The following is a 72,089-nucleotide window of genomic DNA, read 5'->3' as shown; positions in this document are numbered from 1 at the left end:
TCCACATCGTGTCGGATCGTGGGGTTCAGTTCACCTCTCGCTTCTGGAGAGCCACATGTAAGCTGCTGGACATTACCCTGGATTTCTCCTCCGCTTACCACCCTCAGTCCAATGGTCAAGTGGAGCGGATCAATCAGATCTTGTCCAGCTACCTCCGGCACTTCGTTGATGCTCACCACTCGGACTGGGTGGATCTCCTACCATGGGCCGAGTTCTCTTATAACAACCATGAGAGCGAGTCCTCTTCCAAATCCCCGTTCTTTATAGTCGGTGGCCAACATCCCCGGATTCCACTTCCTGTCTCCGTTTCTGTGGACAACCCTGCTGCGGAGTCTCTTGTCAGCGAATTTTCTACTATTTGGGAGAGCACCAGGTCCGCTCTTCTTCTCTCCTCTGAGCGGATGAAGAGATATGCTGATAAGAGACGTCTGGATCCGCCCCAATTCCGTCCGGGAGACAAGGTTTGGCTCTCATCCAAACATGTGCGGCTCAAAGTACCCTCCTACAAGTTGGGTCCTCGATTCATCGGTCCCTTCGAAGTCCTCAGGCAAATTAACCCTGTGGCCTACAAATTAAAACTCCCGGCCACCCTACGGATCCCCAACTCCTTCCACGTATCTCTCCTCAAACCCGTTGTCTTTAACTTTTTTTCCAAAAATCCAGGTGCCCCTCCTGCTCCGGTTTCCGCTGATGACATCTTTGAGGTAGAGAGTATTCTGGCCTCCAAGAGGGTAAGAGGAAAAACCTTTTTTCTGGTAGATTGGAAGGGGTTTGGTCCTGAGGAGAGAACTTGGGAACCCAGGGAGAACATCAACGCCCCGCTTCTCCTTGAGAAATTTCTTTCTGACCAAAAAAAGAGGGGGCCTAAAGGGGGGGGTACTGTAGCATCGGCGTCTCTGCCCCGTTCTAGGCAGAGACGCCGTCCCTCTCACCTCCCCGCTCCTGGCGCGGCGTCCTCCAGCGCTTCTCTCCCCGCTGCTTCCGGCACGCGCTCCTTCCCCGGCAGTGTGCTTAGGGCGCGCGCGCTCCCCCTCTCTTAAAGGGACCGCGCGCGCCGTCCTAAGGAGTCCCCGGCCAATTGCCGGAGGACCTCCCATATAAAAGGCACCTCCTCCAAAATGGAGGTGCCCGAGCAATGTTGTAGCACTGTTCACTACTCTGCTTCAGCCCTCAGGTCCCGTTGCCAGTTACCTGCCAGATACCTGCCAGATTCCTGCCAGTCTGCTGTCTAATTCCTGCCTGATATCCTGCTACCTGCCTGCTAGCCTGAGGTCCGACGGTCTGCCTTCCAACTTCTGTCAGTCTGTCTAAGGACCAGCCTGCCCGCTCACCTGGGAGCGCACATCTTCTACCTGCCTGCTTGCCTGAGGTCCGACGGTCTGCCTTCCTACTCCTGTCAGTCTGTCTAAGGACCAGCTTGCCCGCTCACCTGGGAGCGCTCATCTGCTGCCTGTCTGCTAGCCTACCAGGAGGCTCTGCCGTCACGTGCTGTGACCACCCGCCTGTCCAGAGACTCCTGCCCGCTCACCTGGGAGCGCTCATCTGCTACCTGTCTGTTGGTCTTCCTGGAGGCTCCGCCGTCACATGCTGTGACCACCCGATTATCCAGAGACTCTCGCCTGCTCACCTGGGAGCTCACGTCTATCATCTGCCGCCACAGGTCGTACCAATCCTTTACCCAGAGACTGCCCCGGTCACTTGCCGTGACCTCCTGCCCGTTCATCCAGAGACTGCCCCGGTCACTTGCCGTGACCTCCTGCCCGTTCATCCAGAGACTGCCCCGGTCACTTGCCGTGACCTCCTGCCCGTTCATCCAGAGACTGCCCCGGTCACTTGCCGTGACCTCCTGTCCGTTCATTCAGAGACTGTCCCAGTCACCTGCTGTGACTGCCTGCCCGTCTACCCTGGTCGCCACCCGCTCCCTTACAAGGACCGTCCCCTTGTATAGTAGCTCAGAGGTTCCGCCTCCCAGACCCGTTACATTAAGTTTTTCCAAAAACCCCTTATCAATCACATTAAGTGTTGAACCACAATCGACAAATACCTGAAATTCAATCAAATCTTCCTGCAATGAGGTATTCCCTGAAAGAAATACTCCTGCAGAGCTTAAACAAGCAATATGGGCGTAAGTGACCTTTTTTTTTTTTCTTTACTTAAACGAAGCTCACAGTTCTTAATCAAATAGTCAGATTTACCACAAAAAAAACACAATCCCTTGGAAAACCTGCGGTATCTTTCCTGAGAGCGGAGTGACATCTCCCCAACCTCCATCGGTTCTCCGCCGTCCGAGCAGACCCTCTGGGGACTAGGAGCTGCCATTGCAGAATTTTTTTCATCATTAACCCAGGCACGCAGTCTCCTGTCCACACGTATAGCTAATTACATGGCTTCCTGCAAGGTTTCAGGTGCAGGAAATGCAATCAGCAGATCCTTAACCCTTTCACTTAGACCTGAAAGAAAAAAACATTTTAACGCCGAATCATTCCATTTCACTTCTGAGGACCACCTTCTGAAGTGTGTACAATAATTTTCAACATCACCTGACCCCTGATTCAAACGCTTCAGTTCTGTCTCAGCAGATGAGACTCGATCAGGATCATCATACAATAGCCCCATAGCAGAAAAAAAATCCTCCACTGACCTAAAACATGGATCATTATGTAGCGCCCCGAGGGTTCGGCCGCTATAGAGGTATTGCACCTCAACCAGAGGTGTGATATTCCACTCCCGGGTAAGGATGGAGTGTGGACCAGGGCTCAGTTAGCTGCATGCATCACACACACCCCATTTCCGGGGGACAGCTCAACGGTGCTCCCATTAGTACAGTAATGCAGGCACGACAGATCATGTCCCTGGCTGGAATGGGGAGGGGGGAGGAAAACCCAGTGATGTAGGAGCAGGAGGGGACGGTTTCTGGGCATAGGTAGGAGCCCATTGGTTGCAAGTCACCTGGGCTCATACACAGAGAGGGAAGTATATAAGGTGGGCACCATCTTAGTTCTGGGTCAGTTCAGTCAGAGAAGAAGGGAGAGAAGGAGTTCAGCCAGAGAGGGCTGACAAGGAGCTGTGGCTCAGTCTGGGCACAGCTCCACGAGGCAGGCCTAGAGTGAAGGCCAGAGCCAGAAGAAAGGAACAGAAAGGAACAGAAACAGAAAGGAACAGAACACCAAGAGCGGCCCAAAGACACGAAGGCAGAAGGAACCCTAAGGACCCAGGAGATTAAGGGAGATGGGTTGGCAGAACAGGGTACCGGATCCCAATTTGGCGGAGGCGACTAATCCTTAACCAAGAACCGGTGGTCGTGATCATTTACTGGTGTGACCCCTCACTACACCTTCTAGAAAGGCACACCACATAGGGTCAGGGAATTGGGCACTCAGCCCTCCCAGGAGAAGATCCGAGGCAGCTGGACAGGAGTAGTGTCACTGGTGGGGCACGGCTGACGAAAAGATAGAAGGGAGTCCTGTGCCACACTCCGGAATTAAATGGGGGTTGGTCGAGCCCCCTGCCTGGTGGACGCAGCACGGCTCAGGCGTTCCTACCTGTGCACAAGTGACCTGGATGAGAGCTGTGAGTAAAGAACCTGAACTGCAACACCTTGTCTCTGTGCTTTCTCACCGCATACAGCACTACTAGTACTGGGATGCCCGTGCACCATCACTCCCATCATCCACACTTACTGCCCTGAGGCTATACTCCTCCTGTGGGGAGTTATCCCATTCTCTGCTGCGCACACAACAACAGCCTCAGCGGTCTGCCTCATAGCGGCGGTACACCTTGACCGCGATCCACGGGTGGCGTAGTCGGACAATTAACCTAAAACTTATAAAAGACCGCTACTGGTTTGACCACCCTGAGCCACGGGACCGGGTCGCCGCCACGGAGACTACAATCCCCAGAGACCCGGCTCCGGGTAAACCACACACGTGTACACGCTGTTATGTTCTGCTACCAAAGCTAAGGAAAGAGAGGAGATCTGTCCCTACTATAGGACTCAGCTGAATCCCTACGATGTAACAGGGAACCTGATCCTGCGATCAGACCTGCTAAAGTCCTAATCTAGTCTGTACGGAGACCTATAGATGTGGGGAGGGAATCCCTACAAGTACTAAGGACTGGGAGGAATATGGGACACCTCCTAACAGAAATAGTAGCAGACAGACGAACAAACAAAATAGATAGAACATAGAGGTCCGTAGACCAAGCAAACTAACAGAGTTAGATACAGAGCACAGGCTAGCTAGAAAGTAGATATACAATGAAGTCCAGCAAAGCCAGAAGGGCGGAGCAGGATTAAATAGGCCAACAAGGTCATGTGACCAGCAAAGGAAAAAAAACCTAACAGCAAGGTTCTAACAGTACCCCCCCTTCTAAGAGGATCCTCCGGATCCCCTAGGACCAGGCTTATCAGGAAATCTCCTGTGAAACGCTCTGATAAGTCTGGACGCGGAAACATCATCTGACCTCACCCAAGAGTTATCCTCGGGTCCGAAACCTTTCCAGGCCACAAGATACTGCAAACTACCTCTATACCGTCTAGAGTCAAGGATGCGAGAAATTTCATATTCCCCGTCCTCCACCACCGGAGGAACAGAGGCAGAGGCGTCACCATCCGACACAACAGCTTTTTTTAACAGAGAGACATGAAAGACCGGATTAATTCTCCAGGAGGTAGGAACCTCCAACCTAACAGCAGATTGGTTGACAACCTGAAGCACCTTAAAGGGCCCTACAAACTTGGGACCCAATTTCTTAGAAGGAATCCTCAACCGCAGATTCCTAGAGGACAACCAAACCATGTCACCAACAGCGAACAAAACCTCCTGTCGTTTCCTATCAAAGTAGTCTTTAGATTTTCTGTTGGCCTCCTGAAGATTACCACGCACATCCATCCAAACTCTTTCCAAATCACCGGAAAAATTCTCCTCCTCAGGCACGGCAGATCCCAACTTGGAGAACGACCCAAACGACGGATGTCTCCCAGAACAACAAAAAAAAGGCGAACAACCAGCAGAAGAAGATGTATGATTGTTCAGAGCAAATTCGGCAAGTGGCAGAAACTCAGACCACCCCTCTTGATTGTCTGCCACAAAACAACGCAAGAACTGCTCAACATCCTGGTTTTTCCTTTCTGTCTGGCCATTAGATTCAGGATGATATCCGGACGAAAACGACAAATGAATTCCCAACCTGTCACAAAAGGCACGCCAAAAACGAGCCACGAACTGAGGACCCCTATCAGAAACAATGTCAGTAGGAACGCCATGAAGTCTGACAATTTCCTTGACAAAGGCCTTAGCGAGAGTTTTAGCGCAGGGCAGTTTGACGAAGGGAACCAAGTGACACATCTTGCTAAAACGGTCCACGACCACCCAGATGACAGTAAAACCCTCAGAGGGGGGAAGGTCAGTTATAAAGTCCATAGCCAAATGTGTCCAAGGAGCACTGGGGACCTCCAAAGGACAAAGCAACCCCGCAGCAGGAGTATGTGAGGACTTAGATCTAGCACATATAGTACATTGGCGCACCCACTTAATGACTTCCTTCTGCCATCCAGGCCACCAAAAACTGCGACCCACCAGTCTCTTGGTCTCAGAGATTCCGGGATGACCTGCCAACCGAGATTCGTGACACTCAACAAACAAATCTCTCCTAAAGGTCCCAGGCACAAACAACCTCCCATGAGGAGTGTTAGATGGGGCATTCTCCTGAGCTTTAAGAATCTCATCTTCCAAAACGGAGTCTAAAGCAGCTATCACAACACCTTCTTGTAAAATGTTCTCCTCTTTCTCACCACCGACTATGGGAGAAAAACTGCGAGACAAGGCATCCGCCTTAACATTCTTAGTACCAGGGATGTAAGTAACGGAGAAATTAAACCGCGAGAAAAACAGTGCCCACCTAGCCTGACGGGCATTCAGGCGCTTGGCAGCATCAAGATATATCAGATTTTTATGATCCGTAAGAACCTGAACGGGAAATTCCGCACCTTCCAAGAAGTGGCGCCAGTGTTCAAATGCGAGTTTAATAGCCAATAATTCCCGATTACCAATATCGTAATTCAGTTCAGTCTCCGAAAATTTTTTTGAAAAAAAGGCACAGGGATGTAATCCATCCCCGTTATCCTGAGACAATACTGCGCCAACCCCCACAGAGGAAGCATCAACCTCAACCAAAAACGGCCTAGTAACATCAGGCTGCATAAGGATGGGAGCAGAGGTGAACCTCTCCTTGAGATACACAAAAGCTTCAATGGCCTCAGAAGACCACTGAACCGCATCAGCACCTTTCCTGGTGAGATCAGTCAGAGGTTTGACAATACTAGAAAATTTTTTTATGAATTTTCTATAGTAATTGGCGAAACCCAAAAACCTCTGTATCGATTTCAAACCAATAGGCCTAGGCCATTCCTGCACAGCCTGAACCTTAACCGGATCCATCTCAAAACCTTTGCTGGAGATAATGTAGCCCAAAAAACTAATTCTCTGTACAGCGAACTCACATTTCTCCAGCTTAGCAAAAAGCGAATTGTCCATTAATAACTGTAATACCTCACGCACGCTCCGCCAATGAGACTCCAGATCTGGCGAATAAATCAAAATGTCATCCAAATACACAACCACATTTTTACCGATCAAAGGTCTAAGGATGTCATTTATCAGATTCTGAAAAAATGCAGGAGCATTAGTAAGACCAAAAGGCATAACCAGATTCTCAAAATGACCCACAGGAGTGTTAAAAGCAGTCTGCCATTCATCACCCTCCTTCATGCGCAACAGATTGTATGCCCCCTTAAGGTCAATTTTAGAGAACCACTTGGCCCCCAATAACTGGTTAAACAGATCAGGAATCAATGGCAGTGGGTAAGGATTGCGTACCGTAATTTTGTTAATCTCACGAAAATCCAGACAAGGACGTAAACCGCCGTCCTTTTTTTTTACAAAAAAAAATCCAACCGCCACAGGAGACTTAGAGGGCCTAATGTGACCGGCGGCCAAGCTTGTCTGTATGTATTCCTCCAAAGCCTTCCTCTCAGGAATAGTAAGGTTAAATAAACGACTCTTAGGAAGAGTCGCTCCAGGGACAAATTCAATAGAACAATCATAGTCTCTATGGGGAGGCAAAACCTGCTATTCCTTCTCAGAAAAAACTCTCCAAAAATCCTGAATAGGAACAGGCAATTCTCCCCTATCCAAAGCTGCAATACGCCCGTTACAACACTTGTCATAACATTTATGGCTCCAGGATTTAATTTCACTGGTAGACCAATCCAGTACAGGATTGTGAAATTTTAACCAGGGCAAACCCAATATTACTGGAGAAGGCAAGTTATTCAACACTACCAAATCCAATTTCTCATGGTGAACACCATTAATAGTGAGAGGAAATTCACTGACCTTGAGAGTAATATTCTTCAAAGGGGAGCCATCCACAGAAACCACAGCAATGGGGGATGATAAAGGTTCAGGTTTTAAATTGAGTTTTTCCACGAATCCCCCATCAATTACATTCAGTGTAGACCCGCAATCAACAAACACCCGAAATTCCATCAATTTTTCCTGAGCAATCGTGGAAGCAGCTAAAAATATACCCTTGGAATTTAAACAGGCAATACGGGCGTGACTGACCATTTTTTTTTCTTTCTTCATACGAAGCTCACAGCCTTTAATCAAATGACCAGATTTTCCGCAATAGAAACACAAGCCTTCCGAAAAACGACGGTCTTTTTCTTGAGAGCGAGGTGCCACCGATCCAATCTCCATCGGTTCACCACTGTTAATACACACATTATCATAACCAGAAACTGACATAGCAGAGGATTTGCTCTCATTAACCCTAGCACGCAGTCTTCTATCCACCCGTATAGCTAATTGCATAGCCTGTTGCAAATCCTCAGGTGTAGGATAAGCAATTAGCAGGTCTTTAACCCTTTCACTGAGCCCAGCAAGAAATAGACTTTTCAGAGCAGAATCGTTCCACCCTGTTTGAGTGGACCAACGACGAAAATGTGTACAATATTTTTCCACATTACCCGATCCTTGTTTTAAACGTCTCAACTCAGTCTCAGCTGATGCGACACGGTCAGGATCATCATATAATAGTCCCAAAGCAGAAAAAAAACTATCCACTGATCTGAAGCATGAATCACTAGGTTGCAAAGAAAAGGCCCACTCCTGAGGCTCTTTGCGCAAAAGTGACATTATGAACCCTACGCGCTGGGATTCATCCCCAGAGGACTTAGGTCTCAAACGAAAATACAATAAGCAAGCATTTTTAAATGAAAAAAATTCTCGGTGTTCACCAAAAAATAAATCCGGCAAACATACCTTAGGCTCCAAGAAATGTGCTCCAGGACAGTTACTCACGTGCTGACGGAGCTCGGCCACCTCCAGAGAGAGTCCCTGCAGGCGATGAGCCAAATCCTGAACCGACACCATGATGGAACAGAAAAATCTTTCCTTAGAGAATTTGCTGGCTGGACTTACTGTTATGTTCTGCTACCAAAGCTAAGGAAAGAGAGGAGATCTGTCCCTACTATAGGACTCAGCTGAATCCCTACGATGTAACAGGGAACCTGATCCTGCGATCAGACCTGCTAAAGTCCTAATCTAGTCTGTACGGAGACCTATAGATGTGGGGAGGGAATCCCTACAAGTACTAAGGACTGGGAGGAATATGGGACACCTCCTAACAGAAATAGTAGCAGACAGACGAACAAACAAAATAGATAGAACATAGAGGTCCGTAGACCAAGCAAACTAACAGAGTTAGATACAGAGCACAGGCTAGCTAGAAAGTAGATATACAATGAAGTCCAGCAAAGCCAGAAGGGCGGAGCAGGATTAAATAGGCCAACAAGGTCATGTGACCAGCAAAGGAAAAAAAACCTAACAGCAAGGTTCTAACACACGCGGCCCAGGGGGCGAGTCAACTTTGGCGTAGTCGGCAGGATCGTTACCAACCCGCCACAAACGGGTATTGCGCGCCTGAAAAGAGACTGTTTTGTAGTATTAAAGATGGCGCCCGCCCCAGAAGAACGAGCGCCATAATGTGCGCGCCAAAAGACAACAGGAAGCCACCTCCCATTGTGGGCCAGGTCCCAGAATGGCGCCAAAGAAGGAGCCCACCCCCATCAGCCATGAGTGCGGCTGTAGAGATGTCCATCAACGTGGGGGGGCTGCCCCTGAAGGTGATTGTCAGCAGGTGGCCCCAAGACCACCCCCAATGGGTCGGACAGGAAAGAAAACTGTGGGGCAGGGTGCGGTCTGGAGCAGTCTGGACATACCGCACCCGGGAATGGAAGGAGCACCACACCCCACCAGCACCCTGGCCCGTAGCCTGCTGCAGGCTGAACCGCCATGCAGCCTGACAGAGTTGCTGGCACAGCTCCCCAGAGACCCGGAGCGTGCGCAAGCCGCGCTAGAAGACCTGGACTGGAGGATGGTCCGGGCGCAGCGGGACGTGATCGCCGGGTGGAAGGAGGAGTTGGCCCGGCAAGCCATGACCCGACCGCAGGAGGCGCTACCACCGCCCAGCCGCATGCCTGCCTCCGAGGGCGGTGAAGGTGGACCGGGGTCCGGGGACGCCGCCGCGGAGGAGACCGCAACAACTGAGGCAGGTAACGGGGACGTCACCACCCCCAGCCCTGAAACCGAGAGCCTACCTGAGCCTCCCGTTGCAAGGCCTGAAGCCCCGGGGAACCGCACCTGTTGCCACGCCTCCGCCGCTACCAGCTAGGCCTCAGGCTGCAAGCGCTGCTGTCACGCCCCGCCCCTCGCCGTGCCCTTTAACCCCGGGTGCGATAAAGAGACAGGCGCCACAGGCCGGGTCGCAAGGCCTAGCGCACCCGGGCGTCACTCCCTCACCAGCGCCCCCTTCCTTGACTGCGCCGCTCCCGGGCACGACCAGCAGACGACCACCGGCCTGGTCGCAAGGCCGAGTGCCCCCGGGCGCTTCTCTCCACCCGGGGCCCCCTGCCATACTACCCCTGGGCGCCGATCTGTTCACTCAGCACACTGGCCGGATGGACTGCCCCAGGTATGGCCGGCCGACCTGATCAGCAGCCGTCCATGGAGAGACCAGCCTCCGCGTGAACCCCTGATACCAGCTCCGGAGCCCAGAGAAATAACACATCCCCCACTAGAGGACGCCCAGTTCGAGTGGGACCCTTCTGGAGAAAACCTAATGGGGTTCACCCAGGAAACCCGGGCGGACGCAGCCCGTCGACTGGAGTCCTGCCGCCAGCAGTTGGTGACATTTGAGAGGGAGCGGCGTACCAGGGAGGAGCGGCTCCAAGCACGGAGTGCGGAGCAAAAGAGGAGAGCCCGACAGGATCCCCAAGCCGCCCGCGGTCCCCTAGTCATCGGGACCATGGTGAAATTTCAGATGGAGCGCGGCTGGGGCTTCATCAGAGATCCTGAGACCACCGACGACGTCTTTGTGACCCGAAGGGACGTCGAGAGCCACCTGCCAGAGGGACATCGCGGACGAGATCTGTACCCTGGTGATGTGGTCACCTACGCCCGGCACAAGGGCGCAAAGGGATTGTACGCCCTCCACGTTCACCGGCTAACGGAGGAAGAGCTGCAGTACCACTCAGACACCGAGTACCAAGAGGGTCCGGATGGGCCTGAAGATTACCCGGAAGAAGGTGCGCAAGGAGGACACCGCTACTCAAAAGTGGCAGCGCACAAATGTAAATAGTTACCCGTCCGGGTATCAGAACTGTTGTAGAGCTGTTTCCACTGAAAGAGTGGTCCGCGTTGGGACTGTTATGAGACTGTTACCTGTTTGAAAGTTTCCCCCTATATCCCTTATCTGGCTGGGGACTGAGAACAGCCATCCCCTTCCCTACCTGGCCGAGGACTGCGAGCGGCCATCCTGTACATAGTTGCGCTTCCTAAAGCGCCCCTACTGGTTTTATAAAAAGACTGCAACGTCTACCTCACAAGAAGTTGTTGCACCCTTCAGAAGAAAAAGAATACCTGGTCGCAAGTTGCACAGCGGCCAGTACCCAAGAATATGTTTTACTTGAGAATGTTTTATACTGAAAAGTTTTATATGCTGCTGAAAGAGTTTTATGATATTTTATATGTGTGAAGAAAGTCTTGTAATACTTGTTAAAAGAGAAAAGTGTACCAGTAACGTTGAAAGAGAAAAGTGCCTCCCATAAAGGGAGGGGTTAAATGGTTATTGTCTTATATGCGAATGCATTCTAAAAATTTTGCATGTTTTTGAATTGTCTTAACTCTTTTCCAGCCCGAGGACGTGCTGTGGTTTACCAGGGGGGAATGTAGCACCCCGAGGGTTCGGCCGCTACAGGGGTATTGCACCTCAACCAGAGGTGTGATATTCCACTCCCGGGTAAGGATGGAGTGTGGACCAGGGCTCAGTTAGCTGCATGCATCACACACACCCCATTTCCGGGGGACAGCTCAACGGTGCTCCCATTAGTACAGTAATGCAGGCACGACAGATCATGTCCCTGGCTGGAGGGGGGAGGAAAACCCAGTGATGTAGGAGCAGGAGGGGACGGTTTCTGGGCATAGGTAGGAGCCCATTGGTTGCAAGTCACCTGGGCTCATACACAGAGAGGGAAGTATATAAGGTGGGCACCATCTTAGTTCTGGGTCAGTTCAGTCAGAGAAGAAGGGAGAGAAGGAGTTCAGCCAGAGAGGGCTGACAAGGAGCTGTGACTCAGTCTGGGCCCAGCTCCACGAGGCAGGCCTAGAGTGAAGGCCAGAGCCAGAAGAAAGGAACAGAAACAGAAAGGAACAGAAACAGAAAGGAACAGAACACCAAGAGAGGCCCAGAGACACGAAGGCAGAAGGAACCCTAAGGACCCAGGAGATTACGGGAGACGGGTTGGCAGAACAGGGTACCGGATCCCAAGTTGGTGGAGGCGACTAATCCTTAACCAAGAACCGGTGGTCGTGATCATTTACTGGTGCGACCCCTCACTACACCTACTAGAAAGGCACACCACATAGGGTCAGGGAATTGGGCACTCAGCCCTCCCAGGAGAAGATCCGAGGCAGCTGGACAGGAGTAGTGTCACTGGTGGGGCACGGCTGACGAAAGGATAGAAGGGAGTCCTGTGCCACACTCCGGAATTACCTGGGGGTTGGTCGAGCCCCCTGCCTGGTGGACGCAGCACGGCTCAGGCATTCCTACCTGTGCACAAGTGACCTGGATGAGAACTGTGAGTAAAGAACCTGAACTGCAACACCTTGTCTCTGTGCTTTCTCACCGCATACAGCACTACTAGTACTGGGACGCCCATGCACCATCACTCCCATCATCCACACTTACTGCCCTGAGGCTACACTCCTCCCATGGGGAGTTATCCCATTCTCTGCTGCGCACACAACACCAGCCTCAGCGGTCTGCCTCGCAGCGGCGGTACACCTTGACCGCGATCCACGGGTGGCATAGTCGGACAATTAACCTAAAACTTATAAAAGACCGCCACTGGTTTGACCACCCTGAGCCACGGGACCGGGTCGCCGCCACGGAGACTACAATCCCCAGAGACCCGGCTCCGGGTAAACCACACACGTGTACACGCGGCCCAGGGGGCGAGTCAATTAGGTTGGAGAGAAAAGGCCCACCCCTGTGGTTCCTTGCGCAAAAGTGACATGATAAACCCAATGCGCTGTGTTTCATTCCCAGAGGACTTTGGTCTCAAACGAAAATATAATAAAGAAGCATTTTTAAAGGAAAAAAAATCTTGCTGTTTACCATAAAAAATATCAGGGAGTCCTACCTTGGGTTCCACAAAATGCGCTCCAGGACAGCTACTCACGTGTTGCCGGATCTCGGACACCTCCAGAGACAATCCCTGCAGGCGTTGAGCCAAATCTTGAACAGAAACCATACTGATCCCCGTATTTCTTTCCTAAAGTTTTTTTTTTGTTTGGGCTGGACTTACTGTTATGATCTGCAACATAAACTAGGGAAAGAAGGGGAGAGCTGTCCCTACAGTAAGATTAAGCTGAGTCCCTACGTTGTAGCGGGTGACCTGTTCCTTGTGAACAGACCCGCCTTCGTCCTCGGCTAGTCTGAACGGAGACCTATAAAGAAAGGGAGGGGTCCCTAAAAGAACTAAGGACTGGGACAAAAATGGGACACCTCCTAACAGAAGTTGTTGCAGAGCAAAAGATAAATTGACAAAAGTACTAGAGGTCCAGAGGATCAAGCAAACTAGAGATAGATAGGCACCAAAATCACCTGGCTAGAGAGACAGTCAAAACAACACTGGAGTCCAGCAAGGCCAGAAGGGCGGAGCTGGAATATATAGGAAGATGGTCACGTGACCGCAAAACACAAGATAGAAACAAAAACAAACAGGAGGGTTCTAACATTAGGTCCTTTTTAGGATTTTGTGGATACTACCGAAGATTTGTACCCCAGTACTCTCGGATTGCGAAGCCGTTAACTGCTCTTACCCAGGGGTATCCCCCTTCCGGCAGGACAGCCCATTCCTCAAGGTCAGGAAAGAGGGTCTACTTCCGAGTTAATGAACTTTTTGGGAAAAGATGGACACCTTTATGCGACGAGGCATTCGAGAAACTGAAGTCATGTTTGACCCAAACTCCAGTGTTGGCCTATGCAGACCCCAGTAAACCATATGTGTTACATGTAGATGCTTCTCTCGATGGACTAGGAGGGATTATCTATCAGGACCATGATGGCTGTCTACGTCCCGTTTACTACATTAGTCAAGGATTGACTCCCAGTGAACGCAACTACCCAGCTCACAAATTGGAGTTTCTGGCTTTGAAATGGGCTGTAGTGGACACGCTGCATGACTACCTCTATGGGGTACACTTCGTGGTTCATACTGACAACAATCCATTAACCTACGTGAGAACCACCGCAAAACTGGATGCCACGGGGTACCGGTGGCTTGCCGCACTCTCTTTGTATGATTTCAGCTTAAAGTATCGACCGGGAATCAGTAACATTGATGCAGACACACTCTCTCGCCTGCCTAGGGAACCTTTAAATGAGGAAGAAGAAGGAGGATGGATAGAGATCCCTGCCCCTGAGGTGAAGACTCTGTGCCATACACATCAAACTAATGCCCTCCCTATGCAGTGCTGCGCTAAATTCTTAGGAGTATCCAATGAAGCGCTCCCATTGTTGTACTGCCGAGTGACAAATGTGAATTCAGACTCTCTCCCTCAACTGACTCTTAATCAAGTCAGAAAGGCGCAGCAGGAGGATCGATCAGTGGGGGTAGTCCGATGGTGGGTTAAGAGGGGCTGGAGGCCTGAAAAGAATGCATTAAGAACAGAGGAGTTTGTCCTGCTGACTCGGCAGCTAGAGTCTCTAGTAGTAAGAAATGGACTACTATACCGGGAGGCAAAGTGCCAGAAGGGAGGAGTCCGCAGACAGCTGGTGTTACCCACCCGGTTTTGGAGGATGCTCATGAAGTCCCTGCATGATGACCATGGACATCTTGGCATCGAGAAGACCACGAGTCTTGTGGCCGACTGATTTTACTGGCCTCGCATGGAAGCGGATATTGAAGAATACTGCAAATCATTCTCCCGGTGTGTGTTGAGAAAAACCTTGCCTTTGAGAACAGCCCCCCTTGTGAACATTACCAGTGATGGCCCACTTGAGCTAGTGTGCATTGATTTCCTCTCCATCGAGCCTGATGAAAGCAATGTCAGTAATGTGTTAGTGGTCACTGACCATTTCACCCGATATGCCCAAGCCTACCCCACTAAAGATCAAAGGGCAATTACTGTGGCAAAAACACTATGGGAGAAGTTCTTCGTACATTACAGGCTGCCTACCCGCATCCATACCGATCAAGGAAGAGATTTTGAAAGTAGACTAATCAAGGAGCTATGCGCTCTCTGTGGGATCAAGAAATCCAGAACCACACCATATCACCCCAAGGGGACCCTCAACCTGAGAGATTCAATCGTACCCTTCTGAACATGTTAGGCACTTTGGATCCCAGGAAGAAGGGACACTGGAGCAGGCATGTGAGCCAGTTGGTTCATGCCTACAATTGCACCACGAATAAGTCAACTGGATACTCTCCTTATTTCCTCATGTTTGGAAGAAAAGCCCGACTACCAGTGGATATTAGTTTTGGGACATCCATTGACCATTCTAATGGGAAGACCTACTTAAAATATGTGTCCCAGCTAAAAGAAGATTTGACAAAAGCTTACAGATTGGCAGAGCAGGCCTCTGGTCGGTCAGGGAAGCGTAATAAGACTCGCTACGACTGTAGGGTTCGAGAACAAGTTTTACTGCCTGGAGATAGATTCCTTATTCAACTTCTGGGCCTTCCTGGGAAGCACAAGCTTGCTGATCAGTGGTGTCCTGACCCTTATGTGGTGATGGAGAAGTTGCCCGGTGTTTCGGCCTACAGAGTGAAGCCCGAGAATGGGGGCGGAGCTGTCAAAACATCATTGACACCATCTGTTGCCTGTGGGAAAAAATATCCCTTTACCCCCATTGCCAGCTCAAGGAGGTCATACAACCCTTCCGTGCAATAGGAGAAGTCGTAGGTGTCACAAACCACCCCAGCCTGGGGTTGCCTCAGGAGGAAGTGACAGCGAGTCTGGGGATGAATGGGGACCCGACGGTCAATGGAGCTACCGGTGGACCGAGGACCCATGCCCCATGGGCGCGGACCCTGTAAACCAGACTCCTGAAGTAGAAACAAAGAAAAGTGACATTTGTCAGGAGGCGAGTGCACCCTGCCCACAATTGGGGGAAAGTTCATAAGAGGGACATTTATTGAATGAAGAGATCCACCTGGAGGAGCCCGTTCTTGATAGACAAGAGTCGGGGGCTGAGGAGGGGGCCCCCTCAGTACACACTCATCCCAAACGGGACACTAGGCCACCCATGATGCTGACCTATGATAGAATGGGACATACCACTGAGGTCCCCAGGCTGATACACCCTAATTCAAATTCTGTTTGGCCTTATTTCCCAGTATCTCCCATGTGTCCAGGTGGTGGTTTGTGTGCATGTAAATTTGGTGTTAGTTAGGATGCCTTAACCCCCTTTGATGTTTCAGGTGGTGAGTCCTCATGTCCTGATGGGACACTTTCAATGACTCACCAGGGGGAGAATGTAACACTTGCACATGGAACTGTCAGATCAGCTACTGGTATACTGGGACTTACAGACACTAAGAAGAGCTTTGCAGCTGCTGTTAAACAGGGACCTACAGACATTAATCGTTTTTCCCCTGAGCTGCAGTGGACTACAATTCCCAGGGACCCTTGTTTCAGTCAGATGACACAGCCTGGAAGGATCGAAGGAGAGAGAGTGGATTGGAGGAGGAGGGACTAGCTGGAGGGAGCTGGGCAGGAAGTGAAAGTAAAAGTTCAGAGGAAAGAGAGCGTGGCAGCTTGCTGTGAAAGACGGAGCGCTGTGGATTTGTATTCCTCTACGCTGCAGAGTGTTGCCGTCCCCTCTGATATACCCGCGCTACTGGAGAGAGCGCGGCCTTGTCACCCTGTGAAGCAATTGACATCAAGGACTCGGAGAGTTCTGCCAGCTCTCCCACCATATAAAGGGCTGAATCCTGCCGCCCCCAGCTGGTGTCCAGAGAAACTTACGACCGTTTGAGACGCACCGTGAGTGCCCTTCTGAGACTTGTGGTTCTTCCAGCGCTATTTACAGTGAGTACACTACAACCCAGACTATTGACATTAATATTCATCTAAGTGCACCAATGGTTATAATTTGCGCGCCAACATCCACGGCAACTGGGCCCCAACGTTTGGACTGAGTTAATACAAAAAAGGGAAAACCTGCTACATTATATTTGCAGGGTTGGGGTAGAATTAGATTGTGATGTGTATATGACTTTTACAGAGCACCGTTACTGGTATTGTATGTTATTTCTTTAAATCCACCTCATTTCTGCTGCATAGCAATAAACCTGTTAAACAGTTTTACTCCTGTTCCGGGTGCGTGTGTACTGAGCTGTGGCAGGGGCTTCCCGAATCAGTCCCTGGTAGAAGATAACAGTCCTTCTGCAGTCCCAGTGAGAGCTCCAATCAAGATTCGGGTGGAGGCACTGCGCCCTAGAGAGGTGAGACCCCCCATAAGACCCAGCGTACCGTGGTAGCTCTAAAGGGGTGTTACATACAAAATCCCTGACTTTGCGCAGGTGTACCTAGAAGAATTGATGCTGTTTTAAAGTGAAAAGTTGGTCACACCAAATATTGATTGGATCTAGATTTTTCGTTTGTTCATTCACTTGTATTTTGTTAATTGATTAAATAAATCATTAACATTTCTATTTTTGAAGCGTTCTTACTTTACAGCATTTTTTCTACACCTTTCTAAAAATTATTTTTACGTGATTGTGTCTTTTATTTGCTCATTAATAATCTGATATATCTTTTGGTATTTTGTGTATAGTTGTTTTTTTGCTGTTGGGGTAAATTGTAGGATATTGTCACGCTGTCTCAGTATACTGGAGGTAGGGGGCCTAAGCTGACCCTAAGCTGGGGCCCTGACTAATCCCTCAACCTGGAGGTACTGTTAAAGGTACAGAGGTCCAGGCCGCCAGCGTAACCCCTACCTCCTGAGGATCCCTGCACCTAAGTAATCTAGTCCTGAGAAGGACCCCGATCACAACAAAAGGGGACAAGAAATAATATGCCCACACACAGTACTTAGACGAACGAGACAGTACAAGGGAAAAACCAAAACCACCTTGCATACAACAACTACACAACTACAACAGAGGGAACACCAACGGGAAAGGAGATAAATGATAAAGCGAGGAAGGGAAAATACACTCCAAGTACACTTATCTCAGAAACTCCAAACACCACGATCCGCTCTGTAAGTCTGAATGAAATGCTTTCACCGACACTTCCCAAACAGACCAGCAGGCATTTGAAGGAGTCTCACTACAGAAGTATTGATTGCAGCTGGGCGAGGCTGGACCTCGTCTAGCACAGAGAGAGAGAGAATTAACTCCCTCACTGCCGAAAAACACAAAGCACCAACAAGTCAGCTGCGAGAAGTCAGGCTGTGTACTCGTGACGATCTTCGTGGCGACACACCCGTGACAGTACCCCCCCTTCTACGAGGGGCCTCCGGACCCTCAGGGCCAGGTTTATCCGGGTGAGTCGTGTGGAAGGCCCGAACTAATCGGTCTGCGTTAATATCCGACGCAGGAACCCACATCCTCTCCTCAGGACCATACCCTTTCCAATGAACCAGGTACTGAAGGGACCGGCGATTAAAGCGTGAATCGATGACCCTCGATACCTGGAACTCCAAGTTACCATTGACCACCACTGGAGGGGGAGGTAAAGGTGACGGTACCACCGGCGCCACATACCTCTTAAGCAATGATCTGTGGAACACGTTGTGAATTTTAAACGTAGGGGGGAGGTCAAGACGGAATGCCACCGGATTAATAATAGAACTGATTCTGTACGGCCCGATGAACCTGGGACCCAGTTTCCAGGAGGGAACCTTAAGTTTAATATTCCTGGTAGACAACCATACCCGATCGTTCACACTTAGGTCCGGACCAGACACTCTCCTCCTATCAGCCATACGTTTGTATCGGTTCCCCATAGTATTCAGATTCTTCAGCACCCCTCTCCATACTGAAGCGATTGATGAGGAAAATCGTTCCTCCTCAGGAACCCCCGAAGAGCCCCCCCTACTGAAAGTACAAAACTGGGGGTGAAAACCATATGCCCCAAAAAACGGGGACTTACCAGTGGACTCGCTCCGCCTATTATTAAGAGCAAACTCTGCCAGAGGTAAGAAAGAAGCCCAGTCCTCCTGGTTCTCTGACACAAAACACCGGAGATATGTCTCCAAGCTCTGGTTCATACGTTCCGTCTGACCATTGGTCTGAGGATGAAAAGCCGATGAGAATGACAAATGCATCCCCCGCCGTGCACAAAACGCCTTCCAGAACTTGGACACAAACTGAGACCCCCGATCAGACACCACCTCGGAGGGTACCCCGTGAAGCCTCACAATCTCCCCAATGAACACCTGCGCAAGAGTTTTAGCATTAGGGAGAGCCAGAAGAGCGATAAAATGTGCCATCTTGCTGAACCTGTCCACTACAACGAGTATGACCGTTTTACCCGAAGACGGAGGGAGGTCCGTAATAAAGTCCATAGACAGATGAGTCCAAGGACGCTCCGGGATCTTCAAAGGTAAGAGGGCCCCAGACGGACGGGTATGTGAGGTCTTAGAGCGCGCACAAACCCCACAGGACGCGACAAAAGTTACCACCTCCTTATGTAAGTTAGGCCACCAAAACCGACGCGAGAGGAGATCCACAGTTGCTTTACTCCCCGGGTGTCCTGCAAAAACTGAGTTATGGTGTGCCTCGATCACCTTTTGTCGCAACTGATCTGGAACAAACAGTCTCCCCGGAGGTCCAACAGGGGCGTCCCCCTGAGCCTCCAATACCTCCTCCTCCAGCTCAGAGCATACTGCCGAAACCACCACCCCCTCCTGAAGGATAGGAATCGGGTCGTCCGTATTCCCGGCCCCAGGGAAACTACGAGATAAGGCATCCGCCTTTACATTTTTTGACCCAGGACGATATGTAACGACAAAATTAAACCTGGTAAAAAACAATGACCACCTAGCTTGTCTGGGATTCAGACGTTTCGCGGACTCCAGATATAGCAGGTTCTTGTGATCGGTGATGACGGTGACCGGATGGACTGCCCCCTCCAAAAAATGGCGCCACTCCTCAAAAGCTAACTTAATGGCCAAGAGTTCCCTATTGCCGACATCGTAATTCCTCTCAGCGGACGACAATTTTTTAGAGAAAAAGGCGCACGGATGCCACTTACCAGGGGACGAACCCTGTGACAATACTGCTCCCACCCCTACCTCGGAAGCGTCTACCTCTACAATGAATGGCTGTGACGCATCAGGTTGAATGAGTATGGGTGCCGAGGCAAAACATTTTTTCAAGGAGGAGAATGCTTGACAAGCCTTGTCAGACCACCTAGAAAAATCCGTCCCCTTTTTAGTCATGTCTGTGAGAGGCTTAACCATGGACGAGAAATTACGAATGAACTTCCGGTAATAATTAGCAAACCCCAGGAAACGTTGTAGTGCCTTAAGATTCTCTGGCCGATCCCACTCAAGAACTGCCCGCACTTTCCCAGGGTCCATACGAAAACCGGACGCTGAAACCAGGAAGCCTAAAAACTGGAGTTCCTGTACGGCGAACACACACTTTTCCCATTTGGCATACAGTTTATTATCCCGCAAGATCTGTAACACCTGCCTAACGTGCTCCTGATGAGACACCAGATCCGGCGAGTAAATTAAGATATCATCCAGATATATGACAACAAACTGTCCCACCAGGCGGCGAAAAATGTCATTAACAAAGTGTTGGAACATCGCCGGGGCATTAGTCAGACCGAATGGCATGACAAGGTTCTCATAATGCCCCTCCGGAGTGTTAAACGCCGTCTTCCACTCATCCCCCTCCTTCATCCTAATCAAATTGTACGCCCCCCTGAGATCCAACTTAGAGAACCATTTGGCGCCCACGATCTGATTAAAGAGATCGGGAATAAGTGGGAGCGGATACGGATCTCGGACCGTAATCCGATTAAGTTCACGGAAATCCAGGCAAGGGCGTAGGCCTCCATCTTTCTTCTTAACAAAGAAGAACCCCGCAGCCACCGGTGAAGATGAAGGTCTAATATGCCCCTTAGCCAGACTTTCTGAAATATAATCCTTCATGGCCTGCCTCTCAGGACCAGAAAGGTTATACAACCTAGCTTTAGGTAACTTGGCCTCAGGGAGCAGTTTTACAGAACAGTCATACTCGCGATGAGGAGGTAGTTCCTGACACCCTTTCTCCGAGAATACATCCTCAAAGTCCGCCAGAAATGGAGGTAAGACCCAAGGAGTAACCGCACCGATGACCGTGTTCATGCAGTTTTTATTACAGAATTTACTCCATTGGCTTATCTCTCTGGTTTGCCAATTAATAACCGGGTTATGCTTAGCTAACCAGGGAAGGCCCAACACTATAGGAGTGGGAAGACCCTCCAACACGTAGCAAGACAACAGTTCTTTATGTATCGCCCCCACTTGAAGTTTTACGTCATGCACAGCTTGCAAAAAACTTCCCTGACCGAGAGGCCTGGCATCGATCGAGAATATGGGGATGGGTTTAGCCAACTCACTCAATCGCATACCTTGAACACGGGCAAACCGAGCATCAACCAGATTAGCCCCGGCCCCACTATCCAGAAGAACAGATATCCTCTCAGTTCTCGTACCCACCACCACCTCCGCCGGTACGAGAAACTGAGACGAACCTAGGGACGAAATACCTACTCCCAGATTGCCGTCCACCACACAACCTGGGATCAACAGTTTTCCGACGACTCTTCACTCTGCAAGGGACGGGATGGACACCCCCCAATAAAATGTCCCTTTCTCCCGCAGAAGAAACACCTTCCTGTCTTATGGCGCACCACCGGTCCCCTCCCCCGAAATGATGTCCCTCCTAATTGCATAGGCTCCTCTGGACTGACCAGGGGAACCACCATATGAGGGGACCTTGTAGGAGGTGGAGTCATCACAGGGGGTAGAGTTATCCCGCACCTCTCCCGAAGCCGTCTGTCAACGCGAATAGCAAGGGCCATAGCGGCTTCCAGTGACGCGGGAGAGTCATACTGTGCCAACACATCCTGTAATTTGTCGGATAAACCATGACAAAACTGGCTCCTAAGAGCCGGGTCATTCCACTGGGTGTCCGTGGCCCACCTACGGAACTCCGAACAGAATTCCTCCGCCGGACGATCTCCCTGCTGGATCCTACGTAACTTAGACTCAGCAAGGGAGATCCGATCTGGGTCATCATATACGAGTCCCAGAGCAGCGAAAAACCTATCCACTGACTGGAGAGCCGGGGAGCCTGGGGGAAGAGAGAACGCCCAAGATTGTGGGTCCCCTAGTAGGAGCGAGATGACAATTCCCACCCTTTGTTCTTCACTCCCCGATGACCGAGGCCGCAGCCGAAAGTACAACTTGCATGCCTCCCGGAAAACAAAAAACTTGTCCCGCCCCCCAGTGAACCTGTCAGGGAGAGCTACTTTAGGTTCTGGTCCGGCTTGCTCCTGAGGATGCAAAACCTTGGACCTAACGTCCGCCAGCTCCATGGACAAACTCTGCAACTGCCGAGCTAGACCGGCTACTGGATCCATGGTAGCTGGAGAAAAACTAAGTGGGTCGGTGAAAATGTCACGCTGTCTCAGTATACTGGAGGTAGGGGGCCTAAGCTGACCCTAAGCTGGGGCCCTGACTAATCCCTCAACCTGGAGGTACTGTTAAAGGTACAGAGGTCCAGGCCGCCAGCGTAACCCCTACCTCCTGAGGATCCCTGCACCTAAGTAATCTAGTCCTGAGAAGGACCCCGATCACAACAAAAGGGGACAAGAAATAATATGCCCACACACAGTACTTAGACGAACGAGACAGTACAAGGGAAAAACCAAAACCACCTTGCATACAACAACTACACAACTACAACAGAGGGAACACCAACGAGAAAGGAGATAAATGATAAAGCGAGGAAGGGAAAATACACTCCAAGTACACTTATCTCAGAAACTCCAAACACCACGATCCGCTCTGTAAGTCTGAATGAAATGCTTTCACCGACACTTCCCAAACAGACCAGCAGGCATTTGAAGGAGTCTCACTACAGAAGTATTGATTGCAGCTGGGCGAGGCTGGACCACGTCTAGCACAGAGAGAGAGAGAATTAACTCCCTCACTGCCGAAAAACACAAAGCACCAACAAGTCAGCTGCGAGAAGTCAGGCTGGGTACTCGTGACGATCTTCGTGGCGACACACCCGTGACAGATATTGATTTCAGAGTGGTTTCCTGATCCTTTGATTGTAGGAATGAGTAGTATATATGTGCTAATAAATTAGGACAAAACGTAGGAAATTTAGGAAAAAAATGAACATCTCAGCAGTAATAACATGCTGATTGTGATGTCATGAAGATGACTTGAATTTCCACCAATCAGAGATCAGCATGTTTCAGGTCACCCAGATAGAACAGTCCATGAAACATGAGTCACGGCCACTGTGAGGTCATAATGCTGATTAGAATTTCCACCAGTCAGAAAACAGAACCGCTCAGAAGAACCACCCAAGAGGTATGAGTCATCGCCACTGTGAGGTCAAAATGCTGACCAATCACAGAGCAGCCACACCCAGATTTTCCACCAATCAGAGATCAGCAGTGGGTATAAATAGCCGCTGCCGCCTACCCTTAGCCTTGCACTGGTTGGGTCTCTCTTTTTTTCTCTCTCTTGGTATCTCCCGGTATCTCTCCCTCCCCTCTCTCTTCTCTCTCTCTCTCTTTGACCGAACGGCCCTCTTAGGGGCTACCCCAAATGTGTAAAAGATAAAACCAATATTTGTGTTGTTTGTCCGTTTTATGAGCCTGTGATTAACCCCTTCCCACTCTTTGCCATATATATATATATTATATACATAGTATGTGCAGGTGGGCCTTAAAGGGAATTTCCAGGACAAACATATTGATGGCCTATCCCCTGGTTAGCTCATTAATATCAGATTTGTGGGGGTCCGGCACGTGGCACCTCCAATACTCAGTTGTTTGAAACTCTGGCAGAGGTCAGATGTAAACATTGTTGAGGAGCTGAACATCACAGCTCTGGTCACTGTGTAGTGGCTGCTACCTGGTGCTGCAGATCAGCTCCTATTACATATTAGCTGACTTGCAGGACCCACAGTACAGTGAATGGAGCAGTGATGTTCAGATCTTCAAACTATTTACATCAGAGCGTTGCAAACAGCTGATGGGTAGAGCCAGTGCCGCGTGTCGGAGCCCACCGATCTGATATTGATAACCCATCCCCAGGATGGCAGCTCAGTAGATACCATACCAGGATGGGGGACATTATGCCAGAATGGGTACATTATACCAGAATGGGGACATTATATCAGAATTAGGTCATTATGCCAGAATGTGAGACACTGTAACAGAATGGAATGGATTGTAACAGGATGGGGGACATTAAACCAGGGCGAGGGACATTAAACCAGTATGATGGTCATTAAACCAGGATGAGGGGCATTATATCAGGATGGGGACATTATACCAGAATGGGGACACTATACTAGTATGGGGACATTTTACCAAGATGAAGGACACTATATCAGAATGGGGACAATATATCAGAATGGGGACAATATACCAGGAAGGGGGACATTAAATCAGAATGGGGACATTATATCAGAATGGGGAAATTATACCAGAATTGGGGACATTATACCAGAATAAGGGACACTATACCAGAATGGGGTACACCATACCCGGATGGGTGACACTATATCAGAATGGGGACATTATATCACAATGATGATGTTATACCAGGATGGGGGACATTATATCACAATGATGATATTATACCAGTATGGGGGATATTATAGCAGCATGGGGGACATTATGCCAGAACTGGAGATACTATACCAGGATGTGGGGCATTATACCAGCTTTGGGGACATTATAGCAGAATTGGGAGCATTACCCCAGCATGGGGGATATTATACCAGGTTAGAGACATTATACCAAAATGGGGACATTATATCAGAATAGGGACACTATACCAGGATGGGGACATTAAACCAGGATGAAGGAAATGATGCCAGAATGGGGACATTACCAGACAGGGGCACAGGTGGGGGAAAATGTTATAGCATAAGGCCCAGTATGTGGGAGATTATTACAAGAAGGAGCCAGGATGGGGACATTACTACATAGGGAGAGAACACATATACTGTATCTTTATAGGATCCAGAACGCTACAATTGCCCATACATCTGACCAACATGCAGGTGGGGGCCTATCAGACTCTAGTTATTCCACTGGGTGGGACCAGGTCATTTCCAGGACTCCTTGTTCTTTTCATTCAAGATAATTCTTAATGACATTGTCTGTACGTTTGGGGTTGTTGTTCTGCTGAAGAAAACATTTGGATCCAATCAGACACCTCCCTGATGATATTGCATGATGGATAAGTATCTGCCTCTATATCTCAGCATTGAGGGAACCAATAATTCTGACCCAATTTCCACCTCCATTTGCTGAAATGCAGCCCCAAACTTACAGGACCCTCCACCATGCTTATGCATCACTATTGCCCACAGACACTCATTATTGTACTGCTCTCCAGCCCTCTAGTGAACAAAATCTCTTCTGTAATAACAACATTTTTCATATTTTGACTCAACCGTCCAGAGCACATCCTGCCAATTTTCTACACCCTGGTTCCTCTGTTTTAATGCATAGTTGAGTCACTTGGCCTTGTTTTGATGTGGAAGATATGGCTTTTGCGCCACAATTCTGCTATGAAGACCACTTCTGACCAGTCTTCTCTGAACAGTAGATGAGTGAAGCTGAGTCCCACTGGTTGCTGCCAGTTCTGAGCTGATGGCACTGCTGGACATCTTCCGCTTTTGAAGGAAAGTAACCATAATGTGTCATACATCTGCTGCACTAAGTTTCCTTGGCCGACCACTGCATCTACTGACCTCAACGTTGCACATTTTCTTGTGCTTCTTCATAAGTGCTTGAATGACACATCTTGAACCCTCAATCTGCTTTGAAATTTGTGCCTTAGAGAACTTGCTGATGTAGTATAACTTCCTTGTGTATTCTTGCTCAGTCTTGCCATGGTGTATGACCAGACACCTGACTGTATTATTACAAAATCCCTGACTTTGCGCAGGTGTACCTAGAAGAATTGATGCTGCTTTAAAGTGAAAAGTTGGTCACACCAAATATTGATTGGATCTAGATTTTTCGTTTGTTCATTCACTTTTATTTTGTTAATTGATTAAATAAATCATTAACATTTCTATTTTTGAAGCGTTCTTACTTTACAGCATTTTTTCTACACCTTTCTAAAAATTATTTTTACGTGATTGTGTCTTTTATTTGCTCATTAATAATCTGATATATCTTTTGGTATTTTGTGTATAGTTGTTTTTTTGCTGTTGGGGTAAATTGTAGGATATTGATTTCAGAGTGGTTTCCTGATCCTTTGATTGTAGGAATGAGTGGTATTTATGTGCTAATAAATTAGGACAAAACGTAGGAAATTTAGGAAAAAACTGAACATCTGAGCAGTAATAACATGCTGATTGTGATGTCATGAAGATGACTTGAATTTCCACCAATCAGAGATCAGCATGTTTCAGGTCACCCAGATAGAACAGTCCATGAAACATGAGTCACGGCCACTGTGAGGTCATAATGCTGATTAGAATTTCCACCAGTCAGAAAACAGAACCGCCCAGAAGAACCACCCAGGAGGTATGAGTCATCGCCACTGTGAGGTCATAATGCTGACCAATCACAGAGCAGCCACACACAGATTTTCCACCAATCAGAGAGCAGCCACACCCAGATTTTCCACCAATCAGAGATCAGCAGTGGGTATAAATAGCCGCTGCCGCCTGCCCGGCTTAGCCTTGCACTGGTTGAGTCTCTCTTTTTTTCTCTCTCTTGGTATCTCCCGGTATCTCTCCCTCCCCTCTCTCTCTCTCTCTCTTTGACCCAACGGCCCTCTTAAGGGCTACCCCAAATATGTAAAAGATAGAACCAATATTTGTATTGTTTGTCTGTTTTATGAGCCTGTGATTAACCCCTTCCCACTCTTTGCCATATATATATATATATTATATACATAGTATGTGCAGGTGGGCCTTAAAGGGAATTTCCAGGGCAAACATATTGATGGCCTATCCCCTGGTTAGCTCATTAATATCAGATTTGTGGGGGTCCGGCACGTGGCACCTCCACTACTCAGTTGTTTGAAACTCTGGCAGAGGTCAGATGTAAACATTGTTGAGGAGCTGAACATCACTGATCTGTTCACTGTGTAGTGGCCGCTCCCTGGTGCTGCAGATCAGCTCCTATTACATGAATATTAGCTGATCTGCAAGACCCGCAGTACAGTGAATGGAGCGGTGATGTTCAATCTTCACACTATTTACACTTGAGCGCTGCAATCAGCTGATGGGTAGAGCCGGTGCCGCATGTCGGAGCCCACCGATCTGATAGTGATAACCCATCCCCAGGATAAATCATCATTATTATACTACTGGAAACTCCATTAATGGATTGTCTGGGATTAATAACACGAGCCCCTTCTTTAAGAAAAAACAGTCCCTAACTGGTCACAGGATAAATGTGGGATTTCAGGTCACCCATTTACTGCAATGTAGCTGGCAATGCCACCCAGCGGATCTAAGCAAGTCCCGGGGCCACAACAATATACAGCCAGAGCCCGAGTATAGGATGGAAGATTAAAAAAAATCTTCAAAAATGTATTTAGTATGAGGCATACATCAAAAATACATGCAATGCTTTTCCTGACAACTCTGAGTTTTATAATGTGGAAAAAAATGTTTAAAAAAACACTGAGTGAACACACCCCTAGCTGCATTGTGACTGTATATATACATATATAAGCTGCCCCTCCCCCACCATGTGAGCATTCTCAGCGTGTACTGACCAATGCTGTCCACCAGGTGGCATCAGCAGGAAATTACAGCGATGAGACAAGCACTGCATGACAGCCCCGCCCCAATCTGCCCTATACCAGACACACCCCCTACCAACGCCCCGCCTCCGCTGCCATGACAACCGAATTATTTAATGGCAGAAAGAGAGACCTTATATGAGCAGAGAAGTAGCGGCCGGAGCGCGGGGTCCGCACAGGTGAGCGCCCCCATAACACAGTGTATGTACTGCACGTCAGCTCTATGGCAGACTGTCACCTGTGCTGGATCCAGTATGTGTTACACTTATATCTGTACAGAGACACAGAGGACGCTGCGGGGCCTGTAGCTATATATGTGTGTGTGTGTGTGTATATATACAGAATATATATGTGTGTGTGTATGTATACAGTATATATATGTGTGTGTGTATATACAGTATATATGTGTGTGTGTATATACAGTATATATATGTGTGTGTGTGTGTATATATACAGTATATATATATGTGTGTGTGTATGTATACAGTATATATATGTGTGTGTGTATATACAGTATATATGTGTGTGTGTATATACAGTATATATATGTGTGTGTGTATATGCTGTATTACTGTATATATGTGTGTATGTGTGTGTATATACAGTATATATATGTGTGTGTGTGTGTATATACAGTATATATATGTGTGTGTGTATGTATACAGTATATATATGTGTGTGTGTATATACAGTATATATATGTGTGTGTGTATATACAGTATATATGTGTGTGTATATATACAGTATATATATGTGTGTGTGTATATGCTGTATTACTGTATATATGTGTGTGTGTATATATATACAGTGTATATATGTGTGTGTGTATATATACAGTATATATATGTGTATGTATATGCTGTATTACTGTATATATGTGTGTGTATATATACAGTATATATGTGTGTGTGTATATATACAGTATATATATGTGTGTGTATATATACAGTATATATATGTGTGTGTATGTATACAGTATATATATGTGTGTGTGTATATACAGTATATATATGTGTGTGTGTGTATATATACAGTATATATGTGTGTGTGTATATATACAGTATATATATGTGTGTGTATATGCTGTATTACTGTATATATGTGTGTGTATATACAGTGTATATATGTGTGTGTGTATATACAGTATATATGTGTGTATGTATATGCTGTATTACTGTATATATGCGTGTATATATATACTAGCTATTGAACCCGTTCAATTCCCGGGGGGCGAGCATTTTTATTGGTATATGGTCTCCCATCCTGGTATTTGTGCTGCCCCCATCCTATTGTGGTATGCATGGCACCCCTCACCCCCTAATCCTGGTATGTATGGTCCCTCCACCCCCCAATCCTGGTATGCGTGGCACCTCTCACCCCCCAATCCTAGTATGCATGGCACCCCTCACCCCCCAATCCTGGTATGCATGGCACCCCTCACCCCCTAATCCTGGTATGCATGGTCCCTTCACCCCCCAATCCTGGTATTCATGGCACCTCTCATTCCCCAATACTGGTATACATGGCACCCCTCATTCCCCAATCCTGGTATGCATGGTCCCCTCACCCCCCAATTCTGGTATACATGGCACCCCTCACCCCCAGTCCTGGTATGCATGGTCCCCTCACCCCCCAATTCTGGTATACATGATACCCCTCACCCCCAATCCTGGTATGCGTGGCACCCCTCATCCCCAATCCTTGTATGTGTGGCACCTCTCATCCCCAATCCCGGTATGCGTGGTACCCCTCATCCCCAATCCCGGAATGTGTGGCACCCCTCATCCCCAATCCTTGTATGTGTGGCACCCCTCATCCCCAATCCCGGTATGCGTGGCACCCCTCATCCCCAATCCCGGTATGCGTGGCACCCCTCATCCCCAATCCCAGTATGCGTGGCACCCCTCATCCCCAATCCCGGTATGCGTGGCACCCCTCACCCTCAATCCTGGTATGCATGGTCCCCTCACCCCCCAATCCTCGTATGCGTCGTCCCCTCACCCCCCATTCCTGGTATGCGTGATACCCCTCACCCCCCAATCCTGGTATGTGTGGTACCCCTCACCCCCCAATCCTGGTATGTGTGGCACCCCTCACCCCCCAATCCTGGTATGTGTGGCACCCCTCACCGCCCAATCCTGGTATGCGTGATACCCCTCACCCCCCAATCATGGTATGCGTGGTACCCCTCACCCACAATCCTGGTATGTGTGGTACCCCTCACCCCCAATCCTGGTATGTGTGGTACCCTTCACCCCCAATCCTGGTATGTGTGGTACCCCTCACCCCCCAATCCTGGTATGTGTGGTACCCCTCACCCCCCCAATCCTAATATATGCATGGTCTCCTCACCCCACAATCCTGTTATGTACGGCCCCCTCATCCCTTTCACACTGTACACACATACGAAAAAAATAAACAGTTATACTCACCTTTCTTCTCTGTACTCCACCGCGCTGTCCGGTGCCAATTTGCTGAAGACACACTGCAAATGTGTCTTCAGTAAAATGGCGCCGGATAGCGCAATGCGCACGCACCGGTCCGACACCTTCACTCCCCCCCCCGGTCTCCAGCGAAGAGAGGCGCCGAGGCAACGCTCCTCCCGGTCAGGTAAGTATGTAAGTATGGCGCCGGAAATCGCAGTATGCGTTCAGTGTGTACGCATACCGCGATCTCCGGCGCCATACACCTCCTCTTACCTGTAACGGCTGGATGCCTGCTTCTCTCTGGAGCCAGACTGCGTGTCACGCATGCGCAGTCTATCGAGGCTTCGGACAGAAACACGCATCCCCGGTTATATTATAGATACTGTATATGTGTGTATATGTGTATACTGTATATATGTGTGTATATATGTATACTGTATATGTGTGTGTATATATATATATATATGTATACTGTATATGTGTGTGTATATATGTATACTGTATATATATGTATACTGTATATGTGTGTATATATATGTATACTGTATATGTGTGTATATATGTATACTGTATATATGTATACTGTATATGTGTGTATATATGTATACTGTATATGTGTGTGTATATATATATATATATGTATACTGTATATGTGTGTGTATATATGTATACTGTATATATATGTATACTGTATATGTGTGTATATATATGTATACTGTATATGTGTGTATATATGTATACTGTATATATATGTATACTGTATATGTGTGTATATATGTATACTGTATATGTGTGTATATATATATGTATACTGTATATGTGTGTGTATATATGTATACTGTATATATATGTATACTGTATATGTGTGTATATATATGTATACTGTATATGTGTGTATATATGTATACTGTATATATATGTATACTGTATATGTGTGTATATATGTATACTGTATATGTGTGTATATATATGTATACTGTATATGGGTGTGTATATATGTATACTGTATATATTTGTATATATATGTATACTGTATATGTGTGTGTATATATATATCTATACTGTATATGTGTGTATGTATATGTATACTGTACATGGGTGTATATATATGTATACTGTATATATGTGTATATATATGTATACTTTATATGGGTGTGTATATACAGTGCCTACAAGTAGTATTCAACCCCCTGCAGATTTAGCTGGTTGACACTTGCGGAATTAACTTGGCATTGTGACATTTGTACTGTAGATCAGCCTGGAAGTGGGAAATGCACAGCAGCAAATATTGTGTTTTTCTATTTTTTTTTTTTTTTTTTAAAACGTAAAAAGTTCATTCAGAGTGTCATTTATTATTCAACCCCTCAAACCACAAGAATTCTGTTTGGTCCCCCTAAAGTATTAAGAAGTAGTTCAGGCACCAAGAATAATGAGCTTCACATGTGTGGATTAAAGATCTCTTTTGCCAGCCTTTTCTGACTATTTAAGACCCTCCCCAAACTTGTGAACAGCACTCAGACATGGTCAACATGGGAAAGACAAAGGAGCATTCCAAGGCCATCAGAGACAAGATCGTGGAGGGTCACAAGGTTGGCATGGGGTACAAAACCCTTTCCAAGGAGTTGGGCCTACCTGTCTCCACTGTTGGGAGCATCATCCGTAAGTGGAAGGCTTATGGAACTACTGTTAGCCTTCCACGGCCTGGACAGCCTTTGAAAGTGTCCTCCCGTGCCGAGGCCAGGCTTGTCCGAAGAGTCAAGGCTAACCCAAGGACAACAAGGAAGGAGCTCCGGGAAGATCTCATGGCAGTGGGGACATTGTTATGTTCTGCTACCAGAGCTAAGGAAAGAGAGGAGATCTGTCCCTACGATAGAACTCAGCTGAATCCCTACGATGTAACAGGGGACCTGATCCTGCGATCAGACCTGCTAAAGTCCTAAGCTAGTCTGTACGGAGACCTATAGATGTGGGGAAGGAATCCCTACAAGTACTAAGGACTGGGAGGAATATGGGACACCTCCTAACAGAAATAGTAGCAGACAGACGAAAAAACAAAATATATAGAACATAGAGGTCAGTAGACAAAGCAAACTAACAGAGCAAGACACAGAGCACAGGCTAGCTAGAAAGTAGATATACAATGAAGTCCAGCAAAGCCAGAAGGGCGGAGCAGGATTAAATAGGCCAACAAGGTCATGTGACCAGCAAAGGAAAAAAAAACCTAAGAGCAAGGTTCTAACAGTACCCCCCCTTCTAAGAGGATCCTCCGGATCCCCTAGGACCAGGCTTATCAGGAAATCTCCTGTGAAACGCTCTGATAAGTCTGGACGCGGAAACATCATCCGACCTCACCCAAGAGTTATCCTCGGGACCGAAACCTTTCCAGGCCACAAGATACTGCAAACTACCTCTATACCGTCTAGAGTTAAGGATGCGAGAAATTTCATATTCCCCGTCCTCCACCACCGGAGGAACAGAGGCAGAGGCGTCACAATCCGATACAACAGCTTTTTTCAACAGAGAGACATGAAATACCGGATTAATTCTCCAGGAGGTAGGAACCTCCAACCTAACAGCAGATTGGTTGACAACCTGAAGCACCTTAAAGGGCCCTACAAACTTGGGACCCAATTTCTTTGAAGGAATCCTCAACCGCAGATTCCTAGAGGACAACCAAACCATGTCACCAACAGCGAACAAAACCTCCTGTCGTTTCCTATCAAAGTAGTCTTTAGATTTTCTGTTGGCCTCCTGAAGATTACCACGCACATCCATCCAAACTCTCTCCAAATCACCGGAAAAATTCTCCTCCTCAGGCACGGCAGATCCCAACTTGGAGAACGACCCAAACGACGGATGTCTCCCAGAACAACAAAAAAAAGGCGAACAACCAGCAGAAGAAGATGTATGATTGTTCAGAGCAAATTCAGCAAGTGGCAGAAACTCAGACCACCCCTCTTGATTGTCTGCCACAAAACAACGCAAGAACTGCTCAACATCCTGGTTTTTCCTTTCTGTCTGGCCATTAGATTCAGGATGATATCCGGACGAGAACGACAAATGAACTCCCAACCTATCACAAAAGGCACGCCAAAAACGAGCCACGAACTGAGGACCCCTATCAGAAACAATGTCAGTAGGAACGCCATGAAGTCTGACAATTTCCTTGACAAAGGCCTTAGCGAGAGTTTTAGCGCAGGGCAGTTTGACGAAAGGAACCAAGTGACACATCTTGCTAAAACGGTCCACGACCACCCAGATGACAGTAAAACCCTCAGAGGGGGGAAGGTCAGTTATAAAGTCCATAGCCAAATGTGTCCAAGGAGCACTGGGAACCTCCAAAGGACAAAGCAACCCCGCAGCAGGAGTATGTGAGGACTTAGATCTAGCACATATAGTACATTGACGCACCCACTTAATGACTTCCTTCTGCCATCCAGGCCACCAAAAACTGCGACCCACCAGTCTCTTGGTCTCAGAGATTCCGGGATGACCTGCCAACCGAGATTCGTGACACCCAACAAACAAATCTCTCCTAAACGTCCCAGGCACAAACAACCTCCCATGAGGAGTGTTAGAAGGGGCATTCTCCTGTGCTTTAAGAATCTCATTTTCCAAAACGGAGTCCAAAGCAGCTATCACAACACCTTCTTGTAAAATGTTCTCCTCTTTCTCAGCACCGACTATGGGAGAAAAACTGCGAGACAAGGCATCCGCCTTAACATTCTTAGTACCAGGGATGTAAGTAACGGAGAAATTAAACCGCGAGAAAAACAGTGCCCACCTAGCCTGACGGGCATTCAGGCGCTTGGCAGCATCAAGATATATCAGATTTTTATGATCCGTAAGAACCTGAACGGGAAATTCCGCACCTTCCAAGAAGTGGCGCCAGTGTTCAAATGCGAGTTTAATAGCCAATAATTCCCGATTACCAATATCGTAATTCAGTTCAGTCTCCGAAAATTTTTTTGAAAAAAAGGCACAGGGATGTAATCCATCCCCGTTATCCTGAGACAATACTGCGCCAACCCCCACAGAGGAAGCATCAACCTCAACCAAAAACGGCCTAGTAACATCAGGCTGCATAAGGATGGGAGCAGAGGTGAACCTCTCCTTGAGATACACAAAAGCTTCAATGGCCTCAGAAGACCACTGAACCGCATCAGCACCTTTCCTGGTGAGATCAGTCAGAGGTTTGACAATACTAGAAAATTTTTTTATGAATTTTCTGTAGTAATTGGCGAAACCCAAAAACCTCTGTATCGATTTCAAACCAATAGGCCTAGGCCATTCCTGCACAGCCTGAACCTTAACCGGATCCATCTCAAAACCTTTGCTGGAGATAATGTAGCCCAAAAAACTAATTCTCTGTACAGCGAACTCACATTTCTCCAGCTTAGCAAAAAGCGAATTGTCCATTAATAACTGTAATACCTCACGCACGCTCCGCCAATGAGACTCCAGATCTGGCGAATAAATCAAAATGTCATCCAAATACACAACCACATTTTTACCGATCAAAGGTCTAAGGATGTCATTAATCAGATTCTGAAAAAATGCAGGAGCATTAGTAAGACCAAAAGGCATAACCAGATTCTCAAAATGACCCACAGGAGTGTTAAAAGCAGTCTTCCATTCGTCACCCTCCTTCATGCGCAACAGATTGTATGCCCCCTTAAGGTCAATTTTAGAGAACCACTTGGCCCCCATTAACTGGTTAAACAGATCAGGAATCAATGGCAGTGGGTAAGGATTGCGTACAGTAATTTTGTTAATCTCACGAAAATCCAGACAAGGACGTAAACCGCCGTCCTTTTGTTTTACAAAAAAAAATCCAACCGCCACAGGAGACTTAGAGGGCCTAATGTGACCGGCGGCCAAACTTGTCTGTATGTATTCCTCCAAAGCCTTCCTCTCAGGAATAGTAAGGTTAAATAAACGACTTTTAGGAAGAGTCGCTCCAGGGACAAATTCAATAGAACAATCATAGTCTCTATGGGGAGGCAAAACCTGCGATTCCTTCTCAGAAAAAACTCTCCAAAAATCCTGAATAGGAACAGGCAATTCTCCCCTATCCAAAGCTGCAATACGCCCGTTACAACACTTGTCATAACATTTATGGCTCCAGGATTTAATTTCACTGGTAGACCAATCCAGTACAGGATTGTGAAATTTTAACCAGGGCAATCCCAATATTACTGGAGAAGGCAAGTTATTCAACACTACCAAATCCAATTTCTCATGGTGAACACCATTAATAGTGAGAGGAAATTCACAGACCTTGAGAGTAATATTCTTCAAAGGGGAACCATCCACAGAAACCACAGCAATGGGGGATGATAAAGGTTCAGGTTTTAAATTGAGTCTTTCCACGAATCCCCCATCAATTACATTCAGAGTAGACCCGCAATCAACAAACACCCGAAATTCCATTAATTTTTTCTGAGCAATCGTGGAAGCAGCTAAAAATATACCCTTGGAATTTAAACAGGCAATACGGGCGTGACTGACCTTTTTTTTTCTTTCTTCATACGAAGCTCACAGCCTTTAATCAAATGACCAGATTTTCCGCAATAGAAACACAAGCCTTCAGAAAATCGACGGTCTTTTTCTTGAGAGCGAGGTGCCACCGATCCAATCTCCATCGGTTCACCACTGTTAGTACACACATTCTCATAACCAGAAACTGACATAGCAGAGGATTTGCTCTCATTAACCCTTGCACGCAGTCTTCTATCCACCCGTATAGCTAATTGCATAGCCTGTTGCAAATCTTCAGGTGTAGGATAAGCAATTAGCAGGTCTTTAACCCTTTCACTGAGCCCAGCAAGAAATAGACTTTTCAGAGCAGAATCGTTCCACCCTGTTTGAGTAGACCAACGACGGAAATGAGTACAATATTTTTCCACATTACCTGATCCCTGTTTTAAACGTCTCAACTCAGTCTCAGCTGATGCGACACGGTCAGGATCATCATATAATAGTCCCAAAGCAGAAAAAAAACTATCCACTGATCTGAAGCATGTATCACTAGGTTGCAAAGAAAAGGCCCACTCCTGAGGCTCTTTGCGCAAAAGTGACATTATGAACCCTACGCGCTGGGATTCATCCCCAGAGGACTTAGGTCTCAAACGAAAATACAATAAGCAAGCATTTTTAAATGAAAAAAATTCTCGGTGTTCACCAAAAAATAAATCCGGCAAACATACCTTAGGCTCCAAGAAATGTGCTCCAGGACAGCTACTCACATGCTGACGGAGCTCGGCCACCTCCAGAGAGAGTCCCTGCAGGCGATGAGCCAAATCCTGAACCGACACCATGATGGAACAGAAAAATCTTTCCTTAGAGAATTTGCAGGCTGGACTTACTGTTATGTTCTGCTACCAGAGCTAAGGAAAGAGAGGAGATCTGTCCCTACGATAGAACTCAGCTGAATCCCTACGATGTAACAGGGGACCTGATCCTGCGATCAGACCTGCTAAAGTCCTAAGCTAGTCTGTACGGAGACATATAGATGTGGGGAAGGAATCCCTACAAGTACTAAGGACTGGGAGGAATATGGGACACCTCCTAACAGAAATAGTAGCAGACAGACGAAAAAACAAAATATATAGAACATAGAGGTCAGTAGACAAAGCAAACTAACAGAGCAAGACACAGAGCACAGGCTAGCTAGAAAGTAGATATACAATGAAGTCCAGCAAAGCCAGAAGGGCGGAGCAGGATTAAATAGGCCAACAAGGTCATGTGACCAGCAAAGGAAAAAAAAACCTAAGAGCAAGGTTCTAACAGACATTGGTTTCAGTCAATACCATAAGTAACGTACTCCACCGCAATGGTCTCCGTTCCAGACAAGCCCGTAAGGTACCTTTACTTTCAAAGCGTCATGTCAAGGCTCGTCTACAGTTTGCTCATGATCACTTGGAGGACTCTGAGACAGACTGGTTCAAGGTTCTATGGTCTGATGAGATCAAGATCGAGATCTTTGGTGCCAACCACACACGTGACGTTTGGAGACTGGATGGCACTGCATACGACCCCAAGAATACCATCCCTACAGTCAAGCATGGTGGTGGCAGCATCATGCTGTGGGGCTGTTTCTCTGCCAAGGGGCCTGGCCATCTGGTCCACATCCATGGGAAGATGGATAGCACGGCCTACCTGGAGATTTTGGCCAAGAACCTCCGCTCCTCCATCAAGGATCTTAAGATGGGTTGTAATTTCATCTTCCAACAAGACAACGACCCAAAGCACACAGCCAAGAAAACCAAGGCCTGGTTCAAGAGGGATAAAGTCAAGGTGTTGGAGTGGCCTAGTCAGTCTCCTGACCTTAACCCAATTGAAAACTTGTGGAAGGAGCTCAAGAATAAAGTCCACATGAGACACCCAAAGAACCTAGATAACTTGGAGAAGATCTGCATGGAGGAGTGGGCCAAGATAACTCCACAGACCTGTGCCGGCCTGATCAGGTCTTATAAAAGACGATTATTAGCTGTAATTGCAAACAAGGGTTATTCCACAAAATATTAAACATAGGGGTTGTATAATAATTGACCCACACTTTAATGTTTAAAATTTATTAAAATTCAACTGAGCAACATAACTTTTTGGTTTGTAAGATTTATGCTTCTGTTCATAAAACCTACTCTCGTTTGCAGTTTGAAGGCTCTAACTTATTTGCATCTTATCAAACCAGCTAAATCTGCAGGGGGTTGAATACTACTTGTAGGCACTGTATGTATACTGTATGTGTGTATATATGTATACTGTATATGTGTGTGTATATATGTATACTGTATATGTGTGTATATATATGTATACTGTACATGTTTGTATATATATATGTATACTGTATATATGTGTATATATATGTATACTGTATATGTGTGTGTATATATATCTATACTGGATATGTGTATATAAATATATGTATATTGTATATACAGTACAGACCAAAAGTTTGGACACACCTTCTCATTTAAAGATTTTTCTGTATTTTCATGACTATGAAAATTGTACATTCACACTGAAGGCATCAAAACTATGAACTAACACATGTGGAATTATATACTTAACAAAAAAGTGTGAAACAACTGAAAATATGTATTATATTCTAGGTTCTTCAAAGTAGCCCCCTTTTGCTTTGATGACTGCTTTGCACACTCTTGGCATTCTCTTGATGAGCTTAGAGGTAGTCACCAGAAATGATCTTCACTTCACAGGTGTGCCCTGTCAGGTTTAATATGATAAAGTGCTTTATTCTTTGTCAGGTCCAGGGGTCCTGTAGAATGTGAATCCCTGAGGAACAGCGTATCCTTGGCTTGTGCCAAGACAGAAGAAAAGTTGCTGAACACTTGGTACCCCAAAGTGATCAATCTATTTGCCAATCAAGATGCCCTTCAGTTGATTAAAGTGGATAAATTGGATTCCTTTTATAACTGCGTCTCGACACTTATGTCCAACCAGGTAAAGGCGGCTGCAAGATCCGTGATATATAAGGATTCATGCTCATTATTGTATCTCTGGATCACACATAGACTCAGAGTGGTATTCCCATCTCATATATTTATGGCACATCCACAGTCTGAGGACGCACATCCGGCTGAAGTATATTGCTGCGCAGGGACATGCCGGGTCCCTGAGCTGCAATGCATGCCGCCAGCCAATCAAAGGCCGGTAGCTGATGTCGGCGTGCCAGTCACGAGCGACGCATGGAAGTGACGTCATGCGCTGCCCGTGCCGGCACACTGAGATCAGCTACAGAAGAAGACGCCGCATGTCGTGGGAGCGGAGGAAGGTAAGAAGAATCATTTATTTTTGTTTATTTAATGTATTGGAAAAGAACGACAGAACATTATACCAGGAAAGGGTCAAGGTTGGGGAGCATTATACAAGGAAGGGGCTCAGGGTGGGGAGAATTAGACAAGGAAGGGGCCCAGGATGGAGAGCATTATATAAGGAAGGGGCCCAGGATGGGGAGCATTATACAAGGAAAGGGCCCAGGATGGGGGGAATTAGACAAGGAAGGGGCCCAGGATGGGGAGCATTATATAAGGAAGGTGCCCAGGATGGGGGGAATTAGACAAGGAAGGGTCCCAGGATGGGGAGCATTATACAAGGAAGGGGCTCAGGGTGGGGAGAATTAGACAAGGAAGGGGCGCATTATATAAGGAAGGGGCCCAGGATGGGGAGCATTATACAAGGAAAGGGCCCAGGATGGGGGGAATTAGACAAGGAAGGGTCCCAGGATGGGGAGCATTATACAAGTAAGTAGCCTAGGATGAGAGGCATTATACAAGGAAGGGTCCCAGGATGGGGAGAATTAGACATGGAAGGGTCCCAAGATGGGGAGCATTATACAAGGAAGTAGCCTAGGATGAGGAGCATTACACAAGGAAGGGGCGCAGGATGGGGAGCATTACACAAGGAAGGGGCGCAAGATGGAGAGCATTATACAAGGAAGGGGTGCAGGATGGGGAGCATTACACAAGGAAGGGGTGCAGGATGGGGAGCATTATACAAGGAAGGGGCGCATGATGGGGAGCATTATACAAGGAAGGGGTGCAGGATGGGGAGCATTACACAAGGAAGGGGTGCAAGATGGGGAGCATTATACAAGGAAGTAGCCTAGGATGAGGTGCATTACACAAGGAAGGAGCGCAGGATGGGGAGCATTACCCAAGGAAGGGGCGCAAGATGGGGAGCATTACACAAGGAAGGGGCGCAAGATGGGGAGCATTATACAAGGAAGGGGCGCAAGATGGGGAGCATTACACAAGGAAGGGGCGCAGGATGGGGAGCACTATGCAAGGAAGGGGTGCAGGATGGGGAGCACTATACAAGGAAGGGGCGCAGGATGGGGAGCACTATACAAGGAAGGGGCGCATGATGGGGAGCATTATACAAGGAAGGGGCGCATGATGGGGAGCATTATACAAGGAAGGGGCGCATGATGGGGAGAATGTCACAAGGAAGGGGCCAAGGATGGGGAGCATTATACAAGGCAGGTGTTCAGGATGGGCGGCATTGTACAAGGAAGCGGCCCAGGATAGGGAGCATTATACCAGAATGGGGGTCATTATACCATGACATGGGCCAAGATGAAGGACATTAAACCAGGAAGGGCACAAGGATGGAGGTCATTATACCAGAATGGGGCCTAGGATGGGGGACAGGATACCAGGATGGAAGACATTGTTATAGGATGGGGGACATTGTACCAGGATGGGTGACATTGTTATAGGAAGGGGCCAGGATGGGGGACATTATTACAGTAAGAGGCCCAGGACCAAGGACATTATACCAGGAAAGAGCCCAGGATTGGGACGTTATTGCTGAAAGGGGCTCAGGGTGGGGGGTATTATACACAGAAGGTGGATATTATAACAGGAAGAGGCCCTGGATAGGGGATATTATAACAGGAAGGGGTGCAGGATGGCGAACATTGTACCAGGAAGGGGCCTAGAATGAGAGACATTATTATAGGATGGGGCTATGATGGGGGAAATTATTACAGGAAACATCCAAGGCAGGGGCGAACACGCGCATCATTATCGGATCTAGAACGCTACAAGGGCCCATACATCTGACCAACATGCTGGTGGGGGCCCAGGTCCAAATTTTGCACATCTACAGGAACATGACATATGACATAACAGTATGTCATATGTTGGGAAGGGTTTAAGCTACAGCACATTACATAGCCTCTTGCAGCTATATCAATGGAAAAATTAAAAAATGTATGGCTTTTTGAAGAAGGGAAGGAAAAAATGCAAAACAAAAAATGATCCGGTGCTGAAGGGATGAAGGAGTTCCCACCCACAGTAAATGTTGTCACTCAGCTTTCTTCTCTTATGGCCCAGTCCGTCTCCCTGTTTTCTGCACCACTCTCGTAGTCATGTATTTTTTCTCCTTATAAACACTAATATATACTTGCTGATTTCTCCCCCCACAGGTGAGAGACCTTCTGCAGAAAACTGTAGAAACTTATGTCCGTTTATTTGACCTGATAGACCTGCAATTTTTACCAATCTTCAAAATGCAACTTACATTTGATGACGAGAAAATGGATTTCTATCCAAGCTTCCAGGACGTAGAAGAAGTTGTACTATTTATATTAACTCGGATCTCCAAGACCCTTCAGGAATCAGGATTTTTTTCAATGCTGACAACTTACTTTTTATAGTAGGTACATGTGTGGCTCACAGGTAAAAACTGCAGTAAAAAAAATGGAAATTTGCTGCCACCATTTTGGAATATCACAGCAAAAAAAAAAATATAGTACTGGCTGATTTACAATTGCTATTGGCTGTCACCTAGTATATGAGCGTCCGCAGCAGTATCCTCCGGTGGGCCCCCATGCAGGGATAGGACAACGAGTATATTGACTTTGTAATACACATTGCAAAAATATATGAGAATTTTAAGTAGAAGAGTTGGATAGCATGAACACTTTTACAGGCTCGGACTGGCCAACAGGAGAACTGGAGAATCCTCCGGTGGGCCCCCATGAAGGGATGGCTCTCCACTCCAGTCCCCCATTAAAGTGCACCTGTCAGCAGGAGTGTGCTGAGTAAACCACATACACTGTCAGGAGGGCGACATTACACAGAGTAAAATGATACCTTAGTTGATGAAATTCGTCCTGTGGTTCTTGTGTAATCTTTGTTTTCAGTTTGGAAATAATGATATGCTTATGCTCCGGGGCGGCGTGTGGGGGCGCTCTATCTGGTGCTCTGCTTACATATTCATGTGTATGCTCTTATGACAGCTCACTGATCGTCCACTGACCTGCCTCCTATTTTACCTAGCCCCACACTACTAGATGCATTATGTAAAATAGGAAGCAGGTCAGTGAAGAAACAGTAAGGTGTCATAGGAGCATACAGATGAATATGTAAGCAGAGCACCAGATAGAGCGCCCCCCACAGGCCGCCCCAGAGCACGAGCATATCATTATCTCCAAACTGAAAGTAAAGGTTACACAAGAACCACAGGACGGATTTAATCAACTAAGGTATCATTTTAATCAGTGTAGTGGCACCCACCTGGCAATGTATGTATTTTACTGAGCTCAATCCTGCTGACAGGTGCGCTTTAAATGTATAAGTGGTTAACTCTGAATTTTTGGGGTGACAGATGGCCTTTAAGCTCCCTTTAGTGGCCACTGAGGATACACAGCATGGCAGCTTTTATTCCATGTCTATGCTGAGGATATGGAGCTTTGTATGGAGTTTTTGATTTATTTATATCATAATAGGTGGATGTTCAGGGGGTTTATATTAGAGACTTCTGCAGTATTCATGTCACTTTATAGAACGTTCTTCCTTGTCCAGAACATTCAGACGGTGCAGCCGTGGCTTTCTGGTAGTAACACGGTTCAGATCATCGAGGCCAAACTCCCTGATTACATCTTTCATTCTGCCGCGCTGAAGCTGAAGGAGGCCGTCAGCCACAATCTGCACCAGCCATTCAGGCATTTCCAAACCTACGGTAAGCGGGACGTGAATCATTAAAGGGATGGTACATACGGAAAGCTGGACATGAGTCATTAAAGGGATGGTACATATGGTAAGCTGGACGTGAATCATTAAAGGGATGGTACATATGGTAAGCGGGACGTGAATCATTAAAGGGATGGTACATACGGAAAGCTGGACATGAGTCATTAAAGGGATGGTACATATGGTAAGCTGGACGTGAATCATTAAAGGGATGGTACATACGGTAAGCTCGACGTGAGTCATTAAAGGGATGGTACATACTGTAAGCTGGACGTGAATCATTAAAGGGATGGTACATACTGTAAGCTGGACGTGAGTCATTAAAGGGATGGTACATATGGTAAGCTGCACGTGAATCATTAAAGGGATGGTACATACGGTAAGCTCGACGTGAGTCTTTAAAGGGATGGTACATACGGTAAGCTGGCCGCGAATCATTAAAGGCATGGTACATACGGTAAGCTGGACATGAGTCATTACAGGAATGGTACATAGGGTAAGCAGGATGTGAGTCATTAAAGGGATGGTACATACGGTAAGCAGGATGTGAGTCATTAAAGGGATGGTACATATGGTAAGCTGGACATGAGTCATTACAGGGATGGTACATACGTTAAGCAGGATGTGAGTCATTAAAGGGATGGTACATACGGTAAACTGGACATGAATCATTAAAAGGATGGTACATACTGTAAGCTGGACATGAATCATTAAAGGGATGGTGCATACGGCAAGCTGGACATGAGTCATTACAGGGATGGTACATAAGGTAAGCAGGATGTGAGTCATTAAAGGGATGGTACATACGGTAAGCAGGATGTGAGTCATTAAAGGGATGGTACATACGGTAAGCTAGACGTGAGTCATTAAAGGTATGGTACATATGGTAAGCTGGCCGCGAATCATTAAAGGGATGGTACATATGGTAAGCTGGCCGCGAATAATTAAAAGGATGGTGCATACAGTAAGCTGGACGTGAATCGTAAGTATTAAAGCGATGGAACATATGGGAAGCTGGATGTGAATCTATTATTAAAGGGATGGAACAATCACAATCAGAAATCTCCTGCCGGCGCTTGCAGCGTGATCTTCCTGTGGACGCTTTGATCCTGATACCTTTCCAAAAGCCATTGAACCCAGTGTTAGGGGTTCCCAGAGGTGTGATCCTCATCTATCAGACATTATCATGCAGAAATACTATATATCATTGGTCTAATAAGCACTTCAAAGAGGATCTGTCTCTAGATTTCACCATATAAATGTAGATTATCAAATTGATCTCTTAGACCTGATGAAGCCAGAGAACTTGCTTTCATAAATCCATGTCCGATCAGCTGTATAATCCTCTTTGAAAGTTTTCTCCGTCCGACATTAAGATGAGTCTAGATACAACTATAAATTCTGTGTTATATTATTTGATAGTTGAAAGCTTCAGCTGGCTGGTGGATGGTTCAGCCGCGGAGAAAGCAGAAACTTTCTTATCCGAGGAGCACAGTTTGATGAATACACAGAGGTACGTATGTGTGATCATAATGTGTTTTTTTTTTACATATTGGACCTTCTTGCATATTATCTCGAACCGTCATTATGTTAAATTGACTCATCCTTGCACAGCAACACTGGCTTTGATGTTTCTAGTAAAAATCGACTGCGTATGCGCCGTTCATCATATGCAAGTTATCTAGGACTAGTCCAGCGGGACGTCACTTCCCACAAACAAATCCCACCTCAGATGCTGAGATCACACCCAAATCATGGCATCTTAGTCTCACCTGGCGAGGTGGATCTTCTAAGCCTCAGGGCCGGGTGGGCACACGGACCCCAGGCGTTGGTGTGGTAAGCAGGAAGGCACATGAGCAGCAGGAATTGGCACTCAGGAATCTTGGGAGCTGCAGGATGGATGTAGCATAACCCAGTAGGAATGGAAGAAAGTTAACGCAGAAGGTGGAGCACACCAAACAAAAGTCTAAAAACTCAATCCTAAGACCCAGGTGTGTGTCCTAACGGTCCATAAATAGGATTTAGGAGATTATGTCACTGAGCTACACAGGACAACCTGTAAAACCTGACGTGGAGCACAACACGGGACAGCAGACCGAAGTGAAGGAAGCAGAGCTCGGATACCCAAGACAGGTGTATAATACTTAATTTCACATGCCCAATTTGCATATGACGGCCGGCACATAAAAAGTTTAGTTTTTTAAGGTAGAAACATTTTTGCCAGATATATACCGTGGATGTCAATGCAGGAATTTGGCATGCATGAAGGACCTGACAGGTTCACTTTACGAGGACCCCCTTTGGTTCGTTTGAAGGGTCCCTTGACAATAAGCTGATCACAGCTGGAGTCGGGTGGACGCAGCAACGAGGACTAAGTTGCAGGAATCATTTTCTTACCATTCCTATTAGAATCAATACTGTCCTAAGTCCTACAGAGCGAGGGGTGCAACGTGTCCGATAATAATTGAGGGTCAAATCAGAAATCTCACGGGTAAACGAGACTGATTTATATTTGTATTCCAGTTTATAGAACAATTTCACACCCTGGCCAGAGATATCATGGGACCCGCACTTACTTCACCATGGTACACCTCGACTGCGATGACTTAAAGTAAGGTCTGGCTGACAAAGCAAAAAGTTTTGCAAATATATTACTAGATAGACTGGTGACAAATCACAGATTGGAGAATGAAGAGTGAGTAAAATCCTGGATTCAAGGAGGTTTAACAATAGAAAAAAATAATCTGTAATGGGCCTCTACCTGCCATGTGCCATTCAGGGGCCCTTGGGGTCGAGGTCAAGTGCTACTTCTGCTCTGATTTCATACAGTGAGTTATAGATGCTGATGCTACAGTAAAAGTTCAGAATCTCACATTACTTTACTTATGATACCATAAAATATCATCACATTCCAGTATATAATATACAGGTGCTTCTCACTAAATTAGAATATCATCAAAAAGTTAATTTATTTCAGTTCTTCAATACAAAAATTGAAACTCCTATATTATATAGAGTCATTACAGACAGAGTGATCTATTTCTAGTGTTTATTTCTGTTAATGTTGATGATTATGGCTTACAGCCAATGAAAACACAAAAGTCATTATCTCAGTAAATTAGAATACTTTATTAACAACAGCTTGAAAAATATTTTTAAAATCCAAAATGTCTGATCAGTAAAGGCCCTCAATACTTGGTCGGGCTCCTTTTGCATCAATTACTGCATCAATGCTGTACGTACGTCCCTGGGTATAATTAGTGAAAAAAATAATATATAGGATTATTCCGATATTTCTTGTGTCCTGGTTAATATGTATTTTTCCATATATAGGTCATGTCATACTAGCTATACTTACCAGTCCCTCTCCAGGTTTCAGTGATCAGATCCCCAACATGATCATGTGATTGCTGCAGCCTATCAGTGACTACGGTGGTAACCTGCTACAGCCAGTGATTGGCTACAGAAATCACATGTCCACATAGAGCAGGAAGAACACAAACCGATGGAGGGAACTGGAGTTGTGGAGCATCAGTATCATTTTATAACCTAAGTTTTTTGAAAAAATATAATTGGTGCAACCCCTGTGATTGTAGATGCTAGATCCATTAATACATAGTGAGTTTCATTTTTTTAATTTTAGGAGTGTCAGCGGAGGATGAATTATCTTCTAGATGTTCATTTATTTGTACCTGAAGATATCATCCTGAACTCAACAGTGTTATTGTGGCCAAAAAATATCAACCCAGTGTTTGATGAAAACGACCAGGTATGTGGACTCATTTCTGAAAATGGGGTCTCGGGTGCCAGCTCCAATGAAGCAGCAGCCCCCTGCAGTGTCCAGGTAATTAAACAGGGGACGCTCAGGGAGCATTTTTTGATAACTGTTCCTTTCTAAAAGCTGATTGAAAACGCCAAGCGTAAAGGAGAGGGCGAGCTGCTGGGGAAAAGAGAGAAGCTTATGCTGGAACTGGAGAAACTTTTGCGTCGGATGGAAGAATTTGCAGAGTGCTCTGAGCTGGATATGATGCAGCAGGTATGATAGTCACAGGCTGTGTTATAGTTTTCCCTCTTCTTATTTTCATTACTTTAAGACTCTTTTCATATTTGTACAGATCCTTTTTACCTCAAAACGCATCATTGTTGTCGTGAATGATAGTTTTTTTGTGCAACACAAAAGATCATTTCACCCGACGAACAAGTGTTTGGCCATTCGTCGGTGATTGGCAGCCTATTTATACTGCACAATTATCCTTAAACGAGCGTTCCTGGGAAGTAGTTATAAAATGCTCCCTAACTCTGGTTTGGAGTTGCATTAGGCCTTTTTTATGTTGTTGGTTTTTTTTTGGGGGGGGGGGGGGGTTCTATCCCTTTTTAAAGGCAAGAATCAAGAATATTGAGACTACAGCCAATAGTGTAACCTGAAGCTTCAATGCAAAATCTCCATTAGGGCCCCCAACTATTGCAGGTCTTTAATAGTAGTGATCTTCTAATATGAGTCAAGGAGACCTTTTGGGCCCCCCTTAGCTCCAGATGCGACTGCAACTCCTGCACGCACTGTAGTTACGCCCTTGACTGCAGCATTATTTTTGCTATACAAAAAAAACCTATGAAAAAAACATAAACCCGACTGACCACCATTATCAGCCAGAACAGTCTTTATAGAGGCAGTCCCTAGTGCTTAACCTGAAGTGCAGTCAAGCAAAGGCAGGTCAGAGGCAGTCGTCACACCTGAGCACTGGCGTATGAAAGCGTCCACTAGGCCTGAAACTCGTTGTTCCAATAGGCCTGAAATGCGTTGCGTCTAACTCATTTTCTTTAATGGAGGCAGTCCGGTTAACCCTTTACTTATCTGTGTTTATTGTGCCTGGTTTCAGTAAGTGACAGATGTGAGGACTGTACAGAAGCGAATAGCAGACGCAGAGGAGGCGGTGGCTTATATTAACAAAGAAGAAGCACTGTATAAATGGGACCTTACAACATACCCTCAGCTGGATTCTTCAAAGTCAACATCGGACCTTACCAGAAACTTTTTGCACTGATTTACAAATGGCAAAAAACTGAAAAAAAGTATGTGCACCCCATTGGGGAATTCTGAGTTAACTCTTGGCATACCGTTATTTATTAACACCATACGTGATCTGAAGTGGAGAGTAAATGGCGCATTTAAACAAGCTGATGATCATTCCCAATTATCAGCCCGTATAAATGTGCCAATGATCACCCGATAAACAAGCAAAACACTAATTCGTCGGGAACGAATCATTTATGGCAGCAAAAATCATCTTTATCTACAGCACTTTGTCCCTTGTAACGTTATAGGGACAAAGTATATCTAATAACCAATCGTTCTGTCCCCATCACTGTTCTTCGGTCCTGGAAATAACCAAGCACCAAAAGTCTTGCATATATTACAAGGGGATTATGTGTTATTAAAGGGCTGTCCGGCCTTGGGGCACAAGTCTGCAGTCACTCCATGTGACTGCAGACATGTGAATCCTCACAGCATGTGTACTGTGCACGTTATAAGGATTCTCCAGCATCGGGAGCACAGGCGTGTGACAGCAAGTATGTGATTTGCATACATACGGTCACATCCCAACTAGACATATCCGGCCTTGCTCAATGCAAGCATATTGAGTGGAGCCAGACACGTCTAGTCGGAATGTGGTCAGAAGTATGCAAATCACATACTTGTGGTCACATAACAGCCCGTTCCCGGCACCGGAAAATCCTCGCAGTGCGTGCAATGTGAGAATTTACAAGTCCGCAGTTACATAGACTGTAGACTTGTAACCCAAGGCCGGACAATCCCTTTTGCAAAATAGGAGATAAATGTATGATCGGTAGGGGTGCTCTAACCACAGGGTTCTCCAGTAATCCTGAGGACAGAGGTTCCTAAGTCCACTGTGTGAATGGAGTGATAGTGCGCATGCGTAGCCAGTGCTCCATTCATGGGAGCAGTCATGCGCATGCGTAACCATCACTCCCATATATGCACACATGCTTCATTCACAAAGCTGTATCTAGGACCACCGCTTTCAAAACTGCTGGGGGCTGCAGCAGTCGGACTCCCAGTGATCAGATATTTATCAACAACCTTGTGGATAGGTGATTAAACATTATTTATGGGACAACCATAGCCATAGATGTAGAAGACAAAAAAAGCAGAATAAACAGTAATAGATGAGCTAAAAACATGAAATTTATCAAAATATGTCTTGAAAAATCTCACGCTTCCAGGTGGATCGACAGCGCTTTCCTTGACCTGAACGGAGAAAGCATGGAAGCCGAGGTGGACGAATTCTTCCGAGAGGTCTACAAGATGATGAAACTATTTCAGCAGAAGCAGAAGACGTTAGAAGAGGAGAAGAAAAAGGCGGCTCAACACCGGACACTGTCTGAAGATAAGGATTCGGTGGACGAGGAAAAGAAGGAAAGCCGCATAGTTCTCATGTGTTCTGCCATCACCGAGCAAATCAAGGCTTTTAAGGTAGATGCATCAAATAATGGATATATCAGTAATCTGGGCCCGGTTTGCTGGAGCGCGCTGTTACCTCCCAATCCCAGCCAACTTCAGCACAGTGGTTACTATCGAGACAGCAGCGGTGGTCGGTCTCCTAGGCAACGATCTCTAAACAAAAGAAAAGTGTTAATATCTCAAGAACGGCTGCAAATGTCAAGAAGCAGTAAATTGCAAAAGTGCAGGCTTTTACAATATCTATGAAGATGGGAATAACCCTTTAATTCATTTTTGTAGCCGTAATCCCGGGACACTGATTATGATTGACTCCTTTTCAGGAATATATCCCTCTGGTGAACATCCTTTGCAACCCAGGAATCAGAACCCAACATTGGCTGGAGATGTCTGAGATAGTTGGCTATGAGCTCACTCCGAATTCTGGCACCAGCCTGAGGAAGGTTCTGGAGCTGAGCTTGGATCCGCACTTACACCAGTGTGAACAGATTAGTGCGGCAGCTAGTAAGGTAAGCATCTCTGGCTAATAAATGTGTATCGGTGGTCGAGAATACTATCCTGTTATTGAAATGAATAACAAACAATGGAAAACCGAAAAAAAACTAAAGGAGAATTGAGTTAAAAGAAAGCCGATAGCTGTCAGGGGAAAGTGCTGGAGCTTTTTACATTTTATAAAGCAGAACATTTAGTTCCCACAAGGAATAAATTGCTGCAAACTGTCAGGGACTTTTTCCCATCTCGCTGTTTAATTAAGCATGCATGCTCAGCCGAGCAGGGTGTGAATGTGTATTAGGAGAAATAGCTGTCTACCAAATGGGCAGATTCGCCAGTGGCTATCTCAAGAGTATGACAGTTTCGCCAGTGGCTATCTCAAGAGTGTGACAGTTTCACCAGTGGCTATCTTAAAAGTGTGATGGTTTCGACAGTGGCTATCTCAAGAGTGTCACAGTTTTGCCAGTGGCTACCTCAAGAGTGTGATAGTTTCGACAGTCGCTATCTGAAGAGTGTGACAGTTTTTCCAGTGGCTATCTTAAGAGTGTGATGGTTTCGACAGTGGCTATTTCAAGAGTGTGACAGTTTCGCCTGTGGCTATCTCAAGAGTGTTACAGTTTCGCCAGTGGCTATCTCAAGAGTGTCACAGTTTCTCCAGTGGCTATCTTAAGAGTGTGACAGTTTCTCCAGTGGATTTCTCAAGAGTGTGACAGATTCACCAGTGGCTATCTCAAGAGTGTCACAGTTTCTCCAGTGGCTATCTTAAGAGTGTCACAGTTTCTCCAGTGGCTATCTCAAGAGTGTCACAGTTTCTCCAGTGGCTATCTCAAGAGTGTCACAGTTTCTCCAGTGGCTATCTTAAGAGTGTGACAGTTTCTCCAGTGGATTTCTCAAGAGTGTGACAGATTCGCCAGTGGCTATCTCAAGAGTGTGGCAGTTTCGCCAGTGGCTATCTCAAGAGTGTCACAGTTTTGCCAGTGGCTATCTCAAGAGTGTGATGGTTTCGACAGTGGCTATCTCAAGAGTGTGACAGTTTCACCAGTGGATTTCTCAAGAGTGTGACAATTTCTCCAGTGGCTATCTTAAGAGTGTTACAGTTTCGCCAGTGGCTATCTGAACAGTGTGACAGTTTCTCCAGTGGCTATCTCAAGAGTGTGACGGTATTGCCAGTGGCTATCTCAAGAGTGTAATAGTTTCACCAGTGGATTTTTTGCCAGTGGCTGACTCAATAGTATGACAGTTTCACCAGTGGCATTCTCAAGAGTGTGACGGTTTTGCCAGTGGCTATCTCAAGAGTGTGACGGTTTTGCCAGTGGCTATCTCAAGAGTGTGATGGTTTAAACAGTGGCTATCTCAAGAGTGTGGCAGTTTCGCCAGTGGCTATCTGAAGAGTGTGGCAGTTTCGCCAGTGGCTATCTGAAGAGTGTGGCAGTTTTGCCACCGGCTATCTCAAGAGTGTGACAGTTTTGCCAGTCGCTATCTCAAGAGTGTGACAGTTTCACCAGTGGCTATCTTAAGGGTATAACAGTTTCACCAGTGGCTATCTCAAGGGTATAACAGTTTCACCAGTGGATTTTTTGCCAGTGGCTATCTCAAGAGTGTGACAGTTTCGCCAGTGGCTATCTTAAGAGTGTGACAGTTTCGCCAGTGGCTATCTTAAGAGTGTAACAGTTTCGCCAGTGGCCATCTCGAGTGTGACAGTTTCGCCAGTGGCTCTCTCAAGGGTATAACAGTTTCACCTGTGGCTATCTCAAGGGTATAAAAGTTTCACCAGTGGCTATCTCAAGGGTATAACAGTTTCACCAGTGGATTTCTCAAGAGTATGACAGTTTCACCAGTGGATTTCTCAAGAGTGTGGCAGTTTCGCCAGTTGCTATCTCAATAGTGCGACCAGATCAACTTTTTTTACAGTATGAAACTGGTCACTTACCCACTTACTTTAGATATATTGGCCGAACCTACAGTTTTGACAGAACTAACCATCCAATGTGCATGGGGTTGAGATGGGGGAATGACGATCACAAATGTGGAGGTGATAACTTGAATTTCAACTGTCTGTTTGGCAAATAGTCCAGTTAGCTGAGACTGACATCTGCTTACTCTCCTCTTCATGTACAGGACATATGCACGCTGAGGTCAGATAGGCATGCATGTATATTTTGAGAGATGGTGTGGGATAGATAGCTGTTGGGTAGCCTTAATGACCAACCTAAAGTTCAACCTAAAAGTCAACTTGATCAGCCAACAATCTAATGTGAATGAAGGCCGTCTCGCTATCCCCTGTTGGCAAATGTCGGAACAAAGAGGAATCTGCTACTAGTGAAAAGTTTCTGTGTTTTCTTATTAGGAGTTTTCCCTGGAGAAGGCGATGCATACCATGGAAGAAATGTGGGACTCCATATCCTATAATACCAGTCCCTATCGAGAATCTGGCGTTTCTATTCTATCAGCAGTGGATGAAATCCAAACCACTCTGGATGAGCAAATTGTGAAGACTCAGACAATGAGGGGATCGCCTTTCATCAAGCCCTATGAGAAAGAAATCAAGGTATAAAATATTCACTTGCTTATTAGCAGAAGCTAAGGTTTCATTAGGATCTCCGAGGCTAAAGTTACATGCGGCTCCAGCTTACATGTAAAGGGGATGGTATCAAGGAGTCTCACCAAACTTTCCCTACAAATGTCCAACAATTCAGAATTCATATCCATTGATAATTTATTTTCTAAAATGATAGCATTTTTTTTTCTATCAATTTCATTTTATGTGTAATTAACTTTTTGCTCTCCTCCTTTAAGCAATGGGAGGAACGACTGATAAGGATCCAGGAAACCATTGATGAATGGCTGAAGGTGCAGGCCAAGTGGCTTTATCTAGACCCCATCTTCTCTTCTGAGGACATCATGCAGCAAAGCCTGAAGAAGGACGCTTATTACAGACTGTGGACAGAAACTGGAGAGAGATCATGAAACATTGCGTTAAAGACCCGAAGGTAAATGGATGCTTCATGGTGGACTGATACAAGAAAGCACGGTCATCTTGCATCCAGGATTGATGTTTTCCAAGAGTCCGTGTCCTGATGCTTCCATCACAAGGATCCCGGGTTATGGGATCCGCACTGCCTGGACTCCAGCCTCCCGCATCTTCTATTTTCTATCCATATAGGTTCTCATTTTTTTTTCAATATGAACTATTGGCACAATAGTCAATGAATGTGACCTTTTTTCAGTCTCTATAACTATATAATGGAATCTTACTTATGGGCTATCTACTTTGTTTTAGGTTTTAAGCGCCACTTCTCTGACCGGACTTCTGGAAAAACTTCAGGACAGCAATGTGCTTCTGGATAAAATCATGAAAGGGCTGAATGCCTATCTGGAGAAGAAGAGGCTTTTTTCCCACGGTATAGTCCTTTCACTTGTTGCAATGATTCTATATACTACTTAAAGAAATTTTTTTTTCTTATTTAGACGCATTGAAATCATTTTTGTAATTGGATTTCATTAATAATTTTGCACTGTTTGCCTTCTATTGGCTCTGTGTTGCGCTGGCTATTGGACTTATTTGTAATCTGTCTTTTTTCAGCTCCTCTTAGCCGATTTATGACCACAGATCACATCAAAGCTGAATGTGCAGGAAACAAAAAGCCTAACGGTGCAACATTTTTAATGAAACTGAATTGTCGCAAATACTCGCAATTAAATGGGTATTCCCATCTCCAAGATCCTATCCCAATATGTAGTAGGCGTAGTAATAATAATAATATTAGCAAATACCTCCAATTAGAAGTGTAGTATAGTTCTTCTGATTCGCTATGTCGCTTTCCCCATGTGCAGGGCATTGCAGTAGCTTCGGTATCCATGGTTACGACCACTCATATAGTGACAGTTATTTGCTAGTGGTCGTAACCTAAGCTACTGCAATGCACTGCACATGGGGTAAGCGACAAAGCAAATCAGAAGAACTGTACTACACTTCTAATTGGAGCTATTTGCTAATATTATTATTATTATGCCTATTACATATTGGGGTAGAATCCTGGAGATGGGAATACCCATTTCAGTTAAGAAAAAAAAGTTCCCAAAGCTGGATAGCCCCTTTAAGCTAGCCATACGCATGAGATATGAGATACCCGTGGTCTGAATGGTTATTTGGCTATTTCTCCTGACTCCCACATATTCTGCTGAACAGTCATGTGTTTTTAATGGGGAGAGAGGAGAAAGTCGGTACTGGACACCTCCGGCAGCGGGTTATCTCCCCTGAGAACCAAAAGACCGGGTATTGAAATCCCATCTGCCCGATCCTTCTGGCCCTGACATCCTCTATCGGGGGAGAGTCAGGAGACCCCCATACACATCAGTGGGTAGGCCGGTCCTGCTGCAATCGTCAGGTTTAAACTATTTTAATCCAATGTGTATGGGGACTGAATCTTTACTTTAAAGCTTTGCTTTTCTATTTTCTTACAGACACTAATACAAATGGCGCCTGACCCAATACTTTAATGACATTTTTATCATATTGTGCATTTTCGCTTTAGCTTTTTCTTCCTGTCCAACGACGAAATGCTAGAAATTCTCTCTGAGACTAAAGATCCTCTGCGGGTCCAACCACATCTAAAGAAGGGCTTTGAAGGCATCGCAAAGCTGGAGTTCCTTCCTAACCTGGACATCAAAGCCATGTACAGCACCGAGGGGGAACGCGTAGAGCTCATCCAGACCATCTCCACCTCCGAGGCTCGGGGGGCCGTGGAGAAGTGGCTCATCCAAGGGGAAGATGTCATGTTAAGGAGCGTGCATGATGTTATTGCTCGGTCACGAATGGTACGGATCTACCTACAGACCAAAAGCATTAATTGGAACTAATCTAGTACTTTTATATTTGTATAAGATTATTTGGCGGCAGTGAATGATTTGTGGATGATGTATCTCTTGCTATAGAGCCAGGTAGCAGATCTTCTACCTGCAATCGGTAGAAATGAATTTGCTAGATAATACTAGTAAGGTTGTCCCTCTCTAAAATGCTTCTGTCAACGTAATTTAACTTTGTTTTTTAAAAGGCATACCCCGAGACTGCAAGAAAAGACTGGGTGAGGGAATGGCCGGGACAGGTCGTGCTCTGTGTGTCTCAGATGTTCTGGACAAGTGAAGTGCATGAAGCTATCGGCAGTGGCCCAGAGGTACGGCATAAGCTCCTTTACTGATCAAGGTTGCTTCACTAGAAACAGTCATGGCCGGAAGTGTTGGCACCCTTGAAGTATTTTTCCATAAAATTATTGCAATTGCATGTGTATTTTTTGTTATACACATGTTTATTTCCTTTGTGTATATTGGAACAACACAAAAAAAAACAGAGAAAAAAAGGCAAATTGGATAAAATTTCACACAAAACCCCAAAAATGGGCCGGACAAAATTGTTGGCATCTTTCCAAAATTGTGGGTAAACAATTTTGTTTCAAGCATGTGATGCTCGTTCAAACTCACCTGTGGCAAGTAAAAGGTGTGGGCAATATGAAAATCACACCTGAAACCCGATACAAAGGGGAAAAGTTGACTCAATCTTTGCGTTGTTACGTGCCACACTAAGTAGGGAGAACAGAAAGAGGAAAAGAGAACTGTCTGAGGACTTGAGAACCAAAATTGTTGACCAATATCTTCTTTTTGTGTTGTTCCAATACACACAAATTAAATAAACATGTGAACAACAAAACACGTGTAATTGTAATAATTTTCTGGGAGAAATACATATATATACATTCATAGACAGACTTCAGGTGTTCTCCTGCTAATAGACTGTCATACCCAGGGACGCAGCTTATAGGAGTTTCCAGGGGCGGATATACCATTGGTGCAACAGAGGTAAGGGGACCCACATTCACATCAAAAGATGCAAGTAGCTTCTTTCACAGTACGTTATTAGACTGCAAAGAGTCCATGTACTGTTCTTGCCCAGGGGTCTTCTCCTGGGGGTTGCAGTTGTACAGCGGCTCAATATCTTGAAGGTACCCAAAAGGCTCCATAGTATTGTTGGGATTTTGCATTGATTCATGCATCTTGTCTAGAGATGAGCAACTAAATTTGCAGGACCTTGGTCTAAGAGAGCAGGTTAGTAGTCTGTGGCTGTTGGATGGGAGCCTTGCTAACCGCCTCTTTCATGCCGGCATCCCTGGCTCCTCTTTTGATTAGCCGGCCAGGCGTGATGTCATTTGTGCCTCACACCACAACTATGACATCGACATCAAAAGAGGAGCCGGAGATGCCGGTTCACGGGGCTCCGGTCCTGCGGCCGTAGAATACTGACCCGACTGTTGGACCAGAGTCCTGCAAATCCATTCGCTCATCTCTACTCTCGTCATATCTACCAATAAGGGAAGACATTGTATGGGATTTCCCATAATACCAGCATAAAATGAATCCATCTGCATTGAGTTTTCCATGCTGTTTGTGGCAGGGTTTTATAGAGGTACATCTGGGTATTTGGAGCTCTGGGTTCAATCCAGATCTCCAACTTCTATAAAGATATGTTGTAAAATTGTTGTGTACATTAAAAAGTGCCTGCATATTGTGGAGTTCTCAATCTAGTCTGCAGCTTATAATCTGTATAGATTTCAGCCCCCTTGCAATATGTATGTTCTATGAATGTTTCTGCAGATGATTTCACCGTTACATCCTTCTTGTAGGGCCTGAAAAACTCCTATGATAATCTGCAGCTCCAGCTAAATGATATTGTGGAGCTTGTGCGAGGAGGCAAATTGTCCCAGCAGACTCGCAGCACATTGGGGGCTCTCGTCACCATAGAGGGGCACGCTCGTGACGTGGGCATGGAAATGATCCAAACAGGTTTGTGCAAACATCATGGCTGGCACCAAACTTTCCAATACCATGTTCTATTTATTATACACTACATGGAGAAAGGTATTGTGCCCCCTCCACATTACACCTACAGGGGCTTTTATGGCCTCCTATTCTAAATCCATATACAGGATGTTAATATGGAGTCCGTCCCTCTACAGATATCACAGCTCAATATGCAGAGCACCTTCATACATTTCACCCCATTCCTATCTTCTTTCCATATCTATGTTATATTCCCCCCTCTTTTCTTTGAGTTTTCATAGGACACAATTGATCTGGTCACAGTAAAGCAATCTTGGGGTGTACTTACAATGACGTCTATGGGGCAGTAGTCATTTCTGCATATTGAGATGGTGGTCACTATATAGGAATGTTTTGGCATCTGTATGTGTCGGCGTCCCCTGTATATGACTCATTGCCACAATTGATATTCTTTATAGTCAGTGTTTTGGATGGCCTAGGTGCGGTGTGTAATATTTTCTATCAATGGTGTGTGTGCCCTCCTCTGTGCAGTGTCCTTCCATAACCATGGATGTACTAATAAAGGGTTTTTATGTCAATTCCTTTAATGACCTTTTGTTCGGTTTCTTTGTAGGTATTATGTAATTCTCCGAATGGTCAGCCATTCTAAGCCTGAGCAGACATATGGCAATGTAATTGATGTGTGACTGACATTGTTCTTCCCTATGTTGCGGTGACATATTTATGCTGCCATTGTCCAGTATTTGTTATAATTAATCATCCTAAAGGTGTTTAGTGGGGTTGAGGTTGAGAACGTGTGTGAAACAGTTCTGCTCTTCTATTCCCTTAGGGTTGGAAGCTACAATTGTTTAAAATGTCTTGTGCTGACGCATTAAGATATCTTTTCACTGGAACTAAGGGGCCTAGACCAACCCCTAAAAACAAGGCCATACCCCCACCAGCAAACTGTACAGCGGGCACAATGCAGTTAATAGGGTAACGTTCTCCTGGCATTCACCAAATCCAGACTCGTCCATCAGATGCCAGATAGAGAAGTGTGATCCGTCACTGCACAGAACAGGTCTCCTCCAGAGTCCTGTGGTGGCGGCTTCACACCACTCCATCTGACGCTCGGCATCGTGCTTGGTGATGTAAGGCTGCATGCAGCTGCTCGGCCATAAAGCTCCTGGCGGGGACGCAGTGTTTGTGGTGATGTTGTTACCAATGGAGTCAGGAAAGCGTTCTGCCCTCTGCTCCTCAGCACTCAGTTGCTGCAGTTCCTTCTACTCCTTAATAATATCACTCACTTGTGATGGGGGAAGATTTAGGAGGGGAGAAATTTAATATCCAGACTTGTTACGCCGGTGGCTCCTATTACAGGACCGCGCTGGTATCAGAGAGCTCTGCACCACCAGCCGTTCTGTCATATGTTAGTAACAGCACACCGCATGGGAGGGCGGATGTTATACACCGGGGGGCGTGGGGATTGATGTTATACACTGGTGGGGGGCGAGAGTCTTAATGTTATACAACAAGGCCGAGGGGCCAGATGTTATACACCGGGGCGAGGGGACGGATATTATACACCGGGGCGAGGGGACGGATATTATACACCAGGGGCGAGGGGATTGATATTATACACCAGGGGCGAGGGGATGGATATTATACACCAGGGGCGAGGGGACGGATATTATACACCGGGGCGAGGGGACGGATATTATACACCAGGGGCGAGGGGATGGATATTATACACCGTGGGCGAGGGGATGGTTGTTATACACTGGGAGCGAGGGGATGGATATTATACACCGGGGGGCGAGAGGCCGGATGTTATACACCAGAGGGAGGGAGCGAGGGTACAGATGTTATACACCGGGGCTGGGGGCCGGATGTTATACCCTGGGGGTCGGATGTTATGCAAAGGAGGGCTTGGGGTTGGATGTTATACAGTGGGGTTGAGGGGATGGATTTTATACACTGGCGGGGGGGCGAGGGGACGGATGTTATACTAAACTAGGGGCGAGGGGCGGATGTTATACACCGGGGGAGGCGAGAGGCCGGATTTTATAAACTGGGGGCTGAGAGTCCGGATGTTATACACCGTGGGCAATGGGACTAAATGAAAAAAGCAGAATTCGGTGACTAGGAGTTTTGTCCTATAATGTATGTGCATTTGCCTTCCCTTTAGAAACTCTCCCTTGTGATTCTGCAGTGTCTTAGAGGTTGACTATCTTTTCCTACATTGCTCAGGAGTTTCTCATGAAACAGACTTCCAGTGGCTTGCCCAACTCCGCTATTACTGGGAGAATGAGAATGCGAGAGTGCGAATCATCAACTGCAATGTGAAGTCCGCCTATGAGTACCTGGGCAGCTCCCCACGCCTGGTCATCACTCCGCTCACTGACAGATGCTAGCGGACTCTGCTATGATGTGATGGGTTATGCTCAGAAATCTTTTTGACTTTTGTATGATGCATGAAACTTATTAGAAAGTTTATTGATATTTCATACCAGTTCTTTCATGTTTCATTGGTAGATCGGTGCTTTTTATCTAAATCTTGGTGGAGCTCCAGAAGGTCCGGCCGGCACAGGAAAAACTGAGACCACCAAAGATTTGGCCAAGGCGCTGGCCGTGCAGTGTGTGGTCTTTAACTGCTCTGATGGTTTGGACTACATAGCAATGTCAAAGGTACATACAATGTTAAGCTGCTCCATTGCAGATAATAAACTGACTCCAACCGATGTTCTGCTGACATGTTTTGATTATATAGTACAGACCAAAAGTTTGGACACACCTTCTCATTTAAAGATTTTTCTGTATTTTCATGACTATGAAAATTGTACATTCGCACTGAAGGCATCAAAACTATGAATTAACACATGTGGAATTATATACTTAACAAAAAAGTGTGAAACAACTGAAAATATGTCTTATATTCTTGGTTCTTAAAAGTCGCAGGTTAACAGCAGCTCAGATTATAGACCAGGTCAATGCCACACAGAGTTCTAGCAGCAGACACATCTCTACAACAACTGTTAAGAGGAGACTTTGTGCAGCAGGCCTTCATGGTAAAATAGCTGCTAGGAAACCACTGCTAAGGACAGGCAACAAGCAGAATAGACTTGTTTGGGCTAAAGAACACAAAGAATGGACATTAGACCAGTGGAAATCTGTGCTTTGGTCTGATTAGTCCAAATTTGAGATCTTTGGTTCCAACCACCGTGTCTTTGTGAGACACAGAAAAGGTGAACGGATGGACTCTACATGCCTGGTTCCCACCGTGAAGCATGGAGGAGGAGGTGTGATGGTGTGGGGGTGCTTTGCTGGTGACACTGTTGGTGATTTATTCAAAATTGAAGGCATATTGAACCAGCATGGCTACCACAGCATCTTGCAGCGGCATGCTATTCCATCCGGTCTGCGTTTAGTTGGACCATCATTTATTTTTCAAAAGGACAATGACCCCAACACACCTCCAGGCTGTGTAAGGGCTATTTGACCAAGAAGGAGAGTGATGGGGTGCTACGCCAGATGACCTGGCCTCCACAGTCACCAGACCTGAACCCAATCGAGATGGTTTGGGTTGAGCTGGACCGCAGAGTGAAGGCAAAAGGGCCAACAAGTGCTAAGCATCTCTGGGAACTCCTTCAAGATTGTTGGAAGACCATTTCCGGTGACTACCCCTTGAAGCTCATCAAGAGAATGCCAAGAGTGTGCAAAGCAGTCATCAAAGCAAAAGGTGGCTACTTTGAAGAACCTAGAATATAAGACATATTTTCAGTTGTTTCACACTTTTTTGTTAAGTATATAATCCCACATGTGTTAATTCATAGTTTGATGCCTTCAGTGTGAATGTACAATTTTCATAGTCATGAAAATACAGAAAATCTTTAAATGAGAAGGTGTGTCCAAACTTTTGGTCTGTACTGTATATACTTTTTTTTAGTTTTTCCAAGGGCTGGCATCATCGGGAGCATGGGCGTGTTTTGATGAGTTTAACCGTATTGAGCTGGAGGTGTTGTCCGTGGTGGCCCAACAGATTCTCCGCATCCAGAGAGCCATCCAGATGAAGATGGACATGTTCAACTTCGAAGGAACAGAACTGAAGTTTAACCCAAATTGCTTCGTAGCCATTACCATGAATCCTGGCTCCGCGGGACGTTCTGAGCTGCCGGATAACCTCAAGGTAAAGAGTCCCAGTGCCTTGCATCGGGTCCTTCCACAACATTTCCATAGGATTAAGCTCAGGACTATGACTCGGCCATTCCAAAACTTTATGTTTATTCAACCATTCTTTTGTAGAACGACTTGTGTCTTTGGGCCATTGTCTTGCTGCATGACCCACGTTTTCTTGAGATTCAGTACATGAACTGATATCTTGATATTTTCCTTTAGCATTTGCTGATAGATTTTAGAATTCATTGTTCCATCAATGATGGCAGCCGTCCTTGGCCAAGTGCAGCAAAACAGGCCCAAAGCATGTTACGATTACCATCTTTGTGTTTCATAGATGATAGGAGGTTCTTATGCTGTAATGCAGTATTTTCTTTCTGCAAACATATAGCTTCTCACTTAAAATCTCTATCTTGGCCTCATCCTTCCACAAAGCATTATTCCAGTTACCTATTGATGTGCCCAGGTGAGTTTTAGCAGTGACATTTTAAATCGCATTGCCTTTCTCCTTGCAATCCTGCCATGCTCGCCATTGTTGTTCATTGTCCTTCTGATGGTGGACTCATGAACAATTACATTAGCTAATCTGAGGAGAGGCCTTTAGTTGCTTAGAGGTTACCTTGAGTTCCTTTGTGACCTCACAGACTGATGTAGCTTTAAGTCAAATTTATGCAGTAATACAGAAATTTTTGAGGGGTTCACAAACTTTCAAGTAAATACTAGGTTTACAAAAGAAACATAAGATTTCATCAAAGGGATTATTCTCCCCCAAACCTATATGAGATTGTACATTTCCTATGTATAATCACAACACCTGATGCCCTCATTTCTGCAAGCTCCTTAATATTGATGTCCCGTTCTCATATTTTCCAAAATGGACACAGTAGAGGTGTGGAGAGAGATTTGGAAAGTGTTAAAGGAGTATTCCCATCTCCAAGATTCTATCCCAATATGTAATAGGTGTAATAATAATATTAATAGCAAATACCTCCAATTGGAAATGTAGTATAGTTCTTCTGATTAGCTATGTCGCTTAACCCATGTGCAGGGCATAGCAGTAGCTTAGGTATCCATGGTTACGACCACTAGCAAGTAACTAACTGTTACTATGAGTGCTCGTAACCATGGATACCTAAGCTACTGCAATGTCCTGCACATGGGGGTAAGCAACATAGCTAATCAGAAGAACTATACTACATTTCTAACTGGAGATATTTGCAAACATTATTATTATTACACCTATTACATATTGGGACAGGATCTTGGAGATGGGAATACCCCTTTAACCACACTTTGACTGACTTTCCTCTGATGTGGAATAGACACATCACTTTTAGGTCTGGGGTGGAGGATAGTGTAAATGGACATAATGGGTTCCCCGGCTCTATGCCTAGTTTACAGTAATTTAGTTTCATTTGTTGACTGACCCATCTGGTTTGCGCATTTCAGGCTCTTTTCCGGACTGTAGCAATGATGGTCCCCAACTATGCTCTGATTGCGGAGATCTGCCTTTATTCTTACGGTTTTCTGCACGCTAAACCTCTCTCGGTGAAGATGGTAATGACTTACCGGCTGTGCTCGGAGCCGCTCTCGTCCCAGTTCCATTATGATTATGGGATGCGTGCAGTAAAGGCTGTGCTGATCGCTGCTGGCAATCTGAAGCTGAAATTCCCCCATGAAAATGAAGAGATTCTTGTAAGTTCTGAACTGTTGGTCGCTTTACATCTCGTATAGGACAGCATTACCATCTTACCGAGAAGCATTTGGATCACAAAAATTACAGCTGTATGATTTTATAGTAGCAGACAGAGACTTGCAAATAATTTCTGTACATTGCTGTTCCTGGCTTGTTAGATCTCATCTGTGCAAAAATGTCAAAACTATAGTTGTTAAACACGTAGCTTGTTCATCTTATGGGACAGTTTTGATTTTTAACTTAAACACATGTATTTTAGGCTAAAAATCATTTTAACAATTGGGTTTTATTAAAAATGTTGCATCGCTTGGCTTTCACCGGCTTTTTGATTCCCTGCACATTCAATTTTGATGAGGTCTGTGGTCATAAATAAACTGAGAGGAGCTCAGAAAAAGACAGATAAAACATTTACAAACTCCCCGTCAGCCAGCAAAAACGAGTTCACTGACAGTATCTCACTTAACTCATTCTGCAGCCGGCAATTAACAGTAACACAGAGGCCACATGTATTCCCTATGGAAAAACAATTCTGCAGCATATTTTAGTGCAACTCAGCAGCGTTCCATTCCTCTTTTATCATTCCTGGAAATGTAGGAATTAATTGAAATCTGTCAATAACGAGTACCCTACACAGTCTGACAATGTCACCACTGTTTGGGCACAGTCAGATTGTATAGGGTTGTCCCCTATATAGATTATATATACATTATATATCATTTACACATACATTTCCAGGAGGTATAACAGAGGGACGATACAATGTAGAGTTTTAGGAAAAGAGGTTTCATCCTTATTTTTTGGAGAATACTATTCTTTACTAATACAGACATACCACAAGAACTGACGGCTCCTTTGTAATGGGGTTCCTCACTTTTAATATTGTTTCATGTCATATTGTATATGAATTATTTTATCATTTAATCCTTTTTCATTCTATTTAGCTCTTGCGGTCAATTAAGGATGTAAACGAACCCAAATTTTTGTCTCATGATATTCCTCTGTTCAATGGGATTACCAGCGACCTGTTCCCTGGCATTCAACTTCCGAAAGCCGACTATAAGGTATTAAAATATAATAGTGTCTTAAAGGGGTTTTCCAAGACTTAAAGAGGACTTGTCCCTCGCCATAAATATGTAAATGCCGCTGTTCTCCTGACTCCGGCATTGTTTTTCTTTTCTTCCTGCTCCTCTCCGTTCCTGACATCTGTCACTCTCCTCTAGCCCTTTAAGCTAACTGGGCAAGGCCTTCCTGAAGACTCCCACAGAGAGGACTTGATGACCACGCCCAATTGGCTATTAAAAATTATGAACTAGATTTCTATAAAGAGGCTATATCTCAGGAATGGAGAGGTGCAGGAGCAAAAGAAAAACAACACTGGATTCAGGAGAACAGCAGCATTTACACCAGGTAATAAAATTGCATATTAATGGCAAGTGATAGGTCCTATATAGCTGGCCAGCTATCATTTGGATGACAGTTATCTTTCCCGGCTCCCCCATATTCAGGAATGCTCGCTCCTGTTTTCTCTATGACAGAGTCGCTGCCAGAATCTTATGGCAGCTGCTAATTTCAGGGTCAGAAAGTAAGGATTGGGTGATTAAATTCCAACCGCCCGATTTTTATGTCCCCCAACATAATCTGTCATGAGGCCCCCATACACAGTAGATGGTAGACCAATCCCATTGAAATCACCCGATCCTGATCCACTGCTTTGGAATTGGGTTACATGACCTTGTCACTCATCGTCCGGTCCCATTAGTGCAACCTGGGCAGCTGCACAGGGGCACCAGAGGTAAGGGGGCTCACTTATACCTCCAATGCAGGATGATCTGATGTAGAAAAAAAAATGGTTAAAACATCTGTGAGTGATTTATCGCTAGTTTAGTTGTAGGTTATGGAGACATTTTTTTTTAGATGAATGAATCGATTCGCAGGAGACTGATCCAATGGCCAGGTGTCATGGGTGCGTCAGATGTGACAGACAGTCGCGCTGCAGTTGGTTGCAGGAGATCCCTTCGTTTGGCATTACAGACATCTTCTTAGCGGTCTCACTGTAGGACCCAGCGGCTACCTCCCTCCTGCTGTAATTGACAATCAGGCCTGGGTGTTTAAATACTTCCTGGTTGCTACACAGAGGTGCCAGTGATATTCACATGTCCCCTTGTGAAGGCTTGGAGCAAGTGCAGTTCTTACTTCCTCTCTGGTGCTAAGAGGATGTGTGTGCCATCTCTCTGAAGTCGACTCAAGCTAAGCTACTTCCCCTGTGTCTGTCTCCCCTTGCTGTCTTTAGTTGTCAGTGGGAATCGACTAGTGCTCACCCCCCCTTCCCTATCCAGGGCCAAGCGCTAAGGAAATATGACGCGCCCCCTGGGCCATATTCTTTAGGGGAATACCCGGAGCCGGATCAGATGGGAGTTGTAGTCTTCCGAGTGGCTATGACCCGGTCCGTGCCCAGGGTGTCAAACTCAGTTGTATGTGGCAGTCCTACAGATGTTATTAAGTTCTTAATGTCGACTACGCCACCCGTTGTATTGCGGTCACTATGGCCGCCGCTGCAGCAGGGTCCGCTGAGGCTGATGGTGTTGGTGCAGCTTTTGATAGTATAACCCCCAACGGGTGGGGTATAGCCTCAGGGGGTCAGGTGCAGAGAATGGGGGTTGTGGTGGTGCTGCATAGATGTTAAATGAAGACAGAGTCGGGTTGTGCAGTTTAGGGTATTTACTCACTGCTGATGTTCCGGTCACTCCAGCTTCAAGTGACCACCCGAGCCGTGCTGCGTCCACCAGGTCCTGGATTCAGCAAACCCCCAAACAGGTCCGGAGCGTGACCCTGAGCTCTCCTTCTGTCCTTTCCTCTGGCCGTCCCCACTAGTGATCCACCTAGGTCCAGCTCCCTCGGGCCTTCTGTTGGGACACCCTTGGCCTTGGGTTCCCTGACCCTCCACGTGGTATGCCTTCGGGGTGGATGTGGTGGGTGGCCGTGGCAGACGCTGCCCACGGCCTCCGGTCTCTGGCTAGGGTGTGCTTTTGCCCCCACCAGTTTGGGATCCGGTACCCTATTGCCGACTCTTCACCCGGGGATTGAATTTGGGTTCTCAGAGTCCTCTCTTTGTCCCCTCTGGGTCTTTCCTTCTCTGCTCCACTCTCTCTCTCTGCAGGCTCATCTGGACCTCTGCTTCTACTGACTCTGACAGACTGACCCTGTTCTTTTATGGTGCCCACCTTATATACACCCTCTATGTGTGAGCTCAGGTGACCAGCACCCAATGAGCTCCTATCTTTACCCAGGCTGCTCCCCCTATCTTCCCCTACACTACTTGGGATGTTCCACCCCCCTCCCACTCCAGCCAGGAACAGACTCGGTCGTACCTGCACATTTCTAAGTGGGAGTACCGTCGGTCTGCTCCTCGGAAATGGGATGTGTGTAGTGCATGCAGCCTACCGAGCTCAGGTCCACACTCCATCCTTACCCGGGAGTGGAATATCACACCTCTGGGTTGAGGTGCAATACCCCTGTAGCAGCCGAATCCTCAGGGTGCTACATTCCCCCCTGGTAAATCACAGCACGTCCTCGGGCTGTAAGAACAAAACACCACAAAACATACAAATTTTTGCATAAACATATAAAACATATAAAACAACATATATTAGCAGCATCATAAAACTTTTCATATAAAACATTCTCGTCGCCTCTGGCTCCTCCTCCGGTCACTGTGCAACGTGTGACCGGGTAAAGTGCGACAGTCTTTTCTTGAAAAATGGTTTTCCTATAAAACCGGTAGGGGGCGCTTTAGGAAGCGCAACTATATACAAAAGGGGTAGTTGCCGCTCTCAGTCCTCGGCCAGGTATTAGGGAGGAATGACCGCTCTCAGTCCTCGGTCAGTGGGATTTAAGGGTTAAACGGGTAAACAGTTCACACTTGCTGGTCCCAACGGGGACTATATTAGCAACAACGGTTCACTGTGCCCCGACGGGCAACTATATACAGCTTCTACTCCGCTGTACTCAACGACGACGTCCTCCTGCTCTTTCTTTGTGATTCACTTTAGCTTCAGACCCGTCCGGGTCCTCTTGCTCTTCCTCCTCACACCGCAGCTCTTCCTCCGTCAGGCGATGCACATGGAGGGCGTAGGGTCCTTTGGCACACTTGTGCCGGGTGAAGGTGACCTCGTCCCCGATGTAAAGGTCACGACCCCTGTGTCCCTCCGGTAGGTGGGACTCAACGTCTCTCCTGGTCACGAAGACGTCGCCTAGGGTGCGGTGGTCTCGGATGAAGCCCCACCCATGCTGCATGTTAAACTTTATCACAGTCCCGGTGGTGCGGGGACTATGCGCTGCACGGGGGTCTCTCCTGGCCCGGCTCTTCTGCTCCGCGCTCCTTATTTGAGCTTGCTGTTCCCGGACCCGCCTCTCTCTCCGCTCCCTCTCAAAGACCTCGAGCTGTTGGCGGCAGCACTCAGCACGCTCCGCTGCAGCTGCCCGAGTCTCCTGAGTGAACCCCATGAGGTCTTCTCCGGTGGGGTCCCACTCAAACTGGGTCTCTTCTAGCGGGGGCGAGATCCTCTTTACGGGCTTTGGAGCCGGGATCAAGGGTGCACACATGGCCCCAGCCTTCCTCTGCCGTTCCAGTTCATGATATTCCTGGGGCCAGATGAAAGGCTGCCCATCCGGGCACGTGTGTTGGGTAAACAGGTCCTCTCCCAGATGCGGCACTTTTGGTCTTATGGGCGCGGTGGTGTTAGCGCCCGGGTTGCCCGGGCCTTGCGGCCAGGCCTGGGGTATCTGGAAGGTGAAGGGCACCGTAAGGACGGCGGCGCCCTGGGCTACTTGGCCCTGCGACCAGGCCGGTGGCTCCGCGGAGGTAGGGGGCGCTGTTGGTATTGCGGCGCCCGGGGGTACTAGGCCTTGCGACCAGGCTGGTGGTACTTCCTGCTTGGTCACGCTCGGGGTCGAGGCGTGTGACGTCACAGGGGTCTCGGCTCCCGTTTGAGGCCTAGTCTGCGGCGGTGACGTTGCAGCGACGGGCACGGCAGGATAGACTTCGGGCTCTGCGACGGGGAGCTGGGGCAGGTACACGGTTTCCCGGTTTGGGGTATAGACGTCCCCTTTACCTGCCTCCACTCGTTCGGCTCCCTTCTCGGCGCCGTCTCCGGCCTTCAGTCCTCCCGCGCCATCCTCAGAGGCGGTCTGCGCACACTCCCGGTCTCGGGGGAGCTGTGCTAGGACCTCCACTAGGCCTAGTGGGGTCGTTGTTTCCAGCAGGCTCCTGACCAACGGGTCGGTGCTGCTCTGCTCTCCTACAGTTGTCTCCAGCAGGCTCCTGGCCAGCGGGCCGGTGCTGCTCTGCTCTCCCTCCTCTGTTTCTAGCAGGCTCCTGGCCAACGGGCCGGTGCTGCTCTGCTTTCTCGCCATCTCCGGGTAAGCTCCTCCGATACTCTTCTCCAGGCTTCTTGCCTCCGGGTGCGCTCGCTCCAGACTCCTCCAAGCGACACCCATCTTTTCTCTCTTCTTCTCAGTCCTCCCACTTCGAGGGCGGTCCCGGGGCCACTTGGTGATTGTCAGCTCCAGGGGCAGTTCTTTCACGCTGACAGACACCTCTAGCATCACAGTCTCTGTTGGTGGGGGCGGTTTCCACTTTTGGCGCCATTTTCGGTCCTGGCCCACGATGGGAGGTGGCCTCTTGCCACCCTCTGGCACGCCCATAATGGCGTCCGCTCTGACAAGGCGGGAAACCTTTGGAAATGGCGGGAATCGTCTCCCAGTGGCGGGAAACTCTGCAGATGGCGGGAAAAAGCTGTTAATGGCGGACAACCGGCGGGAATCGACCTGTGATGGAGTCCGATGGCGGGGACCCTCCGGAACCGGCAGGAGACTTCTTTTTGAGGTAAACTCGTTCTTTTCTTCAGGCACGCAGTACCCGGTTGTTGCGGGCACGTAATCCTGCCGACTACGCCAAAGTTGACGCGCCCCCTGGGCCATATTCTTTAGGGGAATACCCGGAGCCGGATCAGATGGGAGTTGTAGTCTTCCGAGTGGCTATGACCCGGTCCGTGCCCAGGGTGTCAAACTCAGTTGTATGTGGCAGTCCTACAGATGTTATTAAGTTCTTAATGTCGACTACGCCACCCGTTGTATTGCGGTCACTATGGCCGCCGCTGCAGCAGGGTCCGCTGAGGCTGATGGTGTTGGTGCAGCTTTTGATAGTATAACCCCCAACGGGTGGGGTATAGCCTCAGGGGGTCAGGTGCAGAGAATGGGGGTTGTGGTGGTGCAGCATAGATGTTAAATGAAGACAGAGTCGGGTTGTGCAGTTTAGGGTATTTACTCACTGCTGATGTTCCGGTCACTCCAGCTTCAAGTGACCACCCGAGCCGTGCTGCGTCCACCAGGTCCTGGATTCAGCAAACCCCCAAACAAGTCCGGAGCGTGACCCTGAGCTCTCCTTCTGTCCTTTCCTCTGGCCGTCCCCACTAGTGATCCACCTAGGTCCAGCTCCCTCGGGCCTTCTGTTGGGACACCCTTGGCCTTGGGTTCCCTGACCCTCCACGTGGTATGCCTTCGGGGTGGATGTGGTGGGTGGCCGTGGCAGACGCTGCCCACGGCCTCCGGTCTCTGGCTAGGGTGTGCTTTTGCCCCCACCAGTTTGGGATCCGGTACCCTATTGCCGACTCTTCACCCGGGGATTGAATTTGGGTTCTCAGAGTCCTCTCTTTGTCCCCTCTGGGTCTTTCCTTCTCTGCTCCACTCTCTCTCTCTGCAGGCTCATCTGGACCTCTGCTTCTACTGACTCTGACAGACTGACCCTGTTCTTTTATGGTGCCCACCTTATATACACCCTCTATGTGTGAGCTCAGGTGACCAGCACCCAATGAGCTCCTATCTTTACCCAGGCTGCTCCCCCTATCTGCCCCTACACTACTTGGGATGTTCCACCCCCCTCCCACTCCAGCCAGGAACAGACTCGGTCGTACCTGCACATTTCTAAGTGGGAGTACCGTCGGTCTGCTCCTCGGAAATGGGATGTGTGTAGTGCATGCAGCCTACCGAGCTCAGGTCCACACTCCATCCTTACCCGGGAGTGGAATATCACACCTCTGGGTTGAGGTGCAATACCCCTGTAGCAGCCGAATCCTCAGGGTGCTACAAATACAGGGATAGGTTCCTGTGCGGCAATTGGTGAGGAACCAATATAGAGTCAGTAGGGGAGACAGGGTGATTGCAAATCATACTAGGAGGTCTCCATTTCCCCCTTTCCCTAGTGTCTGGGCTCCCTTCCCCTCATCCCTTTGTGTCGTACTTTGTCTTTCCTACACTGTGCGTGACATCAGGTCAGTGGTGGGAACTGAATGAGACCCCTGAGAGACACCTTATTTCTTCCTGCCCCCCGGCTCTTCTTCAGATTAGCCGGCCTGGCATGACGTTATGGTTGCAGCATGATGTACACCAGGCCATATAATCAGAAGAGGAGTCGGGGATGCCGGCAGCTAAGAGGCGGCTCTCAGGGGTCCTGTCCAGCGGCCACAGAATACTGATCTGGGTCCTGAAAATGTATTCTCCCACCTCTAATTGGATCCACTGTAAACAGACTGATGAAATATTTTACCTTCCTTTTGCTCAGGGTTTACTGGAATGCGCACAGGAGAGCTGTGCTGGACACAACATCCAGCCCGAGAAGGTCTTCCTGGAGGAAACGATCCAGACGTATGAGATGATGATTGTCAGACACGGGTAAGCTGTAACTACAGAAGTCCATGGGACGGGGGATTTATTCTTCGCTGTTTCCATTTTATACAATGGACCATGCTGCATTTTGTTTATCCCGTACAGTTTTATGTTGGTTGGAGAGCCGTTCTCTGGAAAAACGAAGGTCCTCCACGTCCTCGCTGATACGCTGTCTCTTATGAATGAGCGAGGGTGCGAAGAAGAAAAAGTGATTTACCGGACAGTGAACCCTAAAGCCATCACCATGGGGCAGCTGTTCGGGCAGTTTGATCCAGTGTCACATGAGGTTCGTCTATGATTGGAATTATTGTTTATAATACTAATATCTTTGCTGAAAATGGGAAAATCTCCCCTTTTATGGCTTATGGACATGGTAGAAGGGGTTCCTTCAGAGACATAGACCCCAGCCATACATTGCCGGACAATCATTTTATTATGACTTACTCCCTGTTTGCACAAAAATTGGAAACTATTTTATTTTCCCCATCAGACATGGAAGCAACAAATTGTATTATTTATGGCAGAAATTAGCATAAGTTTGCATACTTCCAGATACATTCTGACTAGACTGTGTCTGGCCTCACTCAATACACTTGCTTTGAGTGAGGTCACGCACTTCTAGTTGGCATGTGACCGCATATATGCAAATCACTTACTTGCGGTCTCTCCCGGTGCCGGCACGTTCACATCAATAGGGGCCACGTGTAGTCAATACATGTGTATCATCAATATCATAATCCAAGGCGTTCCCTTTAATAATCCTTTCAATTGTGGGATTGTATTGGATTTTATGGGAAGAGCAATTTTATTGATGCCTCTCTTCATTTGCAGTGGACCGATGGGATAGTCGCTAATACTTTCCGGCAGTTTGCGTTATCTGAGACTCCGGAAAGAAAATGGGTTATCTTTGATGGACCTATTGATACGCTAGGGATAGAAAGTATGAACACAGTCCTAGATGATAACAAAAAGGTAACTCTCTATTTTACTTTGTGAAACTTTTTTTTTAAATTTAACCACTTCCCGACCGCCCACTGTAGATAAAAGTCCGCGCAGCCTGGGCTCTGTGCAGCGCGGACGCTTAAAAACGGTGGGTGGTCCCGCAGCACTCAGGACCCCGAGGGTCCTGCAAGCGCTGAGGGTGCGGTGCAGAGCGATAGCTCTGACAGGGAACATCATCGGGACCTGATTGGATCAGGTCCCAGTGATGTTAACCCTTTGCTGTCTTCTATATGCCACGATCTATAGTGATCGCGGCATATAGAAGACAGCAGGAGGAGAGGGGGTCGTCTACTTACCTCTCCGACGACCCCTGATACCTTCCAGGACCTGGCGTTGCTATGGCAGCTGGAGGTCACATGACCGCCTTCAGATCTGCCATATATGGTGTCCTGCCAGGCTCAGCCTGCAGCTGAAGCCTGGCAGGAGACACTGACTGTGAAACAGTCAGCAAAGATCTCATGTAATGTAATATATGTCTATTACATTACATGAGATCAGTGATCAGAAAAATAAAAATTACTGTCCCATACAGGGACTAAGTAAAAATGTAAAAAAAATGTTTTCAAACTACTAAAAAAAAATCACAAAATAAATAAAATATTAAACCGATAAATCCGTATATACTTATGCAAAAACAAAAAAAGTACACATATTTGGTGTCGCCGCATCCGAAACAACCCGAGCTATAAAACTGTCACACTAATTAACTTCTTCTGTGCACACCGTAATAAAAATAAATAAAAATCGGAGCAAAAAACTATGCTTTTTCCTCATATCGCCAAACAAAAAGTGGAAAAAAATGCGATCAAAAAGCAAAATGGAAATAAAAATGCTACCGCTGAAAACGTCATCTTATTCCGCAAAAAACAAGCCACCATAGAGCTCCATCAGCTGAAAAATAAAAAAGTTATAACTTCAGAATAAAGCAATGCAAAAAAAATATTTTTTCTATAAAATTGTTTTATTGTGTAAAAGCGCCAAAACATAAAAAAATATACAGTAAGTGTAGTATCGCTGTAAACGTACTGACCCGAAGAATAATGCTGCCTCATCACTTTTACCACACGCAGAACGGCATAAAAAAAACCTCAAAAAACAATTCCTGAATTGTTGGTTTTTGTTAATTTTACCTCCCAAAAAGCGGAATAGAAAGCGATCAAAAAATTTCACGTACACAAAAA

At 46.6% G+C, this 72,089-nt stretch overlaps 1 pseudogene; it reads left to right on the top strand.

The window, feature by feature from the left end:
- The first annotated feature begins 38,302 nt into the window (after positions 1-38,302).
- On the top strand, positions 38,303-71,048 carry LOC141242496 (dynein axonemal heavy chain 12-like; annotated as a pseudogene).
- The last annotated feature ends 1,041 nt before the right edge of the window (positions 71,049-72,089 follow it).

This window comes from Phyllobates terribilis, unplaced genomic scaffold (genome assembly GCF_046119375.1).
Source record: "Phyllobates terribilis strain yellow unplaced genomic scaffold, ASM4611937v1 Scaffold_1043__1_contigs__length_456086, whole genome shotgun sequence".
NCBI lineage: Eukaryota > Metazoa > Chordata > Amphibia > Anura > Dendrobatidae > Phyllobates > Phyllobates terribilis.
The sequence above is the reverse complement of the archived record's forward strand: the minus strand, read 5'-3'. Positions and strand labels throughout refer to the sequence as shown.